General features: G+C 44.0%; 1 protein-coding gene and 1 pseudogene across 1 annotated transcript; both read right to left on the reverse strand.

Moving 5' to 3' along the window:
* Positions 1 to 29714: 29714 nt before the first annotated feature.
* Positions 29715 to 32221, reverse strand: LOC123440325. Its single transcript, XM_045116898.1, has 3 exons — positions 31888 to 32221; positions 30486 to 30697; positions 29715 to 30345 (listed from the first exon to the last, which is right to left on the reverse strand). Exons 1-3 carry the CDS (start codon positions 32171 to 32173, stop codon positions 29755 to 29757), a joined length of 1089 nt encoding a protein of 362 aa, XP_044972833.1. The 5' UTR covers positions 32174 to 32221; the 3' UTR covers positions 29715 to 29754.
* Positions 32222 to 34328: 2107 nt separating this feature from the next.
* Positions 34329 to 35435, reverse strand: LOC123441940 (annotated as a pseudogene).
* Between the last annotated feature and the right edge of the window lie 36654 nt (positions 35436 to 72089).

Consider the following 72089-nt stretch of genomic DNA (forward strand, 5'->3'; position numbering starts at 1 on the left):
CACGAGGGTTTCCGGAATGGTCCGGAAATGAAGATTGATAGATGATGGTTTCATTTGGTTATCGGAAGGTTTTCAGACATTACCGGCAGTGTACCGGGAGTGACGAATGGGTTCTGGAAGTTCATCGGAAGGGGCCACCCACCCGGGAGAGAGCCCAATGACCCTAGGGTGGCGCACCAGCCCTTAGTGGGCTGGTGGGTGATACGTCTCCATCGTATCTACTTTTCCAAACTCTTTTGCCCGTGTTTTGGACTCTAATTTGCATGATTTGAATGGAACTAACCTCGACTGACGCTGTTTTCAGCAGAATTGCCTTGGTGTTATTTTTGTGCAGAAATCAAAGTTCTCCAAACGTCGTGAAAATTTACGGGGAGCAATTTTGGAAAATAAGAAAAATATCTTCGCCAAGTTCCACCTCAGGGGATGGGCCAGTGGGCCACAAGCCCTAGCTCCGCCACCACCCCCCTGGTGGCGGTGGGCAGGCTTGTGGGGCCCACACGGCTCTGCCGCCCCCAACTCCAACTCTATAAGATCCCTTTCGTCCCAGAAAAAATAAAAAGAGAAGTTTTCGTCGCGTTTGTGATACGGAGGCGCCGCCACCACCTGTTCTTCATCTGGAGGGCAGATCTGGAGTCCGTCTTGGGCTCCGGAGAGGGGAAATCGTTGCCATCTTCATCATCAACCTTCTTCCCTCTCCAATTCCATGAAGCTCTTCGTCGTTCGTGAGTAATCTATTCGTAGGCTTGTTGGGCGGTGATGAGTAGGATGAGATCTATCATGTAATCGAGTTAGTTTTGATGGGGATTGATCCCTAGTATCCACTATGTTCTGAGATTGATGTTGCTACTACTTTGCCATGCTTAATGCTTGTCACTAGGGACCGAGTGCCATGATTTCAGATCTGGAATTATTATGTTGTCACCAATATATGTGTGTTTTAGATCCGATCTTGCAAGTTGTAGTTACCTACTATGTGTTATGATCCAGCAACCCTGGAGTGAGAATAACCGGAACCACTCCCGGTGATGACCATACTTTGAGGAGTTCATGTGTTCACCAAGTGCTAATGCGTTGGTCCGGTTCTTTATTAAAAGGAGAACCTTAATATCCCGTAGTTTCCTTTTGGACCCCGCTGCCACGGGAGGGATGGACAATAGATGTCATGCAAGTTCTTTTCCCTAAGCACGTATGACGACACACGGAATGCTTGCCTACATCACATTGACGAACGGGAGCTAGCCACATATATCTCCGTGTTATAGTTGTTGCATGATGAATATCATCCAAACAAATCACTAACTCATTGCCTACGAGTTTGTCCTACTGCTGCTGCTACTACTGCTGCTACTGTTGTTACTTGTCTTGCTCTGCTGCTGCTACTATTGTTGCTACTGTTGTTACTTGTCTTGCTCTGCTGTTGCTACTACTGTTGCCACTGCTGTTACTTGTCTTGCTCTACTGCTACTGTTGCTACTATTGTCGCTTGCTACTGTTGCTACTTGCTACTTCTGTCACTACTGTTGTTCCTTGCCGCTGCTATTGCTCGTTACACTGCTGCTACCTGCTACAATTTTGGTTCGCTGGTCGTTGATGGGAACTGACAACTTCCGTCAACGAGGCAACTTGGCGCCATTGATACAATCGTTAGGAATAGTCTTCCATCAACAGATCGTTTCTGACACCGTTGTTATCATACTACTTTGCTACTGATACTTTGCTTGCAGATACTAATCTTTCAGGTGTGGTTGAATCTGACACACTCAACTGCTAATACTCGAGAGTATTCTCTCACCTCCTGTCTGGCGTACCAACAAATTTGGGTCGAATACTCTACCCTCGAAAACTGTTGCGAACCCATGCGCTGGTGGGCCATCAACAACATTCTTCTAGTTTCGTTGCCAGGGAGTGCTAGCAGCATTCTTCTGGTGCCGTTGAGGGGAAGGTTTGTTGTCATCAACATTCGTCTAGCCATCGCGAGAGATTGCAGTCAGCATTTTTCTGGCGCCGTTGCCGGGGAGGTATTGCTATATTCTCTGAGTCACTTGGGATTTATATCTGCTGATCACTATGAAGAATTTGAAGGATCCGAAGACCAAAGTCTTGCCCTCAACTACGAGGGGGGGTAAGGAATTTTCATCTACCTCTGCACTTGATTCACCTTCACTTATGAGTAAGTTTGCGACATCACCTCCTGCTAGAAATCTTGATATGTCGCCTGTGCTTGATGATGCTTGTGATACTACTGCTAGAGATGCTATGCTTGATACTATGCCTGATACTGCTTGAGATGCTATGCTTGATACTATGCCTGATGATACTATGCTTGATACTATGCCTGATACTGCTAGAGATGCTATGCTTGATACTATGCCTGATGATACTATGCTTGATACTATGCCTGATACTGCTAGAGATGCTATGCTTGATACTGCTTTGCTTGATGATGCTAGAGATGCTACTTTGCCTGATGATACTATGCTTGATACTGCTAGAGATACTATTTTGCCTGATGTTCCACTAGGAGTGTTCCTTGATGCTCATATTGCTAGAGTTACTGCCAATGCCCGTGATGCTTCTGAAACTGCCGATACTATTGAGATAGAACCTGCTTTTGCTCCTGCTAGATCTAGCTCTCCTAGATATGAATTGCCTGATATACCTCAGGGTTACGTTATGGAGGGAGAGATATCTGAGGATTTTCTTGCGTGTAAGGATGCCTATGACACTGAGAAATTACTTCTCAAGTGGAAGGAAAAATCTCGGGAAGCTAGGATGAAAAATGACCCGAAGTTTGCCACTTCGCCTATCTTTGTCACCGATAAGTATTATAAATTCTCTGTCGACCCTGAGATAATCTCTCTAGTCGAATATGATCCTTTTTACGGTTATGAGTCTAAGACGGTCATAGCCCCTTTTGCCAAACTATCCGAAATAGCCAACCTTTTCACTAATGAGGAGAAGATCCGCCACTACTATATCCTTAAGTTGTTTCCTTTCTCTCTAAAGGATGACGCTAAAGTCTGGCTCACCTCTCTTGCTCCTGGATGTGTGAGTAGTCCCCAGGAGATGGTCTATTACTTCTGTGAGAAATATTTCCCTGCCCATAAGAAGCAACTTGCCTTGCAGGAAATATACAACTTTGCTCAACTCCAAGAAGAGAGTCTTCCACAAGCTTGGGGGAGGCTCCTCCAGCTACAGAATGCTTTTCCTGATCACCCTCTTAAGAAGAACAAGATACTTGATATCCTCTATAACGGACTTATCGATGCCTCTAGAGACCACCTAGATAGTTGTGCCGGTAGTGTTTCTAGGGAACGAACTGTAGAACAAGCTGAGACCCTACTGAATAACCTCTTGATCAACGATAATGCTTGGACTATTCCCGAACCACCTCCCAAGATTACTCCTAAGAAAAGAGGTATTCTATTCCTCAGTCCCGAAGATATGCAAGAAGCCAAGAAATCTATGCAAGAGGAAGGCATTAGAGCTGAAGATGTCAAAAATCTACCACCTATCGAAGAGATCCATGGTCTCGATAACCCGATAGAGATAGTGGAAGTGAATTCTCTGCATAGGTTTGATGAGAGTGATATTCCTTTTGATAAACCTGCTAGCCTATGCTTTGATGAATTTGACAACTTTGTTCCCAAACAACAGAGTTTCAGTGATTATGTTAGCATACATTTGGAACAAAGTACTCGTATGCTTAGCCATTTAAGTGCTTGTGTAGACATAAATGTCAATGATCTGAAGCTTCTGAGTAAACATGCCTCTATGATTACTACTCAGGTAGAACAAGTACTTAAAGCTCAGAATGACCTGCTCAATGAATTAAATGACAACTCTGTCAGAGTCATCACTAGAGGAGGCAAAATGACTCAGGAACCTTTGTATCCTGAACGTCATCCTATGAGTATTGATCAAGATTCTCAAGGAATCAATGCTGATGCACCCAGTCATCCTAAGGAGAAGAAGAAGAATGATAGAAACCTACATGCCAGTTCACCAAATACTGTCACACCAGAAGAACCTAATGATATTTCTGTGTCTGATGCAGAAACACAATCAGGTGATGAACATGAACCTGGTGACAATATGCACAGTGATGTTCATAATAATGCTCAACCTAGCCATGACGAGGATGTGGAGATTGAACCTACGGTTAATCCTGATAATCCACATCCTAAGAAGTACGATAAGAATGACTTCACTGCTAGGAAGCATGGTAAAGAAAGGGAGCCATAGGTTAAGAGACCTATGCCCTTTCCTCCTAAGCCATCCAAGAAAAAGGATGATGAGAATTTTGAGCGCTTCGTTGAGATGATAAGACCCATCTTTCTACAGATGCGATTAACTGATATGCTCAAGATGTCTCTGTATGCCAAGTACATGAAAGATATCGTGACTAATAAACGGAAGATACCAGATCTTGAGATCTCCACCATGCTTGCCAACTACACTTTCAAAGGTGGAACTCCTAAGAAACTTGGTGATCCCGGAGTGCCCACTATACCTTGCTCTATTAAAGGAAACTACGTAAGAACTGCCTTATGTGACCTTGGAGCCGGTGTTAGTGTGATGCCACTCTCTCTTTATCGTAGACTTGAGTTGGATAAGTTGACACCCACTGAAATTTCTGTGCAAATGGCCGACAAATCAACTGCTTTCCCTATAGGCATTTGCGAGGATGTGCCTGTTGTGGTTGCTAACACCACTATCTTAACAGACTTTGTTATCTTGGATATTCCTGAGGATGATGCCATGGCTGTCATCCTCGGAAGACCCTTTTTAAACACTGCAGGAGCTGTTATAGATTGCAACAAAGGCAATGTCACTTTCCATGTCAACGGTAATGAGCACACAGTGCACTTTTCGAAGAAACGATATCCAGTACATTGCATCAATGCTATAGAAAAGATTTCATCAATTCTCATTGGGAGCTTTGAATGCCCTATAACTCGTGTCAAGATGAAGTATGATTTGCTTGTTGGGGAGATACATATCCCCATTGAGGTGACTTAGTGGCTATTCGAAAATTCTCCGTTCTCTCTTGCGATTTGAGAAGGTTTTGTCATAGGGACTTGATCAATCCCATTGACGGATTTCTTTCGATGACCATGAAACAGATGAATCAAAGAGTCACATACCTCTGTTTTGAGTTTTCCTTTTCTTTTGCTTAGAAGAAAAATGATAGAATCAGTTTAGTTTTTCCTGTTTTCTGTTTTATCGTTCCGGAGAAAAATACCTCGAAAATAAAAGTTCTCCGATGGTCCTGAAAATTTAGTATGATTTTTTCTGGAATTTTTGAAAATTTCTGGGCCTAAGAGCTGGCCTGGGGGCCTGACCAGTGGGCCACAAGCCCTGCCACCGCCACCTACCCCCCTGGTGGCGGGGTGCAAGCTTGTGGGGCCCACAGGCACCCCCCTCCAGTCATTCCAGCTCCCAGCCTCTTCTTCCACCTCCAGAAAAAATTGTTTCGCAGCTCAAACCCGTGTTCTTGCTCATTTGGCTGTGATTTTCGATCTCCTTGCTCAAAGCACCATTCTCCGAACCGTTTTGGGGAAATTACTCCTTGGTAAGTGACTCCTCCATTGGTCCAATTAGTTTTTGCTCTAGTGCTTTATCCTTTGCGTATTCTTGCTACCTTGGTGACCCTGTTCTTGAGCTAGAAATGTTGATTTTAGCTGGTTCCAAGTAGTTTTAGCGCGTGATACGATCTCTAGGCACTAGTAGGAGTAGTTGCTACAAGGTGTGGTTGGTCTTTATTCACTTTTCTCTTGAACTTCAAAAATTTCAGCAAAAGGAAATTATGTTCAGGAGGAAGTTTCATGGTGGTTCCTCAAGTAAGAAGGGTCCTCGTCTCTCCTTTCGGGAGCCCGAACCTTTTCAACTAAGGGACGCACCGGTACAACCATGTGAATGGCCTTCCGATGAGTTCATGATCGAAGCAGGTTTCAAGGATGAGTTTGATGCACTTGTCCGCAATGTTGGGTTAGAAGAATTCCTCTCAGATAAATGTGAACAGTATGTTATGCTCACTGCCTCTTTCGTGCGTAGATTTCAATTTTTAGCTAGCCGTGACTCATCCATACTGTTTGATCTGTACGATAAATCCTATACCGTGGATCTGGAGGATTTCAATAGGATTTGCAAGATACCCGGTTGGGGTAGTGTTAATGATCCTCCTAAGTCTTCGGTCACAGACTTTGTCTCCAGTATAACTGTTGGAGAAACCAGAGATATCACGCAAGCCACCATAGGAAGCATCCATTTCCCTGCCTTGCACTACCTTGCCCTCTTCATAGGTAGGTGCATTAACGGCAAGGGTGCACATTGTCGCCTATGCGCTTTCGACCTTAGTATCCTTAAGAGCGCAGTAACAGGTGACATGAGCTTCAATATGGGAGCTATTATAGCAAGGAGGCTGAATAAAAAAGACAGTGAGGGGGATTTCTTTGGTGGAGTTTATGCTACACGCTTAACAAATTTTCTTGGGGTATCCATCCGTCCAGAAGACCCTCCTCTCCGTACAGCCTACCTTGATCGTGTCGCTCTTACACGCTACCAGTTCCTTGAGAGAGATCATGGATCCCTCCTATACCGCTTGATATTTAACCGGCAGCGTGTTTTCCATATTACCCTTCCTGCTCCTGCTTTCTTTGACTTTCAGGTTAAACGAAGATACTACATAACCATAGGAGAGGCAGAGGAGTATGAGAGGGAGGCGACGGCTGCTCGACTTTGAGAGGCAGCTATTCAGGCAGTGGCTGCAGCACTCCCGTATAACACCCATCATGACTTTGGGTTTCGCCAGGATCATCCATGGGAGTAGACCAAGCTAGGACAAAAGCCTAACCTTGGGGGAGTATGTGTTCTCACCGACTTTACATTCATGCTTGTGCTTTCACCTTGTTAGCCGGTGTTACACTTTGCCACTGTATTATCCATGCTAGTTTCTTTTCGTTTTATTGTTTTCTTGTTTTGAGTCCTTTTGAGAAAACCCAAAAAGATTTTTCTTTCTTCTTTTGCTTGTTGGGAGCTTTCCCGTGTAAATAGTTTAATTTTTCTTTGTGTCAAGGTAGAAGATATTGGTTACAATGTTTATTGGTTCTTGCATGCTTACATATTTAGCTTTCAAAGAGCCATATTACTTTGTCTTCTCCTTTGTGTTTGCCTGCAGATTCAGCTTAGTCCAATGCACTTATTATCGTTCACATCGTTCGATCGTGCAAATGAAAGGCAACAATGATGATATATGATGAAGTGACTGAGACTGAAAAGCTGGTATGAACTCTATGTATTTTGTTTTTGTAAATATGACTAGCTTGTCGACCCAGATTTAGCTTTGTTGTGAGAGAACCATGTTTGCAATGACAACTTAGAGATCATAGTTTCTGATGCCATGCTTATTTAGCTGAGAGTTTATAATGGTTTGTCTTGAATGCCAACATAGATTTTGAGATGACTATGATGTAGTATGATAGGATGGTATTCTCCTTTGAATGTTTCAAGTGGCTTGACTTGGCGCATGTTCATGCATGTAGTTGAAACAAAATCAACATAGCCTCTATGATGTCCGTGTTCATGGTGATTTATATCCTGTTCATGCTTGCATTTAAAGTTAGTCAAACTCATTGCATCTTGATGACTGTTGTCCCTCTCTAGTTGGTCGCTTCCTAGTCTTTTGCTAGCCTTCACTTGTACTAAGCGGAATACTGCTTGTGCATCCACTTCCATAAACCCAAAAAAAATTCCATGAGAGTCCACCATACCTACCTATTTGCGGTATCTACCTGCCGTTCCAAGTAAATTTGCATGCGCCATTCTCTAAACCTTCAAGAAATAATTTGTTTTGCATGCCCGAACCGCTCATGTGGTGACAGAGGGCTATTGGTATCTTCCATACTAGGAGTGTTATCTTCGACATGTGTTTATTCACAGTCATTCACGAGAAAGGGGCGGGTAATTGGAATGCCCAGTTCCACGCTTAAATCGAAAACATAACTATAAAATAAGACTCCCCCCGGATTGATGTTAGTATGGACGGTACCCGAGGATTCGGCTAGCCGTGGAGTGTGATTGATTGGTGGTGGGGTGTTTAAAACTTTACTTTGTTGTTTGGGAATCGCCTATAGCATGAGTAGCATGGAAGATATTGAGAACTCTTGGTCATTGCGTTGACAATGAAAGCATGCCACCCAAAATTATTATCTCTGTTTTCAAAGCTTGAGCTCTGGCACCTCTGCAAATCAATGCTTCCCTCTGCGAAGGGCCTGTCTATTTGTTTTCCTGTTGAGTCATCCTCCTCTTATATAAGCACCAATTAGAGAGCACCTATGTCATTTTTATGCTTTGCTTTTGATTGATATTGAGTATGACTATGACTGGATCTTCGTTACTATGAATTACAATGTTTAGTCAGCCCTTGATCTTTGAAAGTGCTCTGCATTTATGTTTTGCGGTCTCAGAAAGAGCTAGCGAGATATCACCTATTCATATTGCTTCATGCTTGTTTTGATTGAAGTGTTGGTATTTGAAACTCATTATTATTTGCTCGTTAGCTGATTATGCCATTGATATTAGTTGACCGTGATACCTTTGTGTCATTTGCTTATGTGGTTAACTTGTGATCTTGGTGAAATTCTGGTTATGAGTTAGACATAATTGCAACAACAAGATCAAACAGAGTTTGCCAAAGTTTTTCTTTCTCTCTCAGTTTGTCAACTGAGTTGCTTGAGGACAAGCAAGGTTTTAAGCTTGGGGGAGTTGATACGTCTCCATCGTACCTACTTTTCCAAACTCTTTTGCCCTTGTTTTGGAATCTAATTTGCATGATTTGAATGGAACTAACGTGGACTGATGCTGTTTTCAGCAGAATTGCCTTGGTGTTATTTTTGTGCAGAAATCAAAGTTCTCCAAACATCCTGAAAATTTACGGGGAGCAGTTTTGGAAAATAAGAAAAATATCTGCGCCAAGTTCCACCTCAGGGGGTGGGCCAGTGGGCCACAAGCCCTGGCTCCGCGACCACCCCCCTGGTGGCGGTGGGCAGGCTTGTGGGGCCCACACGGCTCTATTGCCCCCAACTCCAGCTCTATAAGATCCCTTTCGTCCTAGAAAAAATAAAAAGAGAAGTTTTCGTCGCGTTTGCGATACGGAGGCGCCGCCACCACCTGTTCTTCATCTGGAGGGCAGATCTGGAGTCCGTCTTGGGCTCCGGAGAGGGGAAATCGTCGCCATCGTCATCATCAACCTTCTTCCCTCTCCGATTCCATGAAGCTCTTCGTCGTTCGTGAGTAATCTATTCGTAGGCTCGCTGAGCGGTGATGAGTAGGATGAGATCTATCATGTAATCGAGTTAGTTTTGATGGGGATTGATCCCTAGTATCCACTATGTTCTGAGATTGATGTTGCTACTACTTTGCCATGCCTAATGCTTGTCACTAGGGCCCGACTGCCATAATTTCAGATCTGAAATTATTATGTTGTCACCAATATATGTGTGTTTTAGATCCGACCTTGCAGGTTGTAGTTACCTACTATGTGTTATGATCCGGCAACCCCGGAGTGACAATAACCGGAACCACTCCCGGTGATGACCATAATTGGAGGAGTTCATGTGTTCACCAAGTGCTAATGCATTGGTCCAATTCTTTATTAAAAGGAGAACCTTAATATCCCGTAGTTTCCTTTTGGACCTCGCTGCCACGGGAGGGATGGACAATAGATGTCATGCAAGTTCTTTTCCCTAAGCACGTATGACGACACACAAAATGCATGCCTACATCACATTGACGAACGGGAGCTAGACACATATCTCTCCATGTTATAGTTGTTGCATGATGAATATCATCCAAACAAATCACCGACCCATTGCCTACGAGTTTGTCCTACTGCTGCTGCTACTACTGTTGCTACTGATGTTACTTGTCTTGCTCTGTTGCTGCTACTACTGTTGCTGCTGTTGTTACTTGTCTTGCTCTGCTGCTGCTACTACAGTTGCCACTGCTGTTACTTGTCTTGCTCTACTGCTACTGTTGCTACTACTGTCGCTTGCTACTGTTGCTACTTGCTACTGTTGTCACTACTGATGTTCCTTGCCGCTGTTATTGCTAGTTACACTACTGCTACCTGCTACAATTTTGGTTCGTTGGTTGTTGACGGGAACTGACAACTTCCGTCAACGAGGCAATTTGGCGCCATTGATACAATCGTTAGGAATAGTCTGCCGTCAATAGATCGTTTCTGACACCATTGTTATCATACTACTTTGCTACTGATACTTTGCTTGCAGATACTAATCTTTCAGGTGTGGTTGAATCTGACACATTCAGCTGCTAATACTCGAGAGTATTCTCTCACCTCCTGTCTGGCGTACCAACAAATTTGGGTCGAATACTCTACCCTCGAAAACTGCTGCGAACCCACGCGTTGGTGGGCCATCAACAACATTCTTCTAGTTTCGTTGCCGGGGAGTGCTAGCAGCATTCTTCTGGTGCTGTTGCAGGGGAAGGTTTGTTGTCATCAGCATTCGTCTAGCCATCGCTAGAGATTGCAATCAGTGGGACAGCCCAAGAGGGCCATGGCACCAAGAAAAGAAAAAACAAAGAGAAAGGAAAAAAGGGAGGTGGGAAGGAAGAGGAGGACTCCTCCTTCCCAAACCGAATTGGAGTAGGAGTCCTCCTCTCCTCTTGGTCGGCGCCCTTGGGGCTCCCTTGAGCCCCAAGGCTAGCCCCTCCTCTCCTCCTATATATATTGGTGGTTTTAGGGATTTTGAGACACAACTTTGCCACGTGTTGCTCGACCCTATACCATGTAGTTTTTCCTCTAGATCGTATTTCTGCGGAGCTTAGGCGAAGTCGTGCCGGAGCAGATCATCACCACCATCGACGTGCCGTCACACTGCCGGAGAACTCATCTACCTCCCTGTCTCTCTTGCTGGATCAAGAAGGCAGATATCGTCATCGAGCTGTACGTGTGCTGAACGCGGAGGTGTCATCCGCAGCGCTAGATCGGAGCAGTTCGTGGGCTGCGGTGATTTGAATCACGGAGAGTGTTCCACTACATCGACCGTGTTTATTAACGCTTCCCACTTAGCAATCTACAAGGGTACGTTGATCCAATCTCCCTCTCGTAGATGATCATCACCATTATATGTCTTCGTGTGCGTAGGAAATTTTTTGTTTCCCATGCGACGTTCCCCAACACTTACGTCAACGAAAGATGGCGGGTCTGGGAAAATCGTGTACATGGGGCATCGTAGATGGCTCGAGAAGGATGACCCGTGGAGAAAGCGTGGAGATCTATTCAATGGGTTGGCTGAGCTTCGAGGACCTCCACGTAAGAGGAGCGGCACCGAAATCGACGAGCTGTTGAGAAACTGGGAATAATGCCCCACGCCGGGAAAGATTAAAAAGGCGCCAGAGCCGTTGCTAAAGGTATGGAAAACGAGGTGTGTTTTCTTGGACTTGGAGTACTATCCAATCACGACACGCCTCATTGCCTTGATCAAATGCATATCACGAAGAATGTCCTCGAGAGCTTGCTTGGCACACTGATGAACATGCCGGAGAAGACCAAGGATGGGCCGAAGGCAAGGAAAGACTTGGAAGATTTGAACATCAGGAAAGACCTCCAGCGTAAAAAGTTGATGGAGGAGACGGAGACAGAGGAGGGGGAAAGGGGCTGAGAAGTCAACAAGAAGGAGGAGAATTCTTGCCCCCCTTCTTGCTTCACCCTAAGTGCGAAGGAGATCGATCAATTCATCAAGTGCCTTATGGGAATCAAAGTCAGTTCCGGTTACTGTGGGAAGATAAGCAGATTTCTAGACTCCAAGAAGAAAACGTTCAGCGGGATGAAGTCTCATGACTGTCACGTGATGATGACGCAGATACTCCCGGTTTCCGTTAGATGGATAATGGACAAGCACGTCCATGACACGCTTACTGGTCTCAGCAACTTCTTCGACGTTATCTCTCGAAAGTCCATAAGTGTGAAGCAGCTCTGAATGCTACAGGAAGAGATCGTTGTCATACTATGTGAGCTTGAGATGTACTTCCCGCCCGCGTTCTTTGTCGTCATGGTGCATCTGTGTGTCCACATCGTGGACGACATCATCGACCTCGAGCCGACATTCCTTCACAGTATGATGCCATTCGAGAGGATGAATGGGGTCATCAAAGGATTCATTCCTAACAAGTCTCGTCATGAAGGGAGCATCGTCCAGAGGTATCTGACGCATGAGTGCGTCTCCTTTTGCGAGAATTATATAAGCGTCAAGAAGCACGATGGGAAGCTCAAAGGAGATGGTCACAACAACGGCCAGAGGGAATTGCACATGGACTACTCGGATCGACGGAACAACTTTGACAGGGCTAACTTAGTAGTGCTACAACACCTAGATGTGGTAGATGATTATGTGGCACGACACAAAGAAAGCATCGCAAAGAAGTACCGTGATAAGGGGATGCTAAAGATGTACGACGAAGTTACTGTAGAGCACAACGCTACTTTCTTGCGTTGGTTCAAAGAGCAAGTTCTTGAAAATCCCCCGGAAGAGGGCAGTTCGGACGGATTGCTCATACACGCCTTAGCACATGGCCCTGCGCCCAAGCTATCGACCTATCAGTCCTACGATATCAATGGGTACACGTTCTACATGGAGGCCAAAGACATGGACAGTGATTACCAGAACTCCGGGGTGACAATTCAATGCGTGACCGATGCCAACAGCATAGCTGAAAGATTCTACGGAAGGGTCGAAGAGATCTGGGAGCTTGACTATGCTGGAATGCACGATGCGACAATGTCCCGTGTCAGATGGGCCAAGGACGTCGTAAGAGAAAACAAGTATTTCACCACCATGTCTATACCCGACGTGAAGCGCACTCCCGTGAACGTTAACATCATCGCCAAAAATGAGCCATGGGTAGACGCTAAGCACGTGACACAGTGCTTATTCATAACCGACCTGGCCAATCCCAGTCATGTTATCGTGAGGAGATCCACAAGGAGCATCGTCGGAATGGATGGACTCGCCAACGAGGAAGACTATGACCAATACGGCAACCCGATGAGGGAAGATGATAATGACGATGAAGCATACGTGAAAAGAAGAATCAAGACTATATTACATAAGAAAGATCGTACTCCATAGCTCCAGAAAAGTCACAAGGAGGGGCTCAATTACTCGGCAATGAACAAGAAAGGGAAGATGCTCAATGTGAAACGTCGTCGACGCAGCTGATCAGAAACCTACATTTATATATATGTATCTATTTTGTGTACGCACTTAAGTAACCATTATCGGTCAACTGATATGTTACTACCACATGCATGGTTCCGGTGATATTCGCGCATTGGGGGAGAGGGAGACGTCGTCGTCGGGAGAAAAACAAAAAAACAAAAACAGAAGGGAGAAATCAGTACAAAAGAAAAAGGAAAGTAAATAGAAAAGAAAAGGAAAATAATGAAAAAAAGAAAACAAAAAACTAGAAAAGGAAAATAATAAAAATAAAAGATGGAAAAGATAGCTATAGCGCTGGATCCTAAACCAGCGCTACTCCTACTTGTATTAAAAAACAAATTCGAAATGATAGCAGTAGCGCTGGTTTGTAAACAAGCGCTATAGCTAAGTTAGCTATAGCGCTTGTTTACAAACCAGCGCTACCGCTATTTTGAGTTAACCCTCCGCCGCGCGGGCTCAAAATTTCACCAATCTCATTTTCCACCGTTTCTCCACCTCGCCCCTGCGCCCTCCGTCGACGCCCTCGCCGCCGCCCGCCGTCGCCCCTGCGCCCGCCCTCAACGTCGCCGGTCGTCACCCCTGCGCCCGCCCTCGACCTCGCCCGCCGTCGCCCATGCGCCCGCCCTCGACCTCTAATCGCCACCGGTTCTTCTGGCCGGAGAGAGACCTCCCCCTCCCCCACCACCGCCGAGCCTCCTCATCATGCGGCGGCCGCCGTCTCTGCCGCAGCCAGGTACGTGCTACTGCAACAAAAGACCTTCCAACGGTGCCAGAAACATGTGCTGACGGGAGACTATTCTTGTCTTGATTCTCCTCAGCAACGGCACCAAGAATCCTTCTGCTACGGCTACGCCTTAAGGGACTTCCTAGACAAATATGCAAAGGATTTCCCCGTGGCCTTGGAGCCTTGCGTTGGTGTTCCCTCGAAGCGGAAAGGGTCATGTAGCGCATCGGTGGTAAGTATTTCCCTCAGTTTTGAGAACCAAGGTATCGATCCAGTGAAGGAGTATCACAAGTGCCTGCACAAGCACAAAGAACCTGCTCCCAACGCTATAAAGGGGTTGTCAATCCCTTATAGATTGTTCACAAAGTGAGAACTGAAAGCAACAAAGTAACAAAGCAAAGTAAAAGCGGAGGTGTAAACGATAGATGTGAATAGACCCGGGGGCCGTAGTGTTTACTAGTGGCTTCTCTCATGAAAGCAAGTAGACGATGGGTGAACAAATTACTGTCGAGCAATTGATAGAACCATACAAAGTCATGACGTCATCTATGGCAATGATTATATCTATAGGCATCACGTCCAAAACAAGTAGACCGATACTTTCTGCATCTACTACTATTACTCCACACGTCGACCGCTATCCAGCATGCATCTAGTGTATTAAGTCCAAAAGAACAGAGTAACGCCTTAAGCAAGATGACATGATGTAGATGGACAATCTCATATCAACGACAGAGCCCACCTTGTTACCCTTGATAGCAACTACTCAATGTGTGCCTTGCTGCCCCTACTGTCACTAGGAAAGGTCACCACATGGTAAGAACCCAAAACCAAGCACGTCTCCCATTGCAAGAATCATAGATCTAGTTGGCCAAACAAAACCCAAGACTCGGAGAGACTTACAAGGATATCAAATCATGCATATAAGAAATCAGCAAAGACTCAAATATATATCATAGATAATCTGATCACAAATCCACAATTCATCGGATCTCGACAAACACACTGCCAAAGAAGATTACATCGGATAGATCTCCATGAAGATCATGGAGAACTTTGTATTGAAGATCCAAGAGAGAGAAGAAGCCATCTAGCTACTAACTACGCACCCGTAGGTCTGAAGTGAACTACGCACGAGTCATTGGAGGGGTGATGATGATGATGAAGAAGCCCTCCAACTCCAAAGTCCCCTCTCGCAGGGCGCCGGGAAGGGTCTCCAGATGAGATCTCGCGGAAACGGAAGCTTGCAGCGGCGGAAAAGTATTTTCGAGGCTCCCCTGATTTTTTTCTGATTTTTAGGGAATATATAGGCGCAAGATCTAGGTCAGGGGGGCTCTAGGGAGGCCACAAGCCTGCCCACCGCCGCCTCCCCCCTGGTGGTGGAGTGGGGGCTTGTGGACTTCCTGTAGCCCTCCTGGCTTGGCCCACAGGCCCCCTGATCTTCTTTGTTTGGGAAAAAATCATTTCGGGGATTTTATTCCATTTGGACTCCATTTCAAAATCAGATCTGAAAAGAGCCAAAAACACAGAAAAAACAGGAACTTACACTTGGCGCTGAATTAATAAGTTAGTCCCAAAAAAGATATAAAAGATATATAAAACATCCAAAGATGATAACATAACAGCATAAAACCATCAAAAATTATAGATACGTTTGAGACGTAGCAAGCATCCCCAAGCTTAACTCTTGCTCGTCCTCGAGTAGGGAAGTGATAAAGAATGAATTTTTGATGCTTTCATGCTACCTAGCATAGATGTCCTTTGTAACTCCTCTTATGTGACATGAATGTTCAGATCCATTAGATTCAAAACAATAGTTTGCTATTGACATGGAAACAATAATAATTCAAGCAAACTCGCAAGGTAATCATGAACTTTCAAAATAACAAGGCCAAAAGAAAGTTATCCCTACAAAAGCATATAGTCTGGCTATGCTCTATCATCATTGCACAACGAATTTAAATCATGCACAACCCCGGTATTGGCCAAGTAATTGTTTCACACCTTTACTTTCTCAAACCTTTTCAACTCTCACGCAATACATGAGCGTGAGCCATGGTTATAGCACTATAGATGGTGTGGAGTGTGGTGGAGGTTGCAAGACAAAAAAAAGGAGAAGATAGTCACATTAACTAGGCATATCAATGAGCTGTGGAGATGCTCATCAATATATATCAATGTGAATGAGTAGGGATTTCCATACAAATGATGCACTAGAGCTAAGATTATGTGAAAGCTCTTAAAGAAAACGAGTGGGTATGCATCCAACTTGCTTGCTCACGAAGACCTAAGGCAATTTTGAGGAAGCCTATCATTGGAATATACAAGCCAAGTTATATAATGAAAATTTCCCACTAGCTATATGGTGGTGACAAAACGAGAGACTCTCAATCATGAAGATCATGGTGCTTAATATGCACAAGTGTGGAAAAAGTGGTAGCATTGTCCCTTCTCTCTTTTTCTCTCTCTTTTTTTTGGTGGGCTCTTTGGCCTCTTTTTTTAAATTTGGTGGGCATCTTTGGCCTCTTTTATTTCCTCACATGGGACAATGCTCCATTAATGGTGATCATCACACTTTCAACTCAAAACTTAGAGCAACGATGACTCTATATGGAATGCCTTCGGTAGTGTACCGTGACAATGATCTAGCATGGCATAGACATTAATGGAAACATCATGCTAGCTATCCTACGATCATGCAATGGCAATGTAGATGTGGTGGCACATGTCATGGTGGTAGTTGCATGGCAATATATCTCGGAATGACTTTGAAAAAGCCAAAGTAGGTAGGTATGGTGGCTGTTTTGAGGGAGGCTAATGGTGGGTTTTGTGCACCGGCGAAAGTTGCACGGCACTAAGAAGATAGTGATGGTGGAAGGTGAAAGTGCATCTAAACCATGGACTCAACATTAGTCATGAAGAACTCATATACGTGTTGCAAAAGTTTTATTAGTAATCGAAACAAAGCATTCAATGCATACTCCTAGGGGAAGGGTTGGTAGGTATAAACCATCACGCGATCCCGACCGCCACACAAAGGATGACAATCAATAGACTAATCATGCTCAGATTTCATCACATAGCGGTTCACCATACGTGCATGCTACGGGAATCACTAACTTCAACACAAGTTTTTCTAGATCCACAACACCTTACTACCATGACTTCAATATTACCATAACCACAACTCAAAACTAATTGAGATGAATCAAACTTCTCAAACTATTCAATGCACATGAAGGTGGAAGTTTTCGTATCCCTTTGGTTAACTACCCCTTTTGAGACTACTTTCAAAGCATAGATCAACTACCAAGCCACGCACCGTTGTGATCTAAAAGATATAAGTGAAGCACATAGAGCAAAAGTATCTAGCTCAAAAGATATAAGTGAAGCACATGTGAGCTGAATTGTCTATCAAAAGATATAAGTGAAGCTCGACAAAATCACGGTGTGTGCATGTCTCTCTCTCTAGGTGTGCCGCAAGGATGATTGTGACACAACAAAAATAAAAGACCCCTACGATACAAGACGCTCCAAGCAAAAACACATAACATGTGGTGAATAAAAATATAGCCCCAAGTAACGTTACCGATGGATTGAAGACGAGAGAGGGGATGCCTTCCCGGGGCATCCCAAGCTTAGGATTTTACGGAATACTTGAATCTCTTGGGGTGCCTTGGGCATCCCCAAGCTTGAGCTCTTGCCACTCTTTATCTCTTTGTCCATAAGAACTTCACCGAAAACTTGAAAACTTCACAACACGAAACTTAAACAGAAACTCGTGATAACATTAGTATGAGAAAGCAAACCACCACTTCCTTAGGTATTGTAGAAAACTTAAATTCTACTTATGTTGATGTTGGGTTACTGTATTTTCAATCTTCCATGGCTAATACCCCCCAATACTATCCATAGTTTCATCAAAATAAGCAACCAACACAACGAAAACAGAATCTGTTAACAGCAGACCAGTCTGTAGCAATCTGTATATTTCGTATACTTCTGGTACTTCAAAACTTCTCACACATTACGACAGTCTGAATAATTTTCGTAGCAATCAGTAGCAAAAAGAATCAACTCAAAAGCTCTTACAGAAAAAAATGAAAATTCTTTTCATGAGCAGAAAGTTTCTGTCTTTTCCAGCATGACCAAACGATCATCCCCAAGACTAATCATAACGGTTTTGCTTGGCACAAACGCAAAAAGAAACACAAAAAACAGAATCATAACAGAATTATGAAAGTGTGGAAAACACAAAACAGAAAGAAAAAGGATAAATTCGTTGGGTTGCCTCCCAACAAGCGCTATTGTTTAACGCCCTTAGCTAGGCATTGATAATTCAATGATGCTCACACAAAAGAAAAGAATTGAAGCACAACGAGAGCATCGTAAAGCATGTGAAAATCACATCTAAGTCTAACATTCTTCCTATGCATAGGTATTTTATAGGAAAATAAATTGGCAAGACAACCAATAGTTACCAAATGCAAGGAAGAAGAAAGAGACAAGAGCAATTTCAACATAACGAGAGGTGATTTAGTGGTATGAAAGTTTCTACCACCATATTTTCCTCTCTCATAATAATTACATGTGGGATCATATTCGAATTCAACAATGTAACTATCACATAGGATATTCTTTCAATGATCCACATGCATGCAAAGTTGATGCTCTTCAAAAATAGTGGGATTATCATCAACTAAAGTCATGACGTCTCCAAACCCACTTTCAATAATATTGCAAATATCATATTCATCTTGAGGCTTGAAAAAATTTTCAAGATCAAAAGAAAAATCATCACCCCAATCATGATCTTTGCAACAAGTAGTGGTCATAGCAAGACTAGCATCCCCAAGCTTAGGGTTTTGCATAATTTTAGCATGATTGTCACTAATAGAATTTATAGTGAAACCATTGCAATCATGATTTTCATCCAACGAGCCCTCGTGAATCACTTCATGAATTTCTTCATCACGATTTTCAGATTCACGCATCTCAAGCAAAACTCCATAGAGAAAGTCAAGTGCACTCAACTCACTAGCAATTCGTTCCACATAAGTGGGTCTCTTAAAGAGATTAGCTAATGGATGAGGGTCCATATCAATAGATTTTCAGCAAGCGAAGATGCAAGCAAATTGAAGGCACATGGGACACAAGCGAAAAGAAAGCAAGCGAGTGAAAAGGGTGAACGAAAAGGCGAACGAAAAAGGCAAATGAAAAAGGCAAATGTGAAGTGGGGGAGAGGAAAACGAGAGGCAACTAGCAAAAAAGTAAATGCAGGAGATGACTTTGTGAGACCTACTTGGATAGATCTCTCTTCCCCGACAACGGCGCCACAAATACTTCTTCTACTGCAACAAAAGACCTTCCAACGGTGCCAGAAACACATGCTGACGGGAGACTGTTCTTGTCTTGATTCTCCTCAGCAACGGCACCAGGAATCCTTCTGTTACGGCTACGCCTTTAGGGACTTCCTAGGAAAATATGCAAAGGATTTCCCCGTGGCCTTGCAGCCTTAAGTTGGTGTTCCCTCGAAGCGGAAAGGGTGATGTAGCGCGGCGGTGGTAAGTATTTCCCTCAGTTTTGAGAACCAAGGTATCGATCCAGTGAAGGAGTATCACAAGTGCCTGCACAAACACAAAGAACCTACTCCCAACGCTATGAAGGGGTTGTCAATCCTTATAGATTGTTCGCAAAGTGAGAACTGAAAGAAACAAAGTAACAAAGCAAAGTAAAAGCAGAGGTGTAAACGATAGATGTGAATAGACCCGGGGGCCCTAGTGTTTACTAGTGGCTTCTCTCATGAAAGCAAGTAGACGATGGGTGAACAAATTACTGTCGAGCAATTGATAGAACCGCACAAAGTTGTGACGTCATCTATGGCAATGATTATATCTATAGGCATCACGTCCAAAACAAGCAGACCGATACTTTCTGCATCTACTACTATTACTCCACACGTCGATCGCTATCCAGCATGCATCTAGTGTATTAAGTCCAAAATAACAGAGTATCGACTTAAGCAAGATGACATGATGTAGATGGACAATCTCATATCAACGACAAAGCCCACCTTGTTACCCTTGATAGGAACTACTCAATGTGTGCCTTGCTGCCCCTACTATCACTGGGAAAGTTTACCACATGGTAAGAACCCAAAACCAAGCACTTCTCCCATTGCAAGAATCATAGATCTAGTTGGCCAAACAAAACCCAAGACTCGGAGAGACTTACAAGGATATCAAATCATGCATATAAGAAATCAGCAAAGACTCAAATATATATCATAGATAATCTGATCACAAATCCACAATTCATCGGATCTCGACAAACACACCGCCAAAGAAGATTACATCGGATAGATCTCCATGAAGATCATGGATAACTTTGTATTGAAGATCCAAGAGAGAGAAGAAGCCATCTAGCTACTAACTACGGACCCGTAGGTCTGAAGTGAACTACTCACGAGTCATTGGAGGGGCAATGATGATGATGAATAAGAAGCCCTACAACTCCAAATTCCCCTCCGGCACGGCGCCGAGAAGGGTCTCTAGATGAGATCTCACGGAAACAGAAGCTTCCAGCGACGGAAAAGTATTTTCGAGGCTCCCCTGATTTTTTTTCTGATTTTTAGGGAATATATAGGCGCAAGATCCAGGTCAGGGGGCACTAGGGAGGCCACAAGCCTGCCCACCGCCGCCTCCCCCCTGGTGGCGGAGTGGGAGCTTGTGGGCTCCCTGTAGCCCTCCTGGCTTGGCCCACAGGCCCCCTGATCTTCTTTGTTCGGAAAAAAAATCATTTCGGGGATTTTATTCCGTTTGGACTCCGTTCCAGAATCAGATCTGAAAAGAGGCAAAAACACAGAAAAAACAGGAACTGACACTTGTCACTGAATTAATAAGTTAGTCCCAAAAAAGATATAAAAGGTACATAAAACATCCAAAGATGACAAGATAACAGCATGAGACCATCAAAAATTATAGATACGTTTGACACGTATCAGTACGCACCCGTCAAACCCCTCCATTTTATGCCCGCCTCTGTTGGATCGGCGCGCGGGTGATCAGGTTAGGGGTGGGTAGGTGGCGGGGGTGATCCTCTTAGGGAGAGAGATTCATGTGAGAGGCCAAGATTGCCGACGACCATCACGGCGAAGAAGTCCACGGTGCCTGAGCATCGACAACCAGGATGCGTCACTACTGACTACGGGAAGTATTGGCCCTCATTTATGTGGATCATGTACGATTACCTAGATGTTTAGGGTTTCATTTGTTTCGTGTTTCTGATGGTATTAGGGGAGCCCTTTGCATCAGTTGTATCAAAAAGTTGAGACATGTGTGATTTTTGCTCTGTTTAGTTATGTCAGTAGATCAAGTTTCTGTTTTTGGAGGTTGATCTACTTATGATTAATGTACTCTGGTTTTTGGTTACAGTATTTAGAATTTGTAATGATCCATTTCGAATGAATCTTCTTAGAAAGGACACACCTTTTGTAATAAAATAAGTACATTTTGTAGTATACACAATGGTGTTCATTAACTCATCGTGAGATACAACATTCCAGATCTTTCCACGGTGTTAGGTCTAATAGAACATACATGGATACTAATATTAATTGGTTTGGTTGTTGTATATCATAACAAGTATTGTATGAAAAAAAATTATCTACCCGTTATCATAGGTAGGGGGAGGGTGTGTGGCGCTGGTGAGACGAGGAAGGAGAGGCACTCAACACGATTTTTGTCCATTTTTGCTCAGTAGGCAACTTTACAGTACGCGTGTGGTTCAGTATGCATTTCTGTAAGCAAATGTAGGCAATACATCCGTATTTTCAGGAAGCAAATGTCTGCCATTATATTGTGATGTTATGCTATGTTTTACTGTCCCCTTTCTGAGTTTTTTTCCACGGCTCTGAAGTTGAGCAGCCCTGCTGCACTGCTATTTTGCATCTTGTGATCCTGGCATTGGTGACTTTTTTCTAGGCTGCAACATAGTTTAGCTTAGTATTAGTTGTTGGATTTGCTAGAGAAGTAGTAGTCTCCAACCAGCATGCATGCTGACACACAACACTTAATATGCAGATAAAAACACTGGATAAAAGATTTGGTACCTATTACTGGAGTTCATGTGTTGTGTATGTTCATGCTCACAGTTGTGTTAGATTTGAATTCGAACTCTTTTAGGCCGTATCACCTAAACCGTAAGCCCGTTTAAGTTGATTCTTCTTGCACTTCGTCACCCAAGATAGATCATATGCCATGATTCATTGCCATAATAATTTCTCGCTCTTTTTACTTCTGTCCGTGATAATTTTACTAGTATGCCTTGTAGGAACACTAGTGCACGTCACGTTTTTGAATCATACTTTCACACCTTGATTTATTTCTGAATTGCCTATGTTTTGTCGGAATGTTGATTCATTTCTGTTTCGGTAAATTTCAGGCGCTCCATATGTCCACTTTTTAGCAAAGGTCATGCCGAAATTTTCGGCATGACTTGTGCTAGAAACTAGGACATATGGAGTACCCGGGATTTGCCGGAAGGGGAATGAATCAACATTCCGACCAAATATAGGCCCCTTTTTCTCTTCATTATATCTTTCATTTACAATTGTTGCATAGGAAACATGTCTACTGACGCCGAAGTCGTGGGTGATTCTGCTCGCCTCTTAGACCCCATCGAGGCAGCAAATCACTATTTCGATTACCTAGACGAACACCACATGGGGTTGCATGGTGGCAACAGTGGTCCCAACCCCGACACCGGCACAGACACCACCCCCGAGACAGGCAACGATGTTGTCGCAGCCGGTAAAGCACCGAAGAAGAAGAGGACACGAAGACCAAACGAGCTTGGCATCGGACAAATTGTGGTCACGGAGATGCACCCCAAGAAGTTAGAGCGAACGGTGCGAGAGGAAGCGTGCAAGTGCTGGGGCAATCAACTTGGATGCATCCTGAGGGAAACCGCCAACATCAACGACGAGAAGTTGAAGCAGATACCACATATGGAGCACATGCTCCTAAAGAAGTTGCACAATAGGTTTATGTTCCCCGGCCGGGATGAAGGCAAATATAAAGAGACGTGGGCCGACGTCGCCATGACAAAGATAAACGACAAGGTGATGGTGACGTTCACCAATGACTTGTCCTCCTGGAAAGTTCAGGTGAAAAAAGCGATTGTGAAGAATGAACCGTGGTCCAAGATTCATGTTGATAATCCAACAATAACGGCAGAGGACTTTGCAAAATTCCAGGAGAATTGCGATAAAGAAGAAGTCAAGGCAAAGTCAGAGAAAATGAAGATGCTCGAGGCCAGGAACACGCCTCCCCACCGCCTCGGAAGCCGTGGTTATGAGGGTAAGATGTACATATGGTCCAAGGAGGACGCCGAACGTGAAAGTATCGGGATCCCAGACCCCTTGGCAGAGTTCAGCGACCCGCTGGAGCATGACTGGATCAGGGCCCGGTACAAGTGGGACAAAGTCAGAAAGATCTTTTACACGAACCCGAACACGAGGGAGTTCATGAGACTTCTGGTAATTGTTATATTACCACATTATCATATTAGCTTCCAATCAATTTGACTGCAAGTTTTGTCACATTAGTAAACCATCCACGTTCCTTTTGCAGAAAGAGAAGCACCAAAAGGCAGCAGAAAGTGACGAGTCGTCACAGTCGTCGACGAGGCCGTCGGTGAGGCCCAAGTGGGACACCCCATTCAACCGGGCCGTGAACATACTGAAAAAGGTCCTGGTGGACAAGCCGCCGTCCTATGGACGTGTGCACGCGTCGGAGATGGCGCCTTGTGGAAGACGTGCTACCCCGAGGAGCCAGAGGAAAGAAGGAAGAGAAGGTTGGCCGTCACTTAGGAGAGCATCGACAAGAAGGTCGCGATTGCGATCAATAAGACCAAAGCTGAGACCAAAGAAGAGTTGGTCGGGGTAGTCAGTGGGTTGGTCACTGACGCGGTGGCCAGCTTGATTCTGGCAATTTCCAATTGGTCGAAGAGCAATCCAAATGCACGGCCGGAGTACTTTACCATTCCCAGCTTTGTCGGGAGCAACTCGGCGAACACCACAGCACCAACACCTGGCCAAGCAACCGCAAAAGGTCCCATTCCTGTTCATAGCAGCCCGACCTCCATCTCTGGCATGCGCGGCGTGCCTTCGTCGCTGGCTGAGCTCGACGCCCTCACGGTAATTATGCGTCATACCCTTTTCACCAGCATGTATATAGTCTTCTGTTTTAGTTGCCTTTCAAATGTTTGATGTCGCAGACATGTCTCCTTCGTAGGCCGATGACACCCCGTGCACCCTACTCTACGACATCAAGGGACAGAAGGTGGTTGTGGGAAAGGCAACCATCGTGAAGCCGAAGGAGCGCATGTTCCACAATCGACAGATGCCCGATGGCGTCTTCAAGGTTAATGTGCCAGTGTCTTAGCGAGCTTCATGGATTTGCCTCCTCCGATACCATTCTATGACGACGAGACCCTTAAGATGATTGGCGCATGCAAGAACTGGTTCTTGCCTTGGCTGAAGTCTCTTCTTCGTCTCGAGGAGCCCACTATCACGCTAACACCACCTTCTCAAGAAGGTATGAACACCACCCACCTACCAAATTACCTGCACCTGTCGTGGCGGATGATGGTAGCGTACGACGCGAGGAAGAGCCTCCATTAGTGCCAGATCATGTCGCCCCCGCTGTTGAAGAAGTAAATGTTGATGATGACATGGAGGATGATGATGAGGACCCGAAGAAGTATTTCAATACCGCCTATGATGGATTGATGGCTCAGGACGCCAAAGACTCAGGCTATGAGCATGGAGATGATGACTTGATGCTGCCTGATTTTTCGGAGCTGGAACGTCCTAAGGCGGAATGCAAAAAGTCTCTCTTCAAGCCATCCTCGTAGGAGACGCCTCAAGATGCCGCCTCTACCCAGCAACCCCTCGAGGCTCGTCCACTGTTTAGCCCGACGACACTGGGGTGGTGGTTAGGGAAGGTATGGTGGGCTCACTACCGCCACCTGCCAAGAAGTAAAGGAAGAGACCGGCCAAAGGCCCTAAAGGCGAAATAGGTGCTTCAAGCAGCCAGCTGCCTCTGAAACCCCGGGTAGTAGACAGAATACCTGTCGAAGGTAAGAAGCGTTTCCATGTCGTCGGCGAGCCGATCCTACCTTCCAAAGCGCTAGATCACATATTGAACAATGATCTAAAGAGACTCCATGAAGATGTGCTGGCCAGAGAGAAAATCCTTCTGGTCGCGAAAGATCCAGGATACCCGCTTTACGCAGCTCAGGTGCCGGGTGGGAAGTTGTACGTCGATACCTGGCCCGCAATCAGTTCCTCTTGCGATTTGATTACATCTACAACATGTTCCACATGACCAAGCTGGATTTCTAGTTCATCTGCATGTATGCATTGTATCTCAACTACTTCATTAGGATGGAGAGCATCAAATATATCTGCATCGCGGACCCATACTATATGCACGAGAGCTTCTTGGCAGTTTGCAAAGAGCACCGTGACTATGCGAGCAAGTACCTCGGTGAATTCATGATCGCTAATAAGGACAAGGAAGCAATTCTCCTGCCTTATCATCCCTCGTAAGTCATCTGCGCATATCCTTTCGTACATGTTAATCATTCCTTTGCAAGCATGGAGGCTAATTTGAGGTGTACTTAATTTGCGCAGTGGGGGCGGTGTCGTCCTCGTCGTTCTATACCCGGAATACTCCCACACTATGTACTTGGACTCGTCGAAGAACCTCAAGAAAAAGGATTACATGCATATAAAGAGTGTTCTCGACTGTGCCCTATTAACCTTCAGCCTGACTGGTGGATATATCAAGGTGAGAAGGCATAGGAAGACCGGGCCGGTTTTCCGCCATAAGACCGACTTCTGCTGCATCCAGCAATCGCACAACAGTACGGATGATGGATTCTACCTCATGCATCACCTGATGGAGTACAAAAGGGATAATCAACGCCTTCGCATGTCAGCTACTACCGAAGATGCCGAGATTGTCAGCTGGGCCACAAGCATAGGAAAGACACCGGATCATCGAATCCGAGCTGAGTTTTATCACGTACAGTGTGAACTAGCCCAAGTGATCATGAAGCAAGTCCTCGAACCAACGGGGATGTTCTACCATGGGCCAATCACGCGGGTTGATGTCTGAACACTGCTAGTCGCTCAGCGTCTGGACCTGAAGCCTTTCACGAAGCTTGGGTGCTTCCTGCCTGACTATTAAGATTGGAACGCCGACATGGAGGACTGATTGCCAATGACAATGTGATGTAACTAAACTGTGGTCCTGAACTAGCGTGCCTTATCACTACTGTCTTTCTATGGCAAGACTTTGAAATTATGCACGGCGAAACTATGTGATGTAACTAAACCGTGGTCCTGAACTAGCGTAGATCGCTCTAGTTAATTAGTTTGGGTATGAGGAACTTCGTCATTTATGTTTACTATTGGTTGCTTTTCTTTTGCTAATCATGCCTCTTTGTTTTCTTAAGTACATTGTGTTGCATATTATCGTTCAAATCAATAACTCACGATGCAGGTACCTAGATCAGAGATGGCGAAGGACTACTACGCCGTGTACATTGGGAGGGTTCCAGGAGTCTACGACCACTGGCCAGCCACTCAGGCCCAGATGCACAGGTACCCGGGTGCTAGCCACAGAGGGTTCGACACCAGAGCCGAAGCGGAAAGTAGTTACTTTAGGTGGACACTCCAGCATGAGCAAGGGCGGGACCGCCAGTACTACATAGTCACGCTCTTCCTCATGCTTATCGCTCGTCTCTTCTACATCATGTTGTAGATAGAGATGATGAAACTTGTGGGTGTGCCATGACCATGCAGTTGCACTTATTCGAGACATGACATGATCGCACTTATGTATCGCTATTTTCAAGATGATGTGATGATATTTGTATTGAATGATGATGATGATGATGATGATGGTATGACGAGACTATTGTATGTCTATGATATGTGAGAATAGTGTATGTTTAATATGATGTGATGAAACTATTGTATAGAGCCTGTATAAATACATCACAAATACGTAGAGGGTGCAAATCTGTGAAAGCAGAAATATTAGCAGTAGCGCTTGAAAATACTTACCAATAGAGCGGCTTAGCAGCAGCGCCATATGAACAAGTGTTATAGATAGTTATCAGTAACGCTGGATAGGGAAGCGCTACTGCTAACACTACTTATCAGTAGTGTTGCCCATACCAACGCTACTACTAGGGTTTAGCTGTAGCGCGGTAGCAGTAGCGCTTGGCCCAGCGCTACTGCTATGCATATTCCAAGCGCTACTACTAGGGTTTTCCCTAGTAGTGTATTCGTATAGGAGTATGTGCTTTATTATGGGCTATATGGAATTGCAGAAATGTCATGGTTTTTAATAGACAAAATCGTATAAAGTTTTTGAAGATATTACACAGGACAAGTTCTTTGATTCGCACGTGATCGTTGCGCACCCCTACAGAAGTCAAGAAGCCTTTGGTTACTGAGTCTACCCGATGGCAGATGGTAGCTCGGGATATCTACAACCGGCTTGAATGGCGATCCAGTAGTAGGATAGGTGGTTAGGCATCTAGTCATATTTTTTGTCGGTTGTAGCATTTCTTTCATTTTGAAATTATTTCACAACTTTTTTAGAAGATTGTATTTGGACCACTAACTTTTTGTGGGTTTATTTAATAAAGAAACCGCATGCATCTTCCTGATATAAAGGCCGTACATATTCCTCTTTTTCTAAAAAACCACCAAAAATCCACCTGGGCCAGACAATTCTAATGTACACCAGGTCAGTTATGAGTGTGTACTCCAGATTAGTGTTTGCATCACCAGCTTTTTACTGATGTTACTGTGTTTTGTTTAACTGCAGTTGATGTTACTGAAGGTTCGATCATGAGATGGCCCACACAAACCGATGATATATAAGCATATGTAGGCAAGGTTGTCCACGTAAAATGTGTGTAGGGTAGTGGCAAGGAGCGCGCGCACCGAGCTGGTCGATCCGGATTCGAATCATGTCGGCCATACAGCGTCAATACATCGTGCGCGCGGCTTAGTCTCCTCCTTCGATACATTAATTCCTAATATAACAAACTCGTTGCGGAAACAACTGTTTTGTTTCGTATTGCGTAAACACATGTAAATTATTTTTCGTAACAAACTTTGCTATAGAATATTTTTAGTAAGAAAGATCATGTTGCGAAAACACATGTAAAAAATCTGTTGCCTCACGAGGTGCCGCGCACGCGGCTTAGTCGCCTCCCCGACACATTAATTCCTAAAATAACGAACCCGTTGTGGAAACAACCGCTTTGTTTCGGTCTCAAGAGAGCTACGGACGGCTATAGAATTTTTTCTGCATCACAGATCATGTTGCGAAAATACATGTGTGATTTTTTTGCAACATAGTTTGTTATAGAATGTTTTCTACAACAAAGATCGTATTGCGGAAACACATGTATAATTCTTTTTGCAACATAATTTATTACAGAATATTTTCTATAACAAAGACCGTATTGCGTAAACACGTGTAAATTATTTTTTGGAATAGACTTTGCTATAGAATATTTTCAGTAAGAAAGATCATGTTGCGGAAACACGTGTAAAAGATCTTTTTAAAAGATCCGTTGCCTCACGAGGTGCCGGATCTGGCATATCTAGCATTCACGCGTGCTTTTTTATTTATACAACAAAAGTCTTATTGTGGAACCTTTTGTAACACAAATCTTGTTGCAGAAACATTTACAACAGAGGCTGCGTTGTAGATAAATTTTTTTGCAACCGAGGAGATGGAGGAGGAGAAAGGGCCGGGTCGACGAGGCGAAGATGAAGGAGGAAGAGAAGGGACCGCTGACAACGGAGCAAAGCTTGCTCGTCGTGATGCTGACACGTCCGGTGGCGCACGTAGCCTGCCGAAATCTTGCAACAAACTACTTATTGTGGGAAAGAAGATTGCAACAATGGATCAGTTACAAACTTAGGATGTAAAATTAGGATGCTTTGAAGTCGTCCGATTAAAAAAGATTCGACGGCCAGAGAGGCGATAGATGCGCATAGACGGATCCACCGGGTGCCCAGAAGCTTTTCCCAAAGGTACATGAGAAAATGAACTGAGTTCAGCAGTAATCAATTAAGCCTAAAGTGACAAATGGTACAGAAGGTTTTTTCCTTCCCCTTTTGCTTTTGTTCGGCATAAGGTACAGAGGGGTTACTCCAGTAGCAGAAAAATTCAGCAAAAACATAGAATTACCCATCTTCTGCTTAAAGTGATAAAATAACCTGACTTACAAACTAGATTACAAGTAAAAACATGGCATTTAGAGAGCATAAATGCAAACATTGTCTTTGTTCCTATAACACCAAATAGATATAACAAGCCATGATGAAACATCCAAATATTCATTTGCAATCAGAATCTATAGCACAACCATCGAAACAGCAACACATCTGACTTGCCATTCTTCAGAAGTTCCACATGAACGTTGCCCTACAGCCATGCCATGTACTAGTAGATTACAGAAAATAGAAACGTTCAAATTTCCACATAATACCCTTCAAACAGAACTGCTACCATCCAGTGTTGCCGAAAGGCAAAAGCAACAAACTCGATATACCACTCCACGACAATATAAACATATAACTTAGTTCACTACAAACATTACTTGATCCATTACATCATTTTGAAGCATGATAACACAACCCTCATTTCATTACACCACAACTTAGTTTGTCATGTTACTCCAGGATTACGGCCTAAAGTCCAGCATGGACCAGAAGACCTTCACTTGAAGCTTGGCAGTACCACAACAAGTCTCCTTTTTCTCTTCACCACGGTGTTGTGGAGTGAATTCAACTTTCTGTTTTCTGGTAGCACCACCACCATCACTACGGACTTCGAAGCCGAATTTGAGAATACCATTCAGACGGAGGGTCATGACACGCCTGCGCAGCTTGATAACTGTACGGTCTTCGCAAGACACCACACCGTCTTGCCCGCTATTATAAATCACAATCCTAGGCTCGATGCCCTTGATGCCAGCCATGATTTTTCCACAGAAACGTCCCTCAAGTAACTCAATCTCGAAGGTAGCCTCGACTGCATTTAGTATAGTTGCATACCTCACCTCCACAATACTAAACCAGCTCTCCAGAGTTTGATGTCCAACATTAACCTTTTCGTCCCTAGGCAGCACTCGCCCATCAATCATAAGCAAACCCTTGCTGATTTGCTCGCCTAGAAGCTTTTCACCAACCTTGATTTTAAGATCTATCTCCAGATATATGAAATCAAGTAATACCAGACCTCGACCTGGGCCAGTTAAGATCAAATTTTCCTCCTGCGAAAAGCAATAGCTGAAAACATTAGATTACGATAATCCAAACACCAATAATGCATGCAACAGGATATGCAATGGGGTTGGACTAAATAAAATCAAGAGGCACATAAGTAGTGATTTTGAAGCAAAGAGGTACATACCCTGCACCTGATAGGCTGGCAATTGTCCCTGTGGCGGTTAAAGAGGTACATACACTTGTGGTCGATGCTGTCTCTAGCTATGATAGTGCCATACACATTGATGGGGAAGCCTTTATCCGAGGAGACAATCTTGACAGAAAGTATGTTTGCAGTGTCTTCGAGACCCAAGCCATCTATACACCTCTTAGTGTATCGCATTGGAGGGATAGGCGCTGCAATGGAAGAGACAAAAGCAGCAGCAGCAGCAGCTAATTGTGAGGGACAAAAAGAATTATGTAAAGCAAAAAAATGCACCGCAGCAGCATGGCAAGGGTAGTAAGAGAAGATAGCAAATGCAGTGGCATACAATTCAGTTTTCATATTCAGATTCATATTCATACTGCAAGAAATTCAGTTTTCAAATCATGTTTGGCTCTCGCATAAAACTTGGGGAGTGCCTCAAGAAAATCCATTGAAATAAAAGGCCCAGGTTGTAATGGAACAGACAAAGGTTGAAGAAGCCCAGCAGGAAGGGTGTGCTCACTCTTGTTGAGTTGACACACATTACTGTGAAGAACACACTTGGAGGGAGAAAAAGAAAGCAGAAGGGACCCATTGTTTCAGTGCAAGTCGAACAATGATGGAAAAGCATCCAGTATGTAGCCGACATATGCCAACAACCCAAATGCACATATGCTAGTTAAGTTGAAACTCCTAAATTAAAGCGCAAGCAACAAAACAAATTTTTTGAAGGCGCGGAGTGTCGAAGAAAAAGCATAGCTCGATTAACACAACTAGGGGCAATACGGTTCATTTTCCTAGAACACCACAACAAATGTCCCTACCAGCTGTTGCCAGTGAAGCTAAAACCATGGCTACCCCTCGACAAGCCTGTAGCTCTTATCCTAGGCCTGAACCTCCAATTACCGTACCATTGGTACTGAATACAACCACCACTCACAAAGCGAGCTATTCTTATTTCACTTAGACAGTACAAATCAAATCAGTCAACAACAAGAATGGCACATATAGTTGATGCAAACAACATAAATAAGAAAACCTGGTAAGAATGAAACTTTTTCTGTTGACCTTTTGCAATGATAAGGCTTACAGGCATAACAAGCAAGGATATTCAAAAAAGAGAAGGGTTGTTTGGTCTCTAGACAGGAATCTATACTACGTAGTCATGTTAGTATATTCATTCATTTAAAATATGGAGCCAATAAATGAGCAGTAATCATCATGTGCAATTGTTCAGAATTATGAATTATCAAATATGGGACTGAATATTGTGCAATTGTTCTAAACATAACTAGTCCAACAATGAGGCTAGCAATCGTGAAAACAACTTGAAAAGAGATGTTTCAGATGTATGCCTTCGGAATAGAATCGGGATCTAGGTTTTGATGGCGGGCGGACTTACACTTGGCGTCGATGTCGAAGACGGAGAAGTCGGTGAAGGGGTAACGGGTGTAGACCCGGCGCTTCGTCTTGGGGTCGTGCTCGAGGATGGAGTCCAAGACCTGCCGGTGTGCTAGGGCTCTCCGCCGGCACTCCGCCGCCTTCCGCGCCTTCTCCTCTTCCTGCCGCGCCTTCTTCTCCTTACTCGCCTCCGCCTTCTGCGCCAAGAACAACATCGCCGCCTCGTCGAAGAAGACGTCCACCCAACTCTCAATCTCCGGCTCCTCCACTACGGACGCCATCGCCATCAATCCGAATTCCGCGCCGTCGCCGATGATGGTAACCCTAAGTCGCCCTCCGACTCCTCCTTTTTTTGTTTTTTACTACGTGCATGGCACGTATAAATTTAGTTCTAAATAAAATCTAGAATATACATTATATATTACTTACTACAATTCATCGAGTTGTTGAAGACTGAGTGTATATGTGAGTTCTCTTAATAATACTACAATACTAAGTGCAAGCTAGATTATGTAGGGGACTACAAGACCTCTTGCAGATTTATTTGTAAAGCAAGTTAGATAAGGACAAAGAATCCATATATCGATTATTACATCCACTAATTAGGCACGTGCCTTGGTGCTATAATGTTTTCATGATTCATATCACGTAAAAAATAAAATGTTACTACAAGAGGTCGATAAATTAAGTCACTACATGATCAAGGTTGCAACCTCACATGCACTGATCATCACTGCATTGTGCCATCACCACTTCAAACATTTGCAAGACAATTCAGGAATAAAGAATAAATTAATAACAAAATATGCATACAATAGTGCAGATAAATCTTGAAGTACAACAAGTGAATGCATAGAAAGGTGTATATACAAACTTACAAAAGACTCTTACGTAACTTTACTCGTATAAATCTCGCTACATTTCTCTCGGTAATTTGCCTCCAAAATTTGTTTAATATGTGATATGTAATTTGCATTACAGTAAATAAATTTTTGTGTCAAGCTTCAAAATCATTTTCTATATATAAGAAACCGGAACAACTGTAAAAGTGGGAAGGAACCAGTCTATCTTTCCCTAAGAGCATCTCCAACAGCCGCGCTATATAGTCGTTGTGTTGAAAAAGTAGTCATTTTAGCGCGCGCTACCGTTCCGGGAGCTCCAGCGGATGCGCAAAAACTGCCCGCGCGGCATATTAATTCATCGCGCGAGGGAAACGCCGTCGCGCGCCGCTTATTTGCTACGCCTGCTCCTGCGCGCTGAACTCTCGAGCGCTCGCGCGAAACTCCACCTACCCATCCAGCCGCGCCGCCGTCGTCGTCCGCGCCACCCCATTTCTTCGACGACTGTTCCGGCACTTCCGCGGTCTCTTCCCGCGCGACATTATGCACGCTTGTGTGATCATGCACAACATGATCATCGAGAATGAGCGTGATCAAGATATAGACTACTCTAACTATGAGCTCTTGGGACGTCCCGTGCGAGTGCGGTGGAGGGCTGAAAGGGTGGCCCGTTTTGTTGCCTCCTATCATGTCATTCGACAGCGCATAATGAACTCACAAATGATCTCAAGGAGTGGTGGGCTTGGAATGACCGCCAAACAACATCATGATTTGTGCGTTGTACTATTTGTTGTATTGTTGTATTATTGTATTGTTAAACTATTTGTTGTATTTCATGAACTATTTATTTGAATGATATTTAAACTATTTGTTTGAGTTATAATAATAAATTGAACTATTTATTTTAAGCTTTTAGTTGAATGATGTTTGTGATTTAAATTATATGTCATGTCTTTGTTTTGTGAATGTGTGAAATTTATTTTATGTTCAAATTGCAAGAGATGTAAGGCGTCGGCTGCTCGCGCGCTGTGCATTTTAGCGCGTTGCTGGAGCTGCACACCCGCGCTGCATTTCAGCGAGGCTGCTGGAGCGTCAAACACAGCGATGGGCGCGCTGTAAATCAGTTTTATGGACGCCGGCCGCGCGGTTGCACGTCCGTTGGAGCGTCCGGAACGGTAGCGCGCGCTAAAATGACTACTTTTTCAACGCGACTGTTAGAGATGCTTTAATACTAAAGCACGGATCGCTACTGTGGTCCGTCGTTGCAGCACTTTTACAAAAAAAAGTCCTTCTATTTAATGATAATTAATCCCGCAGTTCATATTTAAGTGAAAAAAATGTTTCACTTTTATGAATAAGATCCTACATGTTTTGAGAAGAGGAGGCATGGCGACAACAGACGGCACGCTCGCCAAATCCAATCGGCGGCGGCGCACGACGCAGCTGGTGACGGGCGGCGCGACGGCTGAGCGCGGGGCTTCGGCTCGGTTGATCTGGCCGGGGGAACGGGCGGCGCGGCGAGGGGGTCGCCGGGGGCGCGAGAGCTTCAACGGCCGGCGGGGCGATGCTAGGGAGGAGGGATTAGGGGCGAACTAAGCCAAAATCAATAGAACTGGACGTTGGTCCAGTAGGCTTTGTCCTGCTGCGAGTAAGCTAGGATGACATCGTTGGCCACCAGCGTCTTCCCAGAGTAGCTGGTGATGCGCATGGAGAAGGGCCCCTGCAGCCCGCGGCTGGTGTCCATCCTCCAGATGGATCCCCATGAGCGGCGCATCGGCTACCAGTACCCCGTCCTGCGGCCTATCCTGGTCTACGTGAGCTCCATCCTCACCATGGTGTCGTCGACGTTGGCGTACTCCACGAGCACGGCGAGGTAGTTGGGGTTGGAGCCGCGCTGGACGTGGAAGGTGACCTTCATGCCGGGGAAGTTGCAGCGCACCCTCCTGAACTGCATGTCGATGATGCCGGCGTGGCGGAGCTTGTCGTTGAGGTTGTACATGCCCATGGCCCCGAACGCCGTGCCGCTGAGGTCAAAGTGGTACCTGGCCACGGGGTAGTAGTTCATGTCGGTGATCACCACCCTCCTCGGCTGGCCGGAGCAGGAAGGGTTGTTGGCCGCCACGCATCGGATCTGAACGAAACGCCACCGGTAGAGCAAAGCAAATTAAATTCCTTTGTTAATAAAAGCAAATTAATGGTCAACGTCCCACCGATGGATGGATGCATGAACTTTGCATGCACATGGTAAGTTTGAGCTTGGCCAACTAATTTAACTGACGATGTCGTGTGTCGGATTAAGTAATGCAGTGTTAGGTACCTCGTAGCAGCTGCCGCAGTCGGTGCCGCCGTCGAAGAGAGGATCGTTGCCGCGGGAGGTTATGGAGGAGAAGAGGTACTTGTTCACGTTCTTGAGGCCGCAAGCACCGCCTGCAAATCCATGGGGTACGTACTTTGATCAACATTATTTTCAGTAAGTTGGCAATACGTAGGTGATGCATGAAAGCGTGTGCGCCGTCACTGGAACATATGGGCTGGGCGTACCGTTGTCCATGGGGCCGGCGCCGGCGGGCGCACCGCACCAGATGGCCTTGGCTTTAACGTGTTTATCTAACAATCGTATATCAATTAGATACGGGACGGTTAAAATCTTCACGTACTCAACCCTCATGTCCTTAATAATAAAGTAGCTACGGCTTCTGCCGTACGTCATGACGTTTTTACATAAAAGCCTCTAAGGTTGTAGGTATTTAACGCGCCATCCCTACATAAGTGGATCTGGAAAACGTTTCAATTTTACAAATTAACCCCTACACTATCTAATAATCCGGCCCACGCTCCTTTCTGATCTTATCCAGTGACGGAGAAGGTGGAAGGGGGGAGAGCATCTTCCAGGCTCTCGTCGACGAGCCCGTCGGCATGGAAGCTGCCCGCCTCCTTGGACGGTGGCTGGCTCGGAACCCCTCGGCCTCCAGCCGTATCGGCCTCTCCAGGTGGGCGTCAGCGCCAGCGAACGCATCTTCCCCGTCCCGCCCGCGGCGGCCGTCAGTTTGAGCGCCAGTGTCGAGGAGGCGCGGCAGGGACGGATCCAAATCCAGGGATGGCGTGGAGGTGATCTAGGAGGCGCAGGAGAAGGTCCAGTGGCGGGGCTTGAAGTCCAAGTTCATGGTCGCGGCGTTCCACGCCGGAACCAGGAGCGGCCGCGGGCGCCGCGGAGGAGGCAGTGGCGGCGGCGAGCTCGCACTGGACGGCGGCCCGCACGACGCAGCGCCGCCTGGCAGAGGAGCCCGTGCCTGTGGGGAGGCAGAGGCGGACGGCGGCCACAGATACGGGAGCGGCCGCGGGCGCCGCGTAGGGGGCGGTGACGGCAACGAGCTTGCATCATACGGCGGCCCGCACGATGCGGCGTGGCCCGGAGGAGGAGCGGGCGGCGTCAGCGCCAGCGTGGTCGACTTGGCTTGGCGGCAACGCCCTAAACGCTCCAGCCTGCGCCGGTGGGGAGGGAGGGGGGGGAGGATGGGCAGTGACAGCGCCAGCGTGGTCGACTTGGCTTGGCGGCAACGCCCTAAACGCTCCACACCTCCACGCACTCGTCGCGCCCTGGCGTTGTGGTCGTCGTCAACCTCGCCGAAGAAGGGCTCGCCGTAGTAGGCTTGTAGCGGAGCATCAGGCAACGAGCCACACGACGGCGTCCGAGCTATTCAAAAATGTATATGTCAATGACTGCGGTCTGGAGGTAAGCAGATGCCAGTGATGATATGCTTCAGTATTATTTTTCATATAACACCGATTCATGTATATCGTATTTTCAAAATGTGAAATCACATTTTTTTTTTCAAGTGCCTTAGTGAGATCATACCACATTTGACAATTGACTAGACTTGACAGTCCCAGTTTAGCTTCAAGTAACCTTCTAAAAGTTCATAGGATGATGCATCTTAAACTAATCATCTCTTCGCCTTGATACAGTCTTTCAGGGTGGCAGGAAGGTGGTGAGAACCGTTCTTTCATAGGCTGCCAAACGAGAAGCTTTGCTCTATCAAACTGTTATGCTGGTATGATACGTGCTGGGGAGACAAGATAGAGTCCAAGGAATCCTTAATTGTTGTATTGTGGACGTTTCTATCCCTAAATAAGTATGTATAGTATAGAGACATTTAGTCTGTATATAAAGAGACCCATGAACATTCAGACTCTGTACCTCGAGCACAATGTGTGAATCATATTCTAGCTGTTGGATGGCATTTCCGGTGGTAGTTTTAGATAACTAGTAAATGAAAGGGCTTCTCATAATTCATTGGATATAGACCAGCTGTGTCAATTACATATAGTTGATTGTAAATGACTATTACAAATGAAATGTAATATTTTTATTATTTTATTTCCACAAATATGAGATTCCCATCAAACACTGCACTGATTCAGTTTTTTTCGATAAATATGGGCTTCAGATTGTTTCCTTCAGTGTGTGCGGGATGTATAAGCAGTTCATCACTTGTAACCTTCAGTGTGTGCGGGATGTATAAGCACAAAAAACAGTGCAAAAAATTACAAATAAAATGTAATATATCACAACAAAAATGTTTCCCTTTTGAAAAAAATCTTAAAATTTTATTTTAGAAAACATTAGAACAGTGTTTTCTCGTAAGAAATACCAGGAACATTGCAAAAATAATTACAAATGAAATGTAATATTGCCAGCGGAGGGATGAACGGCAAGGAGCGGCCATCATTGGAGGTACATCGAGAGCTCAACTCCACAAGGAATGGAAGGGAGGGGATGGCCACCATTGGAATGAGGGGAGTGACGGGAACAAAGTGAAGAGATAAGGACAACTTTCTTTTTTCTTTGAGAAGGAGATGAAGAGAACGTTTTTTTTTCAAAAAAGATGAGCAAAGTGCTCCGGAGGACGCATTTTGTGTCTCGTGCGGAGGCTTGGTGTCTATGCTCAGAGCAGCTCACTCGCAAGAGCTTAACAAGTTGTGCAAAAAATAATTTAAAATATATATTATTCATTTATTTTTTGAAAATATGTTATACACAAAAATGCTATTACCCATCAAAAAACAAAACATTATTACCACTCAATAAAAATGATAATTATTATTAAAAAAGTAATCCAATTTTTATGTAAGCATTACATTATATTTTAAAACTTTAAAAGAAACTCCTTCCGTCCAAAAATAATTGTCTTACGTTTAACATTATAATTTACATTTAACATTTAATGGCAAAACAAATAGGTTCTTTATTTTTTTTAGCCCGGTGCAACGCACGGGCATTTGTACTAGTGATAACCAATTCAAACATCAGATATATCACATTGCCGTTCCTTGATTCATAGCGGGCCGGTATTGTTGAAAAATTGATGCAGCCGTTTTTTTTTCCAGCACCGTGTGTTATCATATGGTCGAGAAATAGGATATATGCATCGGGCAGTGATGGAAAAAAGGGGAAAAGTTGTGGATAAATTGACATCCCCAAAACTCATGGTGTTTAAAGATATATTAGGATTTTTATTGAGCCCGGACACCTTGAAGTTATCAAGTGATAATAAACTGAAAGACTGTTGCACAAAATTTTCAGAAACTTTCACTCTTGATGGTTCATCTAATATTGAGGTATATGATCTTACTCTGAACTGAAGATTATGAGAATCATTTTCAAGCATTTCATAGAAATTGATTATTATCATAATATGTGCATTATCTATTCTGTCACAAGTGAATTTGCATTAAGGAATGTTAGAAGTAATTTTCAAAGGCAATATGTATAAATTATCTGATACGCAGACTGATTTCAGATTCATTTAAATGTTATCGACAATACCATATTCATTGTAGTTATTATCTTGTCTATATTAAGAGCATCAATAACCGCGTATCACTAATTCGACCCCTTGAATGTTCGCAGACGCGTTCGATCAATGACCCAGCGTATCCATTTTGAACCCTTATTTTTTCGTCCATGAAGCCACATTTTTCATTTTCTTCCTCATATGTCCAGTCACTTATATTGTTATACATGATTGATAGAGATGAAGAAAGGAAAAGAAAAAATGAATAAAAAATAGAAAATGTGGTCCGTTGTGGTGTCGTATCCTACCTCGACCAACCGAGCGGGTCCGTGCGCGTCCATAACTACTTATATCCTCCCTACATTTGTCCTCAATATGAGGGTTCACGGACGATCCAGACGTATATGGATGATATGTGGGGTCCGATCACTTTTTTCCTTCTTTCTATTATCCGGTCATTGATCGGGCGCGTCCACGGATGATTTGAAGGTGCCGACTATAGATGCTAAGGACCCCCGAATTTTAGTTTCGCCCCGGGCCCCCAAAATCTCAGGACCGGCCCTGACCGGGGGGGGGGGGGGGGGGCAGCCCACCCCGGGGAAGCCCATAGGCCTTAGGGGTGCCGCACCAGCCCTTAGCACTACTGGAATTAGAGATTTTGCCGTCTGCCTATTCTTTGCCGTCTGCTAGCTGACGAAAAGACATTCTTTGCCATCAGCTTCCGCAAAACTGACGACAAAGAACTGGCTGATGGCAAAGAAGGTCTTTGCCAGCAGTCAACTCTTTGCCGTCTGCCGCAGACGGCAAAGAAGGCGCCAGCAGATGACAAAGAAGCTCATCTGGCTGGGGGAACCTTAGGTCAACCTACTCCCTTCTTTGTCGTCTGCTGGCGGACGGCAAAGATGCCAGAGGCAGACGGCAAAGAGTATAAACCCCTTTGCAGTCCGCCAGCAGACGGCAAAGGTCCTGAATCTACTAACGGTTGTCCCGCCCCCACTGCGGCCCTCTCTCTCTCTAACGGCACCTCCCTCTCTCTCTCCTCCGCCGACGCCCAACGCCGCCACCACTGTCGCCCGACCACCCCCGGCGCCGCCCCGGTGCCCCTGGTGCCGCCCCCGAAGCCCCACAACCCCCCGACGCCCCCTGGTGCCGCCCCTGAAGCCCCACCGCCGGCGCCCCGTGGTGCCCCTGGTGCGCCCCCGCTGCCCCACCCCCGGCGCCCCTGGTGCCGCCCCCGCAGCCCCACCGCCGGCGCCGCCGGCCCAGCCACTGCCCTGCAGGCCTCGGCGCCGCCCCCGCAGCCCCACTGCCGGTAAGCCCATCCACCCCCGCCCCCTTGTTCTTTATTTTTTGATTTTTTATTGTTTGGTATTTAGTTTTTTGGAATTAGATTATAACTACCGACATGATTTTTTATTGTTGTTGTAGTAGTTGTTCTTGTTATTGTAGTTGTTGTTGCTATTATAGTTGTTGTGGCATATATAGTTTAGTTGGTAGGTTAGTTAATTAGTAGTTTTAGTGGTAGTTTAGTTAGTTGGTAGATTTAGTTAGTTAATTAGTAGATTTAGTAGGTAGTTTAGTGGTAGATTTTGTTTTGTTATTTAGTGGTAGCTAGATTATTTTTAGTTACTTAGTGGTAGATTCTGTTTTTGTTATTTTTTTCCTGTTTAGTGCTATCTAGGTTTAGCGATAGGTTTAGTTAGCTTCGTTAGTTAGGTTAGTTAGTTAGTTAGCTTAATAGAAAGAATAGGAAGAAGAAGAAGAGGAGGAGGAGGAGAAGAGGAGAAGAGGAGGAGGAGGAGGAGAAGAAGAAGAAGAGGAGGAGGAGGAGGAGAAGACAAAAATAAGAAGGAGAAGAAGAAAAGAAGAAGAAAAGAAGAAGAGATGAAGAAGAGAAGAAGAGAAGAAGAATACCTTCTCCTCCTTCTCCTTCTTCTTCTCCTTCTTCTCCTCCTCCTCCTTCTCCTTCTTCTTGATTTCTTCTTCTTCTTCTCCTCCTCCTCTTTGTTCTCCTCTATCTTATTCTCCTTACCTTATTTTCCCAACAATGAGATAATTAGCCCATTTAGCTAAAAAAATGGCCATTCTTCTCCTCTTTCATATTATCCTTGCTTTAATTAACCCAACAATGACATAATTAGCCCATTTAGCTCCAAAATACCATAATAAGCTCAAAATGGCATAAGAACCTTGGTTAGCTAATTAATATTATATACTTAGCTTGTTTTCCTCTAAAGTGGGATAATTAGCCCATTTAGCTCAAAAAAGACATAATTAGGTAATTTAGCTCCAACAAGAGGAGAAGAGGAGAAGAAATAGGCAAAATGAAAAAAAGAAGAAGAAGAAGAAGAAGAAGAAGAGAAGAAGGAGAAGGAGGAGGAGGAGGAGGAAGAGAAGGCCAAGGACCTTCTATCCTTCTCCTCCTCCTCCTTCTCCTCCTCCTCCTTCTTCTTGATTTCTTCTTCTTCTCCTCCTCCTCCTCTTTCTTCTCCTCTTTCATATTATCCTTGCTTTAATTAACCCAACAATGACATAATTAGCCCATTTAGCTCCAAAATACCACAATAAGCTCAAAATGGCATAAGAACCTTGGTTAGCTCATTAATATTATATACTTAGCTTGTTTTTCTCTAAAATGGGATAATTAGCCCATTTAGCTCAAAAAAGACATAATTAGGTAATTTAGCTCCAACAAGAGGAGAAGAGGAGAAGAAATAGACAAAATGAAAAGAAAGAAGAAGAAGAAGAAGAAGAAGAAGAAGAAGAAGAAGAAGAAGAAGAAGAAGAAGAAGAGAAGGAGAAGGAGGAGGAGGAGGAGGAGGAGGAGAAGGCCAAGGACCTTCTAGTTGTAATAATAAATGGTCAATATATAGTTTTCTTATCCCGTTGCAACGCACGGGCCCTTTTGCTAGTGAGATTATAAACTTGTTGTGGCATCTCACTTTACTCCTCTGAACCTTGTACTACAAACACAGTAAAAAAATCAACAAGAAGACACTCTCAACAAAGCATTAGTCAAAAGCCAAAATATCACCAATCTTACCTCACATTTATGAATATCAGTACATCAGTCTATCTCAGAGCTCACATACAAATATAGTAACGAAACTTTGCCTTGAATTCGGTAACAAGACTCTAATCTCTAACCTTTACCTTGAAAAAAGGAACCTGGTCACACGATGTAAAAATACTTATAGACACAAATCATCAATAGAGAATATTCAACGATTAAACATCAAATATTGAATCGTTAAATAGTCAGAATCTGCCAAGGTTAAGAAAATCAAATCACAATATAGTCCACTACAATGAATTCTCAAAATATCTTCAATTACTTCGCTTCGTGTTATTAGCATGCTTGTTCACCTTCCCATAGAGTGTCCGCTGATTCTGGTGCTTGTTTTGAGTCCATAATAGCAAATTTGTTGTACATGCTTCACGCATGTAAAAAACAATGCAGAATGTTGTTTTTTTGTTTGTGAATCACGTGCACAATCCATGACAACATAACTGAAGATATACTAAATACTTTCTAGTTAACTCTTCAAATGACTAATCAATATAGAAGTCCTCACTACATCTGTAGGTAAAAACCAAATATCTCCGTCTGTTTTTCTCTACTAGTTTAAATCTCACAAAAGTAGTTGAGTACAAAAAATATAGAGAAGGGATAACCTGAAGTAGCTATTATCAACCATGCATCATATATATCAGCTGCCCGTTAATGGTTAGTTCATACAATGTGCACAGTTTCTGTTGAAGTAATAAAAGTGATGGAAGACCTCAAGTATGCTCAACCCAGATTACTTACACATGCATTGCACTTGCCATCAATCGGGCTTAAAATTAGTTCACAGGAGACGGAGATGTTGGGTTAGAACTTCCCTTGTTTTTAGATTGATTCTCGGGTGGATGCAGTAGTAGGGGTCTCTTGAATCTGGATGACGTGAAGTGGGAGGTCCGGCGGGTGAGGTCTGGCGAGATAAGGCGTTGCACCTGGTCCACGAGGCGACGACGAATTTGGGTCGAAGTGCGTGGCGCATCGGGCGGCGCAGTGGGCGGCAACACGTGGGTGCCCGGAGGAAGGGACGACCACTCCTCGTGCATCCGCGACGGCGGCTCACCTGCATGGGAGCGATCGGAGCCTTGCGCGCGCGTCCCAGCCAAGTCTTGTGTTTGGCTCCTCTTCGCGCGTCTGGCATCGGGAGTTGGGGGCCGAGGCGATGTAATGGAGAGTGAGGCCGCCGGCGACCAAGGTGAGGTGTGAGTAGCGGGTGAGATGGTGGACGCGGTTAGCGGCGGCGACTCTCCATAGGAACAGGAGGTGGGAGTTGACCCGATCGAGCGTAATGCACCAGGGGTTATGGGTGGACCAAGGGCACCGGCGTGGGGCTGAGCGTTTAGGACGTGGATGCGGGGCTGGGCGTTTTGTTAGCGATGCAGTTTCGTTAACGAAGATGTTTAGACCATTGACGATATGATTAGACGGCTAAGATTGTGATTTGGATCTGCTTTTCCGCCTTTTAATAGTATAGATAAGTCAAAGATATCACCGCTGCTGCCTCAGGCCAGGCCTTGATCCTTTTCCGTCCGTGTCCGTCCATACGAACCACATGCGACACGGCCCATTAACCTGTACTTACTTGTGCAGTGCGTTTTTTTTCATGATAATACGATGTCTCCGTCCCTCGAAACAAAAATGTAATATTTGTCTCCCACTCAAAAAAACAAGACAATTGCATGTCTTGTTCGTATCAATCATCTGTATGGTTCGGTCGGTTTTGGTATACAGTGCGGTGCTTTGCAAAGGGTTTTGTAATTCCTGGCTGATATTTCACATCAGTCAGATTTTTTGTTCCATCGGGCCTTTTTTTTAAATGTTCATATATTCATAAAACGTTCACAAAGAAACAACGCTCCAAAGTTACTATGAATGTTCTTGAAACGTAACAAGGATATTCATGCTTTTTAAATGAATATATGTAAAAAACATGTTTATGGATTTTCACAAAAAATATATATACGAGTAAAAACATAACAAAATAAAAATAAAAATCACCTCGTAACCTTCACATGCTTTTAAAAAATGTTCATATGATTTCTAAAAACATTTAGTCATCTTTTGGCAAAAACATATGTGCAACTAAAATAGTAGTAATATTTCAGAAATATCTCATTTATGTAATAATACTGACAACCAAATAAGAAATCGAAGCAAACCACAACAAAACAACTAAAAGAAAACCAAGAACTATACAACACTCCTCAACGCATTGTACCACGTCCTAAACTAATTGGAGCGACTAACTAAATTAGATTATACTCCGTGTTTTGCTGCAAAAACTTTTAGTCACATGCACATAATAATACATGCATCGAGTAATTGCAAGCTAGAAAAAATGACTTGAATGAATATAGCAAAAAGGAGGGGCAACTCCTTGGTTGAAATTATATAAACAGAAAATGGATGATGCCAACCAATATGATGTTCTTGTGCAACTATGAAAGCTCATGATAACAACTATAGACTACGAGTGAGCAAACTACAAAAAACTAAAATAGACTTGATCTGACAACTACAAGGTAGGGATTGTGCAACTACAAGCACGATATTGCAAAGAAAAAAGCAACATAAAAAAAGTTTGCAAAACCATTAAAAAGCTCATAAACCCAAAGATATACCCTCATAACTCAGCATTTGGTGCACAAGATGAGGCAGCTCCTCCAGCAACTACTGCCTGCACACATGGTGGTAAAAACCACATGTAAGACATGGAGCATACCAACTAATACAAAAATATTTTGCAACTATAAAAATTGAGCATCCGAACTCATGTCAAGTTCTTCTGGAAAAACTCTTTTTAGAAAAAAAAATAACTAATGATGTCAACTACAAAGTGATTATTGTGCAACTACAACGAATGGTGGTGCCAACAGTTGCATAATTCATGTGCAACTAAGTGAGAAAAACTCACATTCCAAGGTCTATTTACCTTAGAAGATGATGCAGCTCCCCGTGCAACTGATGCACATCTACTCCGTTTTACAAACAGAGACTGATCAACACCCTAAGAAATAAAAAATGTACATGGGGAAAACAAGATTAATTATATGACCCACAAACCAAAAAAAGATGGTTATGTCTTGAGCATGACCATTGTTGAGGAAATCGTTAACTCGTAGCTGCTCAGTTGGCTGGCGAGTAGGGGATTAATGAGCTAATCGGCAAGTTAATCGGCCATTTAATCAATTAATCAAACGTTTTTTTGGTTTATCGGCTACTCGGTGACCCTATGAGTAGGGATTAATCGGCAAGTTAACTGGTTAATCGGATGAGTTCTTGAACCGGGAGCATGACACTTACCTCAAGTGCATCTCTCTGCTGAACACTACGGGCAGAGCGTTGTTGACGATCAGCAGGACGCTTCAAGTTCCGACGAGAGGGTCGACTTGTGGAACCCTAATTAAGCAAGAAAAAAACATAAAAAACATATATGGACAAGTTCAAAAAACTCAAAGAGACAAACAAAATGAAAAAATACAGCTTCTTCATTGTCATTCGCATCTCCTCCTATTATAACCATTTTTGGCCTGCGGAAAATAGAAGAAAAAAAAAGATACACAAGAAGACTATAAAAAGGATAATCAATTGCTTTAATCTGCACACCTCTACACATAAGGAGGACATGTCGTCGTTTACTCACGACAGTAGCCATGGGTAGGCTAATCGAGAGTGGTGGGAACCGAAGGACACCGGCGGACTCCGGGAACAGGATTGGTACAAGCGATATAGACACACGATGTATCCAGGTTCGGGGCTCTCCGTGGGAGATAATACCCCTAGTTCTGCCAGATTGGTTGATGAACCAGAGAGATTACAATGTGCTCCTTGAGTTGTTTGACGAACGAGGAAGAAGGAGCAGTCGGCTCGCGTCTACCTCTCCTGTATGAGTGGGTGAGTGTGTGTGAAGTTGGCCGACCCTCTGCATGGAGGGGGATCGGGGGGTTTTATAGTCGAACCCACCGAGCTACAATATGGATAAAAGTACATAAGAGGGGCCCGCCTGGCAGCCTCGCCGGCTGGCCAAGGGGCCCGACGTGGTCTGGTCTTGTCGTTGGAGGGGCCCGTCGACTGCAAGGTCCTATCTGGTCATGGGACCCGCCGGCCAGCCAATGGGGCTCTCGCGTGAGGCCCACATAGGACACGTGTGGTACGTGCGGCGCCGTCTTGCGAGATTCGTCATGGGTCGTCGGTACGGCCGTCTCCACTGTTGCCACGCCAAGCTTGGTAATGGAGTGGGCGCTGGCGGGCTGGTACTGTGCTGGGTTGACGGATCGGAGCCAGCGTAGGTTAGCGGCCATACCTGGCGTGCGCCTCAACCTTGTACCCGTGCTGACGCGTCTTTACCTTTAATCATGGAGTCCCGTCACAACCTAGGATTGTATGTGATGGGTGCTCTCTAGCCAGCTAGCGGCCTCGCTAGCCGGCCTTGGAGCCGTCATCTCGCCCCTAGCCGACAGGCGCTTCCTAGCCGACCAGGAGGAGTTACCGTCTCGCCCCTAGCCGACACGCACTTCCTAGGCGGCCAGGGGGAGTCAACCGTTTGGAGGAAGCTGAAGACTTCCTTTGTACTTGGGCGCAAAGGAATAGGCCGGATGAGCCTACCCCGAGGTTATCCCCCGTCAGGTGGTTTCAAGAACATCATGGTTTCGACCCTCTGAATGTAAGTGGAACGCCGTCGAGGTTCAAAAAGATCATACAGACTTAGTGATTGGTAGCTTCTATGTGCGACCACTGGCTATATGGGCTTTGTCTTAGTTGATCAGTTGTGGAAACCTTACCCGGATGTGCCAGCACACGTAGTTCTCATAGTTGGGATGGGCCTCCTGTGGGACTAGGTGACTGCTTCTGAAAGACTTTGTCCCAATCTTCGAGTTGGGTCCAGTGGGAAAAAGCGTGCCAAACTCTGCAGAGTATTAAAACTAATCATGATAAGTCGTGTCCCGGTTATGGCTAATTTTGAGAAGCTAGGCCATTACAGTTGTTGGATGATCTTGACACATGATACACTTAATAAAATTTGGTGGGAAACTTAATGATGGTAATAGGTTGGAGTTGGAGATGCCAATTCAACCATATGTGAGTTAATTGTAGTAAACAAATTAAAACTTGAATATTAGGTAGCTATGACGATAAAATTAGATTTTGGCAAAATAAACCTCAAGCCTCCCTTTGTTATACTATGCATGTACATGTAGGTCTACTTATTATTATTCCTATGTAACCTTGCCAATACATTCAAAGTATTGACCTATACGGCCGCAATGTCTCATGTTGCAGGATATTCACACGAGGAGTAAGGTACCGTTAGGGTCGCGAGTCTTCACTCAGCATCGCCAGTGGGCTACGATGGGACTCATCGTTATTAATCTGCTACTTTTTCGCTGTTTGATAGAATAAAGCTAGCTAAGTGCTATGTAGATTGTTATACTTCATAAATTATGGATCATACATTGTAATAAATGATGCACTTGTTATTCTCGTATTCATCTATACTGTATGTGCTAGCGACTCGATCCAGGGACTAGCACAGTAAAGCACACAGACTCAAATCCTTCGAAATTTGGTCGTTACATATGGTATCAGAGCATTGTGTTGACTGTAGGTCGTGACCCTAAAAAATGGATTAGAAAAGCCATAGGAGTGAGAATTTCACTTTATAAACCTTAGATATATCTTACTCTTTCATTTGACCACCACTCTAGTGTCCTGACCAGTCTAAGTAGGAACTAGTGCTGAGACCACCATTTATTTTGTTTTATTGTTATATTAGTGTGTTAGTGTATCTGATTATGCCCACCTTTGTGGTATGGCGATACTAGGTTGCTTGCTTGATTGTTAGTTTGCTTGTTAAATTAGGATCTTGTCGAAATTATTCGACTATATATATAGATATGTTTGATTATTGTTATGTTTGTTGGTGTTTTGTTGCCTCATATATATTACCTTGGTCATACTATGCATATGGGTAGAATATCTATATCTCCTTAGACCTATTCTATCTATTACTCATCTACTCTTGCCCACCAGATGCCACCGAGACATGAGACTAGAGGCAGGGGTTCAGGAGGAGGCAACAATGATAATGGCAATGATGAACCGCGAGCATATGTGCAACAAATCCTTCAGGGGCAAGGCCATTTGATCCAGTTGCTCGCTTCGAGCTTGGGAAACAACAACAACAACAACAACAACAACAACAACAACAACAACAACAACAACAACAATCCGCCGCCTCCCCCACCTATGGATATGCTTACTAGGTTCTTGAGGTTGAATCCCCAGAGGTTCTCCAGCAGCCCTGAACCTATTATGGCTGATGATTGGCTTCGTTCAATTGGTAGGAACCTGTAGACTGTTGGATGCACAGATGCAGAAAGAGTGAGGTTTGCCTCACATCTGTTGGAGGGTCCTACCGCAGCCTGGTGGGACAAATACTTGGTCACCTATCCCATTGATACTATCACCTGGGCGCAGTTTCAGGCAGCTTTTCGCGCCGTACATGTGTCTGTTGGCGCCATGAGTCTAAAGAAGAAGGAGTTTCGCAGATTGCATCAGGGAGGTCGCACAGTTAATGAATATGTGGAGGAATTCGATAACCTTGCATGTTATGCTCCTAATGATGTTAATACTCATGCAGCTTGACACGAGAAATTCTTGGAGGGCCTCAATGATGATTTGGGTGTTCACTTGATAGTGGCCACTTTTGGTAATTAACAGGAGCTTGTTGATAAGGCTATTGTGCTTGAGGGAAAGCATCAGGCCATAGAGAACCGCAAGATGAAGTTCAACAACAACAAGTACAATTCAGGACCACAGTAGAAGCCACGAACTTCATATCATAATCATTGAGGTAATGGGCATCATCATCATGGAGGTAATGGACATAATCATAATGAAGGTAATGGCCACAACCATAATGGCCACCATCATCACAATGGACACAAGGGCAATAATGGTAATGGTAATGGAAGTAATAATAACCAGAATCGCTAGAATGTGCTAGTGTAGAGAGACCTTAATCAGGTCAGTGCTACAAGTGTAGAAAGATGGGCCACTACTCCAATGCTTGTCCAGAGAGCAATAATGGTAATGGGAATTCTGGAGTCAGCAAGCCAAACCCCTTTCAAAAGGGTCATGTCAACCATGTTAATGTGGAGGAGGTCTATAATGAGCCTGATGCAGTGATTGGTAAGTTTTTGATCAATTCAGTACCCGCGCTTGTTCTTTTTTATACTGGTGCATTGCATTCATTTATTTCAAGGGTATTTGTTGATAAACATGGATTGCCAACCAAAACCCTTAGTATGCCTATTAGAGCGAGTTCCCCAGGAGCTGAGATGATAGCAGGTGTTGGTTGTCATCAGTTAACCTTGTCTATTGGGAAGTATGAGTTCCCTACAGATTTGATCATTTTGAAGTCACAAGGTGTAGATATTATATTGGGTATGGACTGGTTACACTTCTATAAATGTGTTATCTATTGTGCTAGTCGAGCTATTTCTCTCAGTGCACCAGGAGGGAAGAGAATCAAATATGTATGTAAGTATCAGCATAAGCGGATGCAGGTGAACTCTCTTAAGGGAGGGTAGCCTGGAAGAGGTGCTAGTTGTGAAGGATTATCCAGATGTGTTTCCAGAGGAGTTGCCACGTATGTCACCAGATAGAGATATTGAGTTTCTTCTTGATTTACTACCAGGCACTGGGCCTATTGCAAAGAGACCATACAAAATGCCTCCTCAAGAGTTGGAGGAATTGAAGAAGAAGTTAAGGGAATTACAGTCGCAAGGATGTATTCGCCCAAGTTCATCACCTTGGGGAGCCCCTGTTTTGTTTGTGGAGAAGAAGGATGGAACCTTGAGGATGTGTGTTGATTATCGTTCTCTCAATGAGGTAACCATCAAGAATAAGTATCCTTTGCCTATGATAAATGATTTGTTTGACCTGTTGGAGGGAGCTACCGTGTTTTCTAAGATTGATATTCCTTCTGGTTATCATCAATTAAAGATTTGTGAGAAGGACATTCCAAAGACTGCTTTAACTACGAGGTATGGGCTGTATGAGTATACTGTTATGTCATTTGGATTGACTAATGCCCCTGCATACTTCATGAATATGATGAACAAGGTGTTTATGGAGTTCTTGGATAAATTCGTGGTTGTTTTCATTGATGATATATTGGTATTTTCCAAGAATAAGCAAGAGCATGAAGTGCATCTGTGTTTGGTATTGGAGAAATTGAGGGAGCACAAGTTGTATGCCAAGTTGAGTAAATGTGAGTTTTGGCTGGATGAGGTACCATTCCTTGGCCATGTTATATCAGGTAATGGAGTTGCAATTGATCCATCCAAGGTTGATGTTGTTACAGAGTGCGAGTCACCCACATCAGTTGGGGAGATTCACAACTTTTTGGGCTTGACAGGTTATTACAGATGGTTTATTGAATTTTTTTCCAAGATTGCAAAGCCTATGACTGAATTGTTGAAGAAGGGGGATAAATTTGTTTGGACTGATGATTGTGAAGCTAGCTTTCAGGAGTTGAAGTAGTGTTTAGTTACATCACCGGTCTTAATTCTGCCACACATACACAAAGATTTCCAGGTATATTGTGATGCTTCTCGTCAGGGACTTGGGAGTGCTTTGATGCAGGAAGGTAAAGTTGTTTCTTATGCTTCACGCCAGCTTAAGAATCATGAGCATAATTATCCTACACATGACTTGGAGTTAGCCTCAGTTGTGCATGCATTGAAAACATGGAGGCATTATCTCGTTGATAATCATTGTGATATATTTACTGATCACAAGAGCTTGAAGTATATTTTTACTCAAAGGGAGTTGAATCTTAGATAGAGGAGATGGTTGGAGCTTATTAAGGATTATGATTTGAATGTACAATATCATCCTGGTAAGGCTAATGTTGTTGCTGATGCATTGAGTCGTAGGAGCCATGCTAATGCCATTAATATTGATGATATGCCACCAGAGTTATGTGAGCATTTTAGAAATCTCATATTGGAGATGGTCCCTAAGGGCTATTTGGCAACACTTGAGGTAAAGCCTACTTTGCTTGACATAATTAGAGAACCTCAAAAGAATGATAAGTATATTGATGAGATAAAGGAGAATATGCTAAAAGGGAAGGCAAAAGGTTTCCATGAGGATGAACATGGAACCATACGGTTTGAGAAGCGTATCTGTGTACCTCAGGATGCAGAGATAAGAAAGTTGATTCTTCACGAGGCGCATGATTCACCTTATTCCATCCACCCAGGTAATACTAAGATGTATCTGGATTTGAGGGAGAGATTTTGGTTGCCTAGCCTGAAGAGGGAAATTGCGGGGTATATTGCAGTATGTGATGTGTGCGAGAGAGTTAAAGCAGAGCATCAGAAACCGGCAGGTTTGTTACAACCATTGCCTATACCTGATTGGAAGTGGGATGCGACTAGTATAGATTTCATCACACGGTTACCCAGGACTCGATCTGGTTATGATTCTATTTGGGTAGTTGTTGATCGTTTGACTAAAGTTGCTCACTTCATCCCGGTAACGACTACTTATACCAGTGCTAAGCTAGCAAAGATTTATATGTGCATAATTGTTTGTCTGCATGGAGTTCCAAGGAAGGTAGTGTCTGATAGAAGTACTCAGTTCACCTCTAAATTTTGGCGTCACTTGCATGAATCGTTGGGCACTGGACTGGAGTTCGGTACAACATTCCATCCACAGACATTGAATTGGGTAGAACACCATTGAATTGGGATGAGGTTGGAGAGCGTCAATTCTTTGGACCAGACCTGATTAGAGATGCCGAGGAGAAAGTCAGGTTGGTTCGTGATAGGCTAAAGATAGCCCAGTCTAGACAGAAGAGTTATGCAGATGCAAAGCATAAGGAGGTGACATATGAGGTAGGAGACCGTGCATATCTTAGAGTTTCACCCCTTCATGGAATTAAGAGGTTTGGGATCAAATGTAAGTTAGCACCACGCTTTGTGGGGCCTTACAGGATCTTGGAGCGTAGAGGAGAGGTAGCTTATCAGCTGGAGTTGCCAGAAGCCTTGTCAGGAGTTCATAATGTGTTTCATGTATCCTAGCTGAAGAAGTGTCATGCAGAGATGGTAGAAGTTCCTTTGAGAGATACAATGCCACTTGAGGCAATTCAATTATATTGGAGGCTGATTTGACATGTGAGGAGAAGCGTGTTAAGATTCTGGAGACAGCAGAGAGAGTTACTCGCACCAAGACAATCAGATTATGCAAGGTTCAGTGGGATCATCATACTAAAAAAAGAGGCTACTTGGGAACGAGAGGAGGATATCAAGCGGGATCACCCACACCTATTTGCTAGCCAACCCGAATCTCGAGGGCGAGATTCATCTTAAGGGGGGTAGGTTTGTAACATCCCAAATTTCTTAAATTAGGATGTTAATAGAACATTCATATGCATCTCATATTTTTCTATGCATTATTTGTCTTTCTGAAAATTCTATTCATTATGCTACTAAGGTCAATTTATTGGAATGGAGATAACATGACTTCTCCCCTATAAAATAAAAAGTTCATAATGTTCAGAATATTATTTGGAGTTACCTGATACAGTTTTGCAAATTTTATAAACTCCAAAATTATTTTTAATTGAGTTCTCACTGCTTGTTGTGTGGCCTGTTGCATAAAATTTATTTTAAAAGTTGCATTAGGTGGAACTAGGGTTCGTGTAGATTATATTAGTTGCATACATTGTGTTGTGTGTTATAGTATTTTTTTAAAATATTTCTGGTATTTTTTTTCTTAGCCAGAAATATGTATATATATGTAGTTACTCTTTTTCTCGTAGCAGTTTTTTTTAAAACAAAAAAAAAGTGCCAAACTCCTAGTTAGCGCTGCACGCGTCGGTTAACGATCCGGCGCATGCAGCCTCGTTGGCCAGGGCCGGCCGACTAGTACATACGTGAGCTGTCCAGTTTTTCTTGTTCTCTTTTTCTTTTCTATTCATACAGTACAGAAAACAACCCAGATTTTCTATTTGTTACAAAAATAAAAATATGAAAACAAAAAAGTTTTACAGATTAAAAAAAGGTTCATCCATTTGAAAAAAAATCATATTTATAAATGGTTCATCAATTTTGAAATAAGTTCATACAAATTGGAAAAAGTTCATTGAAATTGAGAAATAAGTTCATTAAATTAGAATAAGTTCATCGAAATTCAGTTCATGTATTTTTAGAGAAAGTTCGTTGAACTAAAAAAAAATTCATGTATTTTTTTTTTAAAGTTCATTGAACTGAAACAAAAGTTCATGATTTTTTTTAAAGTTCATTGAACTTAAAAAAGTTCACAATTTTAGAAAATGTTCATCAATTTTAATTAATGTTCATTAAAGTTTAAAATTAGTTCATCAACATTAAAAAATGTTTATAGAGTTTGTCAGAAAAAGTTCATCACCCGCCTTGTATATGGGCTCACCCATTAAAAATGTTGCAAGCCTGAGTTAACAAAGCGCCGAATTGGAAATGCCTCTTCCCCGAGCCGGAATCGTTCCGGTCAACGCACGCGAGGCTCTTTCCCCGAGCCGCCTGAGCCCTTGCCAGGAGCGTGCTATAGCCTCGCGAGGAGCGCGAGGGTTCTTTTCCCCAAGTAGCACAACCTGATTCGCCACGATTCGCACGACACCGCCTCGCCTGATTTTTTCCCCTCGCGAACAGGAGCATCATCGCGAACAAGAGCAGCATGGTGCACAGGAGCCACCGCATCGCGTGTGTCGCCGGAGCACCGCCGCCAACGCCCGAGGTCATCGCCGTTCCCTGCTGTTTTTGGTGAGCACACGCACGTGATTTGTTTCGGCCAATCCCAGCGCGACACATGGCGTTACAGGGTGCATTAAACCTAATTTTTGCCCTATATATTTCAGGACATATTCTCTCTTTGATTTTCAAACGTGTTTAACTTTTAACTGGTATGGCTGATTTAGGAAATTGATTTTCGTGTGAACTCACAATGATGAGTAGAATATGATAGCACTAATAGTTTTCAGATTAGCGATGTTTAAATTTTAGTTTGGCCACATTTAGTTTAAACCTATCAGAGGCCATATCTTTCAAATCGTTCGTTCAAATTAGTTGTTTCTTTTTTGTGTTATGTTTGTATCAGCATGTAAATGATTTGTACCTGCTATGCCACTTTGGTTCTGGTTTTGAAAATTTATTTCTCGTCGTTGGTTTTATTTGGTGTTATTTTGAATGTGGTGATTTATGTGTTGTGCTCATTTGAAACCGTGTAGATTGTCCGGAGTGCGACGCAAACTATTGTTAGGTGTGTGACTTTCTGAACCAAAATCAAGGCAAGTTATATGTTAATCATCCTTCACCTATTATTTTCTATGCATGTAGTATTATATCACACTATCAATTTATGCATGTATAGGAATATTATTATTATGCTATGCTATTGAGCTATCCCCTCGACAATGAAGATCGTGGTATTTATAGTTTTGCTATGCTATGTAGACGGGGTTGGTTCCTGTATTCATTGAGATTATGTGAGGCTTGTTAGAAAATAAATTGAGTAGTAACTAAGGATATAATTCACCTCTGGATGGATGTGGTATTGTTGGGGTGTTTCAAGAACATCATGGTTTCGATCCTCTGAATGTAAGTGGACTGCCGCCGAGGTTCAAAAAGATCAGACAGACTTAGTGACTAGTAGCTTCTTTGTGCGACCATTGGCTATATGTGCTCTGGCTTAGATGATCAGTTGTGGAAACCTTACCCGGATGTGCGGGCAGATGTAGTTCTCATAGTTGGATGGGCCTCCTGTGGAACTAGGTGACTGCTTCTGAAAGACTTCGTCTCAATCTTCGGGTTGGGTGTAGTGGGAAAATCGTATAAAACTCTGCGGAGTATTAAACTAATCATGATTAGTCGTGCCCCGGTTATGGACAATTTTGAGCAGCTAGGCCATTACAGTTGTTGGATGATCTTGACAGATGATACACTTAATAAAATTTGGTGGGAAACTTAATGATGGTAATAGGTTGAGTTGGAGATGCCATTTCAACCATATGTGAGTTAATTGTAGTAAAAAAAATTAAAACTTGACTATTAGGTAGCTATGAGGATAAAATTAGCTTTCTGCAAAATAAACCTCAAGCCTTCCTTTGTTATACTATGCATGTACATGTAGGTCTTCTTATTATTATTTCTGTGTAACCTTGCCAATACATTCAAAGTATTGACATATACGGCTGCAACGTCTCTTGTTGTAGGATATTCAGACGAGGAGTAAGGTACCGTTAGGGTCGCGAGTCTTCACTCAGCATCGCGAGTGGGCTATGATGGGACTCATCGTTACTAATCTGCTACTTTTCCATTGTTTGATATAATAAAGCTAGCTAAGTGATATATAGATTGTTATACTTCATAAATTATGGATCATACGTTGTAATAAATGATGCACTTGTTATTCTGGTATTCATGTATACTGTGTCTGCTAGCGAGTCGATCCAGGGACTAGCATAGTAAATCACAGAGACTCAAATCCTTCGAGGTTTGGTCGTTACATCAGCAAGCCACGATATGTGGTCCCGTCGTGCCGTCTCGAGGATGTGTGACAAGGGCCGAGAATGTCCGGCCACGCCTCGTCACAATCACGCGGGAATCCACCTGCAACACACATTTCATCATGTTCCCAGTAATAAGGTCAAGTAACCATGTCTTTGTAACATGACAGGGATTCAAGGTATCACTCTTGATAGATTTTGAATGATGTAACCGTTATGGTGACCAGGGAGGAATCACCCTCTTTGGTCCACGCTTGAGGGGTTGCATGATAGAGTCATTGTCAGAAGTGGTGAAGGAGGAATCACCCTCCGTGAACCACTGTCGGTTAACTACACTACAGAGCTAGCATGAGGAGTACGTAACGAGGTGTCACCATCGATACTCCGTAGTAGCTCTACATCGTTGTACAACAAGGGGGGTGAACTTATGTGATGGGTCTTGGCTCGTCGATCAGTTGATCGAATCTTTGACGGTAAAGCAGGGGCAACTAAGACTAAGGGGTCAATGGGGATCACTGATTAACCTATACTAAGCATTTCATATTCATTAGGGTATAGTAGCAGTTTAACAAAAACAGGCTATGCATCAGAATATGAGCTATCTGCAATAATAGAAAATTCTAATGCACGCATGAGGAAGAGAGATTGGACGATAAAGGAATGATCAAGGGGGTTTTCTTGCCTTGTTGCTTTGATGCAAAAGGTTGGTCGTCAGGAGGGTATTCATACCCGGCAGCAGTGTCAGCTTCGACGTCCACCAAAGAGAAGAGGGGGAAGAAACAATAAACAATAGCAACCAGGTGCATCAGGATGCATGGCATGGAAATATGGAGTGTTGGGCATGAGCTAACGCAGTACTACACGTCAATGAGGGAGCGGGAATATATCTAATGATATTTCCCCGGTATCTGGCTACTACAGGACAAGTGATCCTAATGCAAAAAATGTCCATGTTCGTTATGCTAGGGGCATGTGACATACGTACGGACAACGTATTTGGATTCGTCTCTTTTTCGAAGCAACTTCCATGTACAAAGTATTTTCATACGAGTTAACAATTATTTTATATTAATTTTTAGAACTTAAAAGATTTGTTTTAATTCAGAAATACAATTATGACATCAGCATGACATCATGCTAACATCGGCAGTCAAAAGTCTAGTTTGAGTGGTCAAACTGACGAGTGGGTCCCACAGTCATAGATTCAGTGTTTACTTCATAGTTTAATTAATCTAAAATTCAATTATGTTAGTTAACAAGGTGGGTCCCACATGTCATACCCTGTTAAATAATTAACAAAAATAATTAACAGATTTGGGGTGCAGCGGCTCCAGGGGTTCGCCTGAGGGGCGGCCGGACCGGGTGGAAGAGAGGTGAGGAGGGGTGCTCACTAGCGTCGTGAGAAGGGGCGGTGAGGCTCGTAGGAGCCGGAGGGGAGGAGATGAGGAGGTGAGGGGGGCGGGCGACGGCAGGGTGGTGACGGCAAGGGTGGCTCGGGCGGCGGGGTAGCTCGAGCCGAAGTGGGCTGCAAGGGAGAGTCGTCGTCGGGGTGAGGAGGGGAGAAGGGGAGGAAAAAGTTTAGGGTTGGGGTGGTGGCCTTTTATAGGCTTGGGGACAGGATGGGAGGAGTGGGCCGGCTGGGGGGTTGGGTCGGCTTGGTGGCGAGCTGGGCCGAGGCCCTTGGGGGAGGTTTTTTTTCTTTTCTTTTTCCTTTTGTTTTATTTATGTTTTTATTTATTTTTACAACATATTGGCTTTTGTAAAAATGTGTGCCTTGCTCCAACAAATAATATTCAATAGTTAGTATTGCCACAATTTGTTTGGGACTTCAATAAATCTGTTTGAATTTTCCATGAAATTTAAAGGGCTAATTAAATGCTTTTGGGCTCTGTTTTATTTATTTTGAGGCACCAAAGCATTTTATAAAATGTTGGTTACAATTTCATAATCCCTTATGGAATATTTGGAACCCATCCATGGTTTTTGTTTTCAGGTTTGACAAAATATTAATTTCACTTATTATTTGAATCTGGAATTTCAATACGAATTTGAAATGAGATACGATCCAGAGATTGATCAAGCACTGTTTAGCAAAAGTATTTAGCTTAATCTTCACCATAACTATAGCTTAATTACAATGGTTACCGTAGCTTAATCCGGGTATGTCATAACTCTCCCCTACTACAAGAAATTCTTGTCCCTAGAATTAAGAGGTAGAAGTTAAGAACTCGGGGTATTCATCACAAATATGATCCTCACGATCCCAAGTGACTTCATCTTCAGAATGATTTGACCACTGCACTTTAAGGAACTTGTTCTTTTGATGAGTATGATTTTCATTGTGATTGAGAATGCAAACTGGATGTTCTTTATAAGAGAGATCTTGTTGCAACTCAAGCATACCATGATCAACAACTCCGACAAGATCCTTGAAGCAGCGGCAGAGGTGTGACACATGGAAGGCATCGTGAACCTGAGGAAGGTTCAACCGTAGCTCCAATTGATATGCTAATTTTCCATTCCTTCCGAGAATGGTGAACATGCCAATATAGTGAGGAGCTAGCTTGCCCTTGATCCCTAAGTGGTGTCACCTCTCATTGGTCTGACTCAAAGATAAGCCTTTTCGCCAGGTAGCTAGACCATATCTTGATGATGACGGTCATATTGACTTTTCTGATGAGATTGAGCAGCCTTTAGATTCACACGAATAATGTGGACTTGATGTTCAATATGTTGGATAATATTTGGACCGAAGAGTGATTGTTCCCCAGTTTCTTACCAATTCAGAGGATTTTGACACCTTCGTCCATACAATTCATCAAAGGGGCCATCTTTAGACTAGCTTGATAACAATTATTGTAGGAGAACTCGCCATACGGGAGAGATTCCTCCCACTTTTTACCGAAAGAAATGACATAAGCTCTAAGCATGTATTTGAGAATTAGGTTTACTCGTTCAACTTGTCCTTGGGATTGAGGGTGAAATGCGATGCTCAAGGACAAATGAGTTTCCATAGCCTTCTGGAAACTTTCCTAGAATTTTGAAGTGAATAAGCTACCACGACCAGAGTTGATTACTAATGAAATATCGTGGAGTGAAACAATTCTATACATATATAGATCTGCCATATGACTAGGAGTGATTGTTTCATTGACAGCGAGAAAATGTGCAACTTTGGACAGGCGGTCAATGACAAAAAGAATAGCATCGTTACCTTTCTGCGATCTAGGGAAACTAGTGACAAAGTGCATTTCAACATGGTCCCATTTCCATTCAGGAATAGAGATTGGCTGCCGAGTTCCAGCAGGCCTTTGATGTTCTGCTTTGATTCGCCGACAAATGTCCTATTCTACAACATAGCATGCAATGTCTTCTTTCATGTTTGACCACCAAAAAATTTGACGGGTGTCTTGGTACATCTTGGTACTACCTGGATGAGTAGACAATGGTGTATCATGAGCTTCTTTCATCACCCTTCCAGTCATAAACATGTTTTCCCTCTTACTTCATATGTATAGACAACCCTTGAAGTACAAGGCACCATCATCAGCAACAGTGAAGCAAGAGGGTTTACCTTATGCAAGGTAGACTTTAATCTTATCGACTTCGTTGTCAAAGAGTTGAATAGTTTTGATGCAGCTCACGAGATCTGGTTCAGCAACCAGGTTACTAAGGGAACCTCGATTAACAACACGGAGGTTCATCTTGCGGAACTCTTTAGGAGGGGGAACAAGATAACCCTGAGGAACGATATGGAGGTTCAACTTACTGAATTCTTATTGAAGACGGGCGTGAACCTTATGAACCTAGAGTTGGTTACAGTATGACTTGCGGCTCAATGCATTAGCCATTACATTAGCCTTGCCAGGTGTATATGATATACCCAAGTTGAAATCTGCTATGCGCTCCATCCATCTCTGTTGACGGAGGTTCATATCAGGCTAAGTAAACAGGTACTTCAGACTTTGGTGATTGGTGAATATCTTGCAACGGTTGCCAAGAAGGTAATCTTGCCACTCTTTCAGTGAATGTACTACTGCGGTAAGTTTGAGGTCATGAACTGGATAGTTCTCTTCATCTATAGTTCTCTTCATGAGCATGCAAATGACGAGTGCCATAAGAAATCACTTTGCAATCTTGCATTAGGACAGAGCGTATTCCTTCACGAGAAGGGTCACAATATATGACAGAATCCTTTTTAGTATCCGGAGGAGGAAGTACTGGGGCAGATGTCAGTTTGTCCTTGAGTGCCTAGAAGCTTTCCTCACATTTTTCTGTCCACTCATACTTAACACCTTTATGAAGAAAATTGGTCAAGGGCTTTGCAATCTTGGAGAAGTTCTCGACGAATCGACAACAATAGCTGGTGAGTCCAAGAAAACTTCTGACTTGCTTGACATTCTTCGGGGGAGTCCGGTCAAGAATAGCTTGAAGTCGTTCGGGGTTGACTGCAATGCCATCCTCGGAGATCACATGACCAAGGTAAGTCACTTTGTCCAGCCAGAATTCACACTTGGAATGCTTTGCATAAATTTGATGCTCCTAATGCTTTTCCAGTACAAGGCGAAGATGTTCGGCATGTTCCTCTTTATTCTTGGAGTACACAAGGATATCGTCGAGATAAACTACGAAGAATTTGTCTAGGTAGTCCATGAAGATATAATTAATCAAACGAGAGAAGGTTGTCGGGGCATTGGTTAAGCTAAAGGACATGACGGTGTACTCATATGATCCATATTGAGTAACGAAGGTGGTTTTTGGGATATCCTCTTCGCGAACACGGATCTGGTGGTATCCCAACCTCAATTAGAGTTTAGAAAAGACTGAGGAATCAAAAAGTTGATCATAGAGATCATTTATCCGAGGAAGGGGATACTTGTTTTAAATAGTGGTCTGATTGATTGGACGATAGTATTGAACCAAATGATTTGTTCCATCCTTCTTCTTAACAAAGAGAGAAGGTGCTTGATACGTCTCCAACGTATCTATAATTTTTGATGGTTTCATGCTATTATCTTGTCAAACTTTGGATGTTTTGTATGCCTTTTATATATTTTTTGGGACTAACTTATTAACTCAGTGCCAAGTGCCAGTTCCTGTTTTTTCCATGTTTTTTACCCCTTTCAGAGGATATTTTGAAACGGAGATTTTTTCTGGAACAGAAGATCGGGAAGCTTGGGAACCAAGGCAGGGGAGCCTCAGGGGCCCCATAAGCCCCCATCTCGCGGCCAGGGGGAGGCCGCGCCATCCAGGCTTGTGGCCCCCCTGAGCGCACCCTGACCTAGGGGTTGCGCTTATATATTCCCTAAAAATCAGGAGATCATCGAAAGTACTTTTCCACCGCCGCAAGCTTCTGTCTCCGCAAGATCCCATCTGGAGCACGTCCTAGTGCCCTGCCGGAGGGAGAATTCGGACACGGAGGGCTTCTTCATCAACACCATGACCTCTCCGATGATGCGTGAGTAGTTCACCATAGACCTACGGGTCCATAGCTAGTAACTAGATGGCTTCTTCTCTCTCTTGGATCTTCAATACAAAGTTCTCCATGATCTTCATGGAGATCTATCCGATGTAACCTTCTTTTGCGGTGTGCTTGTCGAGATCCAATGAATTGTGGATTTATGATCAGATTATCTATGAATCTTAGTTGAGTTTCTTCTGATCTCTCTTATGCATGATTTCATATCCTTGTAATTCTCTTTGAGTTGTGGGTTTTGTCTGGCCAACTAGATCTATGATTCTTGCAATGGGAGAAGTGCTTGGTTTTGGGTTCATACCGTGCGGTGACCTCACGCAGTGACAAAAGGGGTAGCGAGGCACGCATTGTGTTGTTGCCATCAAGGGTAAAAATATGGGGTTTTCATCATTGGCTTGAGATTATCCCTCTACATCATGTCATCTTGCTTAAAGCGTTACTCTGTTCGTCATGAACTCAATACACTAGATGCATGCTGGATAGCGGTCGATGTGTGGAGTAATAGTAGTAGATGCAGAAAGTATCGGTCTACTTGTCTCGGACGTGATGCCTATATGTATGATCATTGCCTTGGATATCGTCATGACTTTGCGTGGTTCTATCAATTGCTCGACAGTAATTTGTTCACCCACCGTAATACTTGCTATTTTGAGAGAAGCCTCTAGTGAACACTATGGCCCCCAGGGTCTACTCCATACCATATTTTCAGCCTTACACTTTTTACTTCGTTGCACTTTCCGCCTTCAGATCTCACTTTGCAAACAATCTTGAAGGGATTGACAACCCCTTTGAAGCGTTGGGTGCAAGCTTGTTTGTGTTTGCGGAGGTACTCTGGACTTGACGAGACCCTCCTTCTGGATCGATACCTTGGTTCTCAAACTGAGGGAAATACTTACTGCTCCTGTGCTCCATCACCCTTTCCTCTTCAAGGGAAAAACCGACGCAAACCAGAGAAGTAACAAGAAGAATTCCTAAGCGCCAAGGAAGGACTTTTGTTGCCGTAGTAGTGCTCCCCAAGCAGAGCAAATTGGACGAATCAAACCTAGGTGAAGCGACTTGTCAATTTCTTGGTTAAATTCAAGGAGTTCATGTGGTGGCTGTTGGTGAACGTAGTAGTAATTCAAAAAAAATCCTACGTCACACAAGGATCTATCTAGGAGAAACTAGGAACGAGCAAGGGGTAGAGCATCTTCATACCTCTGAAGATCTCTATGCGAAGCGTTACTATGAACGCAGTCGATGGAGTCGTACTCGCGGCGATCCGATCCAAACACCGAACGTTCGGTGTCTCCACGTTCAACACACCTACAGCCCGGGGAAGTCTCCTCCTTCTTGATATAGCAAGTAGGGAGGATAGGTTGAGGGAGAACTCCAGCAGCACGACGACGTGGTGGCGATGGAGTTTGTGGCTTTCCGGTAGGGCTTCGCCAAGCATGGCGGATGAGGAGAGGTGGAGAGGTAGGGCTGCGCCAAGGGAGAGAGAGAGACGTGTGTATGCAGCCCTCCCAATACCTCCGATATTTATATGAGGGGGGAGAGGGGGTGTGGCCACCCCTAGGGAAACCCTAGGTGGTGCGGCAGCCCTAGGAGGATGAGGGGCGGCACCCTAGGGGGTGGCTTGCCACCCAAGGCAGCCACCACGCCCTAGGGTTTGGCCTCCTTGTGCGCCTTGGGCCTCCTCCTTGGCTCGCACCATCCCACTAGGGGCTGGTTCCCTTCCCCTTTGAGCCCATGTAGCACTCCGGGACATGTGGACCTTCCCGGTGGACCCCCGGTACCCTTTCGATGGTCCCGGTACAATACCAATAAACCCCAAAACCTTTCCTATAACCGAAACTGGACTTCCCATATATAAATATTTACCTCCGGACCATTCTGGAACTCCTCGTGTTGTACGAGATCTCATCCAAGACTCCAAGAAACCTTCGGTAACCACATATACGATTCCCATAACAACTCTAGCATCACCGAACCTTAAGTATGTAGACCCTACGGGTTCGGGAACCATGCAGACATGATCGAGACATCTCTCGGGCCAATAATCAACTGCGGGGTCTCGATATCCATGTTGGTTCTCACATGTTTCACAATGATCTCATCGGATGAACCACGATGTCGAGGATTCACTCAATCCCGTATGCAATTCCCTTTGTCTACCGGTATGACACTTGCCTGAGATTCGATTGTCGGTATCCCTATACCTTGGTCAATCTCGTTACCAGCAAGTCTCTCTACTCGTTTTGTAACATATCACCCCGTGACTAACTCCTTAGTCACATTAAGCTCATTATGATGATGCATTACCGAGTGGGCCGAGAGATACCTCTCCGTCACACGGAGCGACAAATCCCAATCTCGATTTGTACCAACCCAATAGACAGTTTCGGAGATACCTGTAGTGCACCTTTATAATCATCCAGTTATGTTGTGACGTTTGATACACCCAAAGTACTCCTACGGTATCCGGGAGTTGTATAATCTCATGGTCTAAGGAAATGATACTTGACATTACAAAAGCTCTAGCAGACGAACTACATGATCTTATGCTATGCTTAGGATTGGGTCTTGTCCATCACATCATTCTCCTAATGATGTGATCCCGTTATCAATGAAATCCAACATCCATGGCCAGGAAACCATGAGAATCTATTGATCAACGAGCTAGCCAACTAGAGGCTCACTAGGGACATGTTGTGGTCTATGTATTCACACATGTATTACGGTTTCCGGTTAATATAATTATAACATGAATAATGGAAAATTATCATGAACAAGGAAATATAATAATAACCACTTTATTATTGCCTCTAGGGCATATTTCCAACAGTCTCCCACTTGCACCAGAGTCAATAATCTAGTTATATTGTGATGAATCGGACACCCATAGAATTCTGGTGCTGATCATGTTTCGCTCGTGGAAGAGGTTTAGTCAATTGATCTGCGACATTTAGATCCATATGTACTTTACAAATATCTATATCTCCATCCTGGATGTATCCACGAATGGAGTTGAAGTGGCGCTTGATGTGCTTGGTCTTCTTGTGAAACCTGGGCTCCTTGGCAATGGCAATAGCTCGAGTGTTGTCACAGAAGAGAGTCATCGGGCCCGACGAACTGGGAATCACTTCTAGTTCGGTGATGAACTCCTTCATCCAGACTCCTTCTTGTGCTGCTTCCGAAGCAACTATGTACTCCGCTTCACATGTAGATGCCGCCACGACGCTTTGCTTGCAACTGCACCAGCTGACTGCCCCACCATTCAAAATATACATGTATCCGGTTTGTGACTTGGAGTCATCCGGATCTGTGTCGAATCTAGCATCGACATAACCCTTTACAACGAGCTCTTCGGCACCTCCATAAACGACAACATATCTTTAGTCCTTTTCAGGTACTTAAGGATATTCTTGACCATTGTCTAGTTTTCCATATCGGGATCACTTTGGTACCTCCCTACCAAACTTATGGCAAGGTTCACATTAGGTCTGGTACAGACCATGGCATACATAATAGAACATATGGCTGAAGCATAGGGGATGGTACTCATCTTTTCTCTATCTTCTGTCGTGGTCGGGCGTTGATCTGTGCTCAACCTCACACCTTGTAATACAGGCAAGAACCCCTTCTTGGCCTTATCCATATTGAACTTCTTCAATATCTTGTCAAGGTATGTGCTTTGTGAAAGACCTATGACGCGTCTCGATCTATCTCTATAGATCTTGATGCCTAATATGTAAGCAGCTTCTCCAAGGTCCTTCATTCAAAAACTCTTATTCAAGTAGGCCTTTATGCTTTCTAAAAGTTCTATATCATTTCCCATCAACAATATGTCATTCACTTATAATATGATAAATTCTATAGAGCTCCCACTCACTTTCTTGTAAATACAGGCTTCTCCATAAGTCTGTACAAACCCAAACGCTTTGATCACCTCATCAAAGCGAATGTTGCAAGTCTGAGATGCTTGCACCAGCCCATAGATGGAGCGCTGGAGCTTGCATACCTTGTCAGCATTATTAGAATCGACAAAACCTTCCGGCTGTATCATATACAATTCTTCCTTAAGAGAGCCATTCAGGAATGCCGTTTTGACGTCCATTTGCCAGATCTCATAATCATAAAATGCGGCAACTGCTAACATGATTCGGACTGACTTTAGCATCGCTACGGGTGAGAAGGTCTCATCGTAGTCAATTCCTTGAACTTGTTGATAACCCTTAGCGGCAAGTCGAACCTTATAAATGGTCACATTACCATCCGCGCGAGTCTCCCTTTTGAAGATCCATTTATTTTCTATGGCTCACTGATCATCGGGCAAGTCCACCAAAGTCCATACTTTGTTCTCATACATGGATCCTATCTCGGATTTCATGGCCTCAAGCCATTTGTTGGAATCCAGGCCTGCCATCGCTTCTTCATAGTTCGAAGGTTCACTGTTGTCCAACAACATGATTTCCATGACCGGATTTGTGATAGCTTGGCTTATTAGGGATGATAGAATACTCACATCAATAAGGAATTCCTTCTTTTCCGGGAGCCCATTCGAACAGAACTCCGAGGTTAAGCGTGCTCAGCTTGGAGTAGTCCTCTAATGGGTGACTGACCGGGAAGTTGATCCCGGGTGCGCATGAGCGAGTACAAAGTGCGTAGAAAAGACTAGTATTGATATGTGGGGCCAGTCTAGATCCCGCTAGGTGTAACAACCGCGGGCGGGTGTGTCCGGGGCATTACAAGTTGGTATCAGAGCCGACCCTGGTGGTTACACAGATGTTTGCGAACAGGTGTATGGTCAGGTTGTTCATGACGTTTGTGACCCGTCGTGGCACAAGGCATGGCACATGTACTAGACTGGATGCACAGACGTTTGTGCCAAGACAGAACACTCATGTGGTTCGACGAGGACGTCAGTTCCTTATGTGGGGCTAGTCTAGAACCCGCATCAAGTAACGACCACCGGCGGGTGTGTTCAGGGCGTTACAAGATTTCCGTACCACTCTAGTGCGGAACGTGTCCTTGTGGACCTTCGAGGTTCAATAGCAACTTGATCCGAAGTTTCATAATCATCATCTTTAACTTCTTCTCTAGCCGGTGCAGGCACCTCAGAAACATTTTCTTGTGATGCACTGATGACGAGATGATGTATATACTTCTCGCTCCTCGTTGGTTACCCCAAGTGGAAGGTTGAGATGTAGTCAGCAGCAAGTTTTCCCTTACAAGGAGACTGTAAGGTTTATCGGACCACGAGGACTCCTAGGCTCAACAAGTATGTGTCTCCCACCCTGGAACTAGCAGAAGATGTGGACCTACACACACAACAAATAACTTTACTCCCAGCGAGTACACAGAGGTTATCAATCTCTCCGGCCTTGTAGTTTGCAAAGGATCAAAACACAAGCGGGAATAGTAATAGTGATTGCAACAGTAAAGTAAATGATGGAGGTGTAAGCAATGGTGGTGATATGGACCGGAGTCACATGATGTTCACTAGTGATGTCTCTCTCCCAAAAGATGATAAACAACTATGCTTGGGTAAACAAATTACATCTGGGCAATTAACAGAATTATGAACGCACCGCAATGCTAATTATGCTACTTGAAAGTTAGAGGCTCAATAGTAATGGGCAATACGCCAAGACAAGTAGACCGTTTATTCATCAGCATCTAATTACTAACCATCCACCTTGAGATATCTATCCAGAACATCTCGCCGGTATTAAGTTGCGAGCCCCACCCAAAGTGTAAACTCAAAGCAACGGACAACTGCATTAACAAACTATGCGTAAGGTAAACAATCCTTGCAACCGTGGCCACAAGCACCGTTGTTTTATCCCTGGTGGCAACATTAGATCCCCTAGTCTCATGTTTCTGTCACTCAAGCTAAACATCGAGGGGCATGAACCCACAATCATGAATAACGCTCCCTCTTGGAGTTACAATCTACTACTCAGCCAAAGCAATAAATAGCAACGGAGAACATGCATGAATCACTAAGGAACATAATATAAAAGTATATTCAAATATATAACTCATAACAATCTGAACATAATCTCATAATCCATCGGATCCCAACAAACCGAGCATAGAAATAGCAAGAGAATTACATAGATGCCTTGATCATGAAGGGCAGCTCACAAGGATTAACCATTGAAGCACAAGATTGGAGAGAAGACATCACATAGCTACTGGTCATGGACTCATGGTCCAAGGAGGACTACTCACAGCAGGTCCGGGAAGCGTCCTTGGCGGTGGAGAAGCTCCCGGTGGTCAATCCTCCCTCCGGCAGGGTGCCGGGAAGAGGTCTCCCGATGCTCCCGATCTCGGAAGCACTGTGGCGGCGGAACAATGGAGAAATTCGTGATTCTGGATCCCGTCTAGGGTTTTCCTCGTCAAGGGGTAAATATAGGCGAAAGGAGGGCACCAGAGGGCATGGGCCCCACCCAGGAGGCCTCTTGGCGCGGCCTAGGGGTGGGCCGCGCCCACAGGTCGCTTGGGCGGCCCTTGGCCCTCTTCTATCCCCCTTTCGTGCTTCGTGAAGCCTCTAGTGCACTGATTTTTATATATTGTTCTCAGGATTTTTGGGGCTCTAGAAAATTGGGTAAAAGCCCATGCAAATAAGACATCAGCAGACAGAAACTGGCACTGGGTGCACTGAGTTAGTAGGTTAGTCCAAATATGTGTACAAAGATATAAAAGTGTAGCAAAACATATAACAATGTCACCCAAAAGAGCATGGAACAAACATAAATTATAGATACGTTCGTGACGTATCAGCGGTCAAAATTGTCCTTAATAACTTGAGGACTAAGGAACTATTTATCGATTATGGAGTTGATAAAAGAGTTTGTCGTAAAGGGATATGTTGATGCAAGCTTTGACACCAAATCGGATGACTCTGAGTAGCAGACCGAATTCGTATAGTGGAGTAGTCGTTTGGAATGGTTCCAAATGATGCGTGGTAGCAACATCTACAGGATGACATAGAGATTTGTAAAGCACACACAGATCTAAAAGGTTTAGACCCGTTGACTAAAAACCTATGTCACAAGCAAACATCATTAAACCTTTCTACTTTCCTCCCACTTACTTCTTTTGAGAGAAACTAAAGATACATTTGGGACGTATCATGCGCTACTCTCCGGTTCCAGAGGAGGTACAATTAACTCATCAAGTTCTGCTTTCCTCCCACTTACTTCTTTTGAGAGAAACTCTTTCTCTAGAAAGGATCCGTTCTTGGCAACAATGATTTTGCCTTCGGATCTAAGATAGAAGGTATACCCAATAGTTTCCTTAGGGTATCCTATGAAGACACATTTTCCGGTTTGGGTTCAAGCTTCTCAGGTTGAAGTTTCTTCACATAAGCATCGCAACCCTAAATTTTCAAAACGATAGCTTACGTTTCTTGCCAAACCATAATTCATACGGTGTCGTCTCGACGGATTTAGACGGTGTCCTATTTAAAGTGAATGCGGTAGTTTCCAATGCATATCCCCGAAATGATAGTGGTAAATCAGTAAGAGACATCATAGATCGCACCATATCCAATAAAGTGTGATTACGACGTTCAGACACACCGTTACGCTGCGATGTGCCAGGCGGCATGAGTTGTGAAACAATTCCACATTTCCTTAAATGCGTGCCAAACTCGTGACTCAAATATTCTTCTCCACGATCAGATCGTAGGAACTTTATTTTCTTGTCATGTTGAATCTCTACCTAACTCTAAAAATCTTTGAACCATTTCAAAGGTTTCAGACTTGTGTTTCACTAAGTAGACATACCCATATCTGCTTAAGTCATTAGTGAGGGTGAGAACATAATGATAGCCCCCGCGAGCCTCAATGCTCATTGGACCGCATACATTGGTATTTATTATTTCCAACAAGTTGGTTGCTCGCTCCATTGTTCCGGAGAACAGAGTCTTGGTCATCTTGCTCATGAGGCACGGTTCGCATGTGTCAAATGACTCAAAATCAAGAGACTCCAAAAGTCCATCTATATGGAGTTTCTTCATGCGCTTGACACCAATATGACCAAGGCGGCAGTGCCACAAGTATGTGGGACTATCATTATCAACCTTACATCTTTTGGTACTCACACTATGAATATGTGTAACATCACGTTCGAGATTCATTAAGAATAAACCATTGACCAGCGGGGCATGACCATAAAACATATCATCATATAAATGGAACAACCATTATTCTCAGATTTAAATGAGTAGCCATCTTGCATCAAGCAAGATCCCAATCCAATGTTCATTCTCAAAGCTGGTACTAAATAAGAATTGTTAAGGTTTAAAACTAATCCCGAAGGTAGATTGTGACGCCCTCGATTTGATCGTACACTAATCATACACACAAATGCGTACGACCAAGCTCAAGGACTCTCGAGAAGATATCACAACACAACTCTAGACACAAATAAAACATACAAGATTCATATTACAAGCCAGGGGCCTCGAGGGCTAGAATACAGAAGCTCGATAAACACACGAGTTAGCAGAAGCAACAAATATCTGAGTATAGACATGAAACATGAAGTGCCTTAGAGAAGGCTAGCACAAAGATACAATGATCGACCGAGGCGAGGCCTCCTGACTGGGAACCTCCTAACTACTCCTGGTCGTCAGCGGCCTCCACGTAGTAGTAGGCACCGTCGGGGTAGTAGTCCTCGTCGGCGGGATACACCATCTCTTGGGCTCCATCATCTGGTTGCAGCAACGTATCACGGGGAAAATGGGGAGCAAAGCAACAGTGAGTACTAATCAAAAGTACTCGCAAGACTGACATCGGAACTATGCTAAGTATGCATCAGTATCAAAGGAAGGGGTTTTATGTGGACTAACTGCAGCAATGCGAGAATAGAGAGAGAATGCCTAGTCCTATCGAAGACTAGCATCTCCAGGGGTCTTGCAGCAATAGACGAGAGTTGACCAGGTGATACATCTCCGTCGTATCTACTTTTCCGAACTCTTTTTCCCTTGTTTTGGACTCTAATTTGCATGATTTGAATGGAAGTAACCCGGACTAACGTTGTTTTCAGCAGAATTGCCATGGTGTTGTTTTTGTGTAGAAATAAAATTTCTCGGAATGTCCTGAAAATTTACAGAGATTTTTTCTGGAATAAAAGAAAAATACCTGCGCAAAAATCCATCGGAGGGGGCGTGCCAGTGGGCCACACGCCCACAGGCCGCGGCCACCCCCCTAGGCCGCGTCGTGCAGGCTTGTGGGGCCCACGTGGCACCACCGCCCCAAACTCAGCTCTATATCTTCCGTTTCGCCTGGAAAAAAAATCAGAGAGAAGGTTTCATCGCGTTTTGCGATACGGAGGCGCCGCCACATCCTGTTCTTCATCTCGAGGGCAGATCTGGAGTCCGTTTCGGGCTCCGGAGAGGGGCAATCGTCGCCATCGTCATCATCAACCTTTCTCCATCCACAATTCCATGATGATCTTCATCGTTCGTGAGTAATCTCATCATAGGCTTGCTGGACGGTGATGAGTTGGATGAGATCTATCATGTAATCGAGTTAGTTCTTGACGGGGATTGATCCCTAGTATCCACTATGTTCTAGATTGATGTTGCTACTACTTGGCTATGCTTAATGCTTGTCACTAGGGCCCGAGTGCCATGATTTCAGATCTGAACCTATTATGTTATCGCCAATATATGTGTGTTTTAGATCCTATCTTGCAAGTCGTAGTCACCTACTATGTGTTATGACCCGGCAACCCCGGAGTGACAATAGCCGGAACCACTCCCGGAGATGACCACAGTATGAGGAGTTCATGTATTCATCGCTTGTTAATGCGTTGGTCCGGTTCTTTATTAAAAGGAGAACCTTAATATCCCGTAGTTTCCATTAGGACCCCGCTGCCACGGGAGGGATGGACAATAGATGTCATGCAAGTTCTTTTCCCTAAGCACGTATGACTACATACGGAATACATGCCTACATTAGATTGATGAACGGGAGCTAGTTACATATCTCTCTGTGTTATAGTTGTTACGTGATGAATCACATCTGTCATACTCATCCATCACCAATCCACTGCCTACGAGTCTTTTACTACTGGTCCTCGCTACGTTACTTTGTCTAGGCTTGTCCCTTGCTACAAAAGGGATTGGGCCACTTTGCTGCTAGTGTTGCTACTGCTGTTACTTTGTTGCTGCTGCTACTGATGTTCCTTGCTACTCCGCTGCTACTTGTGCAAGATCTTTTCCGACACCGTTGTCGGGGAAGAATATTTCTCGTCCACGGGCAACTTACTGGCGCCATTCATACAACAGTTAGGAATAGTCCGCCTTGTCACCAGATCGTTTCTGGCACCGTTGCTATCATACTACTTTTCTACTGATACTTTGCTTGCAGACACTAATCTTTCAGGTGTGGTTGAATCTGACACATTCTGCTGCTAATACTTTAAAGTATTCTTTCGCTTCCCGTTGTGCGAACCGACAAATTTGGGTTGAATACTCTACCCTTGAAAACTGCTGCGATCCCATACGCTTGTGGGTTGTCAAGGCTTTTTCTGGCGCCGTTGCGAGGGAAGCACAACTATATTCTCCGAGTCACTTGGGATTGACGTCTGCTGATCACTATGAGGAATCTGAAAGATCCAAGAACTAAAATCCTACCTTCCACTACGAGGAGAGGTAAGGAACTGCCATCTAGCTCTGCACTTGATTCACCTTCAGTTATGAGTAAGTTTGCGACATCATCTCCTGCTAGAAATCTTGATATATCGCATGTGCTTGATGATGCTACTTCTCCTGTCCATGATGCTATGCTAGATACTATGCCTGATGATGCTATGCCCGATACTGCTTTGCCACTTGGTGCCCTTGATGCACAACTTGCTAGAATTGCTGCTAGATGTGATGATACTTCTGAGACTGCTAATACTATTGAAGTAGAACCTGCTACTATGCCTGAATTGCCTGTTATGCCTGATACGCGCTATATTATGGAGGGAGAGATAGCTAATGATTTTCTTGCATGTAAGGATAGCTATGATGTTGAGAAACTTCTGCGCAAGTGGAAAGAAAAATCTCTGAACTCTAGGATGAAATACGACCCGAAGTTTTCCACTTCACCTATCTTTGTGACCGATAAGGATTATGAATTCACCGTCAACCCTGAGTTAATCACTCTGGTCGAATCTGATCCCTTTCGCGGTTACGAGTCTGAAATGGTTGTAGCCCATCTTACCAAACTGCACGATATAGCCACCTTATTCACCAGCGAGGAAAAGATCTGCCACTACTATATGCTTAAGTTGTTTCCTTTCTTGCTAAAGGATGATGCTAAGACCTGGTTCACTTCTCTTGCTCCTGGATGTGTGTGTAGCCCCCAGGATATGGTCTACTACTTCTCTGAAAAATATTTCCCTGCCCATAAGAAGCAAGCTGCCTTGCAGGAAATATACAACTTTGCTCAAGCTAAAGAAGAGAGTCTCCCACAAGCTTGGGGGAGGAT

Source organism: Hordeum vulgare, chromosome 3H (assembly GCF_904849725.1).
Source record: "Hordeum vulgare subsp. vulgare chromosome 3H, MorexV3_pseudomolecules_assembly, whole genome shotgun sequence".
NCBI classification, from domain to species: Eukaryota; Viridiplantae; Streptophyta; class Magnoliopsida; order Poales; family Poaceae; genus Hordeum; species Hordeum vulgare.

Coding starts and splice junctions, on each gene's coding strand:
- LOC123440325 (XM_045116898.1), bottom strand. CDS start 32,173: ATGGCGATGGCGTCCGTAGTGGAGGAGCCGGAGATTGAGAGTTGGGTG. Junction 30,698..31,887: donor CTTCGACATCGACGCCAAGT/GTAAGTCCGCCC, acceptor CTTCCATTGCAG/CGCCTATCCCTCCAATGCGA. Junction 30,346..30,485: donor GCCAGCCTATCAGGTGCAGG/GTATGTACCTCT, acceptor TGCTTTTCGCAG/GAGGAAAATTTGATCTTAAC.